This window comes from Anguilla anguilla, chromosome 1 (genome assembly GCF_013347855.1).
Source record: "Anguilla anguilla isolate fAngAng1 chromosome 1, fAngAng1.pri, whole genome shotgun sequence".
In the NCBI taxonomy this organism is placed as follows: domain Eukaryota; kingdom Metazoa; phylum Chordata; class Actinopteri; order Anguilliformes; family Anguillidae; genus Anguilla; species Anguilla anguilla.
Window position 1 is genome coordinate 34,784,552 of NC_049201.1, and position 72,089 is coordinate 34,856,640.

Consider the following 72,089-nt stretch of genomic DNA (forward strand, 5'->3'; position numbering starts at 1 on the left):
AAATGAATTTGCTTTTCTCTTTTAGTTTGCAATGAAATACAGAGAGATCCCATATATAAAACAGGTTAAACTAGATGTGTCCTAGACCAAAAACTCCTTGACCACAAGTGCATAAATCCTAAGGGTGGATATGTAGAACTACTAACGATCTATGAAGCAAAAAGTAAGCAGTGCACCCAGTGTCTCCAAATCTATCCAAAATGTCTGAATTATGCATTTCTGTAAATTACAACATAATCATGTATTTCACTAAAAATGAACTGTTTTGACTCAAGAAACTCACTTTTGCACCATTTTCAAGTAGGAATTACAAGCTTTCCATCAGTACAGTGGTGTAAGCCGAGGCCGGGATTTGAACCTTGGACTTCTTGTATGCCGGGGCCGGGAATCAAACCCAGGATTTCTTGTGTAGGAGTTAAGCGCTTTACCATTACACCACAGCCAGAATTGGATTTCAAATGCAGAGACAACGAGTCACAGGCAGAAGTCAAGTTTCAAGAATTTACTGAGGGAAAAAAGGTTCCCAACAACAAATGCATAGAAAACAAAGCAAGCAAAGTCCATAGCAATGAGGTCTCTTATACATGAAAGAAACTCAAACGCAGGCTTGGTCTGGGTCAGAACACACAGATAACTTCTCTAGACTGAGCAAGGAACAGAAAAGAACAGGAAACTTAAATACACAATTCAACAAGACACAGGTGACAACTGTAATTGGTAACAAAGCACAGAAACAACACATTACACATGATAGGTGAACAACAAAGAGCCAAGTTTCCTGAGGACCCCTCATGGTCCGGAGGGGAATAGCAACCAGGATCATGACACAGTGGTCTAAAATATCTAGGGGTCCTGAAACATCTAAAATCTCTCCATAATTAATTGTAAGGGAAACTGGTATCCTGCCAATTACGTCAAACTGTAAGGGAAATTATCTTTTTTTCATTTTAGTTATTAGTGGGGTGATGGATCACATACCCACAATCTGATATGTACACCGTGGTGTTGAGCAGCAAACCTGTGCTTCGGAGCTCTGGTTCCCTTAAGCTAGCTACCCCCCCAGGCTTTGTTTTTCTCGCAAGTGATTCTATTTTCATATTGTTATGTCTGCCTTAGTACTCAGAGGTCCCTTTAAGACTAGGAATTTATTTGAAAGTCAATCTCGAGACTTGTTACCTTACTCAGCATGTAGGGCTTCCTTCCGATCTGAAATCTGTTTTTATTGAAACTCAGTATTAAGGCCTCAGGACTTAAAACCTGCTTTTCAGGAACTTAATCCTGAGGCTTGCACCCAGCCCCGGGTGGCGAACCGGGACCTTAACTTCGAGACTCAAGAACATCTCCCAGTGTCCAGGACACTGCACCAAAGATTGTATGCACCAGCCCTTAGTGGGTTCTTATAAGCTGTCAACAAAGTATTCATGAGGCTGCAAAAGGGTTAGGAAGGAAGATGCAGATGGGACAGAAATATGAGGATTTATTAATAAACATAAACATAATCACCAGTTAAGCCAATGACAGCAAATATGAACACACTCATTACCTATAGCTGAACACAGGATCACATGCTTGCTACGGCAAATAAACATGAACATATTCACTGACAAAGTACGTAACCAGATGATTCCGTACGGCAATGACTATGGTAACTGTTAAGCAGTGTCTCCCCAAATGCTTCTTTGAGCTTCCCTTAAATACAAGCCTTCCATACACACAGCTCCCTTTGTTTGCCCACATAAGGTATGTACAGGAAAAGGCACCAAAACCCCTTCTCCAAGAACAGAGAAGCTGCAGACTACCCTCCTTTGTGATCTATTGATAGAAATAAGATTCATTGTGCGACTGCACGCAATCTTTTGATCGCAACTCTCTTCTAATGCTTTTCTATGGAGTTCTAAGGTAATGATCCCTCTGTGATCCAGACACTTGTTTAGGTAAACCCCATTTTTGATAAACCCTACTTCCGACCACATTCCCACATTTGTTCCTTTACATAAATGCCTCCTTCACTTTCAGTTTCGCATTCATATACATTTTTTCAACTCTCATTACATTACATTCTCAACTCTCCCCTCTCCCCTCTTTCAACATTCAATTCTTCATTCATGTGAAGATCATACATTTCTTGTGCTATGGCATTGTCGATGCATTGGGAGTGGTTTATTTCCATTGGGTTCCAGTCTTGTCTTGCTCTGTTGACCCCTTCACCTGGCATTGTCCATAGCCTGGTATTCCTTCGTGTGGTAGGCCCATGGCCTGGTCTTTCAGTTGCTGTTTGCCAAATATGGCCTTTCTTCAGCAGTGGTGAAAGTTCAGGAACACTCAAAATTGCACCTTACAGAGTATTCTTTTTGTACATTATAAAGCATATAAATGTGCCCCTTATGAAGGTTTAAGATACAACATTGATTAATAATGCAAAACACAACGTGATACCTAAATGTGTAATCATTAACTCTCGTATGTTTTTATGTACTCTACAGTATGTAACGTTTTCTTATATGAAAAGGGACATCCCTATGCATAAAACCAATGGTAAGGTTGTATATTTATTCCATATTTAGATATTGACAGTAGAATGGCATGTTATAATTTTAGAAAACTTTGTTCTGTTTATTTTGTTATTCAGTGAGCACCGTTTTCACTGCTGTATTGACATATCTTCGGGCTATTGTTGGGTTTATCTTGTTGCTATAATGGAATACGATTTTTTAGTAGTGAAATAATATTTTTATGACTGCCCAGATAGATATTATTGTTCAGTGTGTCATGGATGGGGGTGTAGTTGCAGCTGAGACTGCAGGGAGGGGGTGCTTGTTAAATGAACGACGGGAGCGACAATGGTGGCACTGTGAATCTCAATATTCGTGAAGTAATTTAGGAAACATTGGGTAGCATTGTTTTGAAATAAAGCTTATTTAATTTGTGTGAGCTAAGATAGCCAATGTTGTTTGTTGTATAACTTCATCTGTTTATTGTATAGCCGAATTTGCTATCAATACTTCCAGTTTTAATTAATGACTAATAGACAGTGCTTTGTATGTATTAGTAACTTTTTGTACACCAAAAGTTTTTTGATTGTAGATGGGCATGTCCATGCACAGTATCACTGGACCTCTGTTACAAACATCTTGGGAGCATGATTGATTTCTGCTTGCGTAGGAGGAAAACAAATAATTTGTTATCAAAAATCCCTGCATATTTGGCCCACCTCTCATCCAAAGGTGGCAGACCATCTATACAAAAGGCTACAATTCCCAGATGGTTCACCCAATAAAATGAATGCTAACAGTCTGCACTTTAACCACATATGCATTGTTTTACTTGAAATCCAATGTGCTCGAATACAGAGCCAAAACAACTAAAATTGTATCACTGTCCCGATACTTAGGTTCCTTGGACTCTAAATGAAATAATATGATTTATCTGAAAACAATATTAGGATTATTAACAAAATTAAGAATATTTTCCTTCATAGAAAATTATTCCTGTGTCCCAAAATACAACATCTTATTGTGGTGTAATCAAAATTATTGAAAACAGGTTGAGACTAATAATCAGTTTTTGTTTTATGTGGGGACACAGGAACTTTGGCCATCATTCATGAACTTATCAAAAAATGTAGCTAATGTATCAATTATTAAATGATTTGGCTAATTAAATAATGAAGAGCATGAGGCAGAAATCCAGATATGGCCCCACCATGCCCTAGAGTGTGGATACCCGATCCGGGCCCGACGGGACCCAATGGGTTTGGGTCGGGTCAGACCGAATATTTACTGTTAACGCTCGGACTCGGTTGGGTTTGATTATTATTGTATTCATGTTTAAGCTATATTTATTTAAATTATTTGAAGATTAATTTGAATTGCGTGGCTTATTTAATTCAATAAAATGATTTGATATCTTGCCTGTGCTGCTGCCTGCCTGTGCGTGCAACGTGGGTGTGTGTTTTGTTGAATTTGTGTCACTACCTCTGCTACCTCTAGACCGTTGAAGCAGGTACAAGTCAAACTGCAATCACAGCCTTCATTACTGCCTCAAAGCAAATACCTTCAAAATCGAAATCCGAAATAAAGTGTCGGGTTCTGTTGCAAAGACATTGCATACTTATGGCATGTTTAGCTAACGTTAGCAACAATTTTTGGCTTTACCTTGTCAATAGCAGCTAGCTAGCTAAGCAAGGCTGGAATGGTTTGCTGACGGTGGTTACTTAGCAACTGAATCAGTGAGTCTGCTGTTTACAGCCAGCAGCAGCACGTTGGAAAATGACAGACGTCTTTCCCCCACACATTGTTTGTAACTTAGCTAGCATTACATACTTATGCAGGCTATTTAACATCAATGATTGTAGGCAGTGAGCTATGTATATTTGAAATTGCGTCGGGTTCGGTTCGGTTCGGACACCAAAATACAGAATGCTCGTCGGGCTCGGGTCGGGTACTATTCTCTCAGGCTCGGTTCGGTTTTGGACGCAAATATCCAGCCCGAACCGCACTCTACCATGCCCACCTTTGGTCTAGAGTCTAAATTATGGCTGTCACAATCTCAAATTATTATTTATTTTTTCCCAAAAGTGCATAACAACTCCTTATTGTTATCACCTCTGGGAGGCTGGTAGGCTTTGTAGGCAAGCAACCATTTCTGTGAGATCAAAACCACACTAAGAAGCTGCCAGCAGGAGGAGAAGGTTACATGGCTGCTGTGAAACTGAACATGCACTAAAACTTAGAAGATATTCAATTTCACGTCAGCAGCTGTTCACTTCCATGCCATGAAGTATCGTCACAAATAAAACGACAAACATCCCAAGAGTAAGGAAGTAAACCAAGTGTATTTTGCATTGTTTTGTTTTGTAGAAATTAAAATGTGTTACATTTAAATATTTTTTGTTGATTTAATAGGTTTATCTGAATAGATTATTTTGATTTAGTTTAATCTAAGCTCATAAATTCAACTTTAAGGCACTTGACTATTTGTAAGTGACTTTTTGGATGGTACTGGATATTAAACAATCAATAAGACAGATGTTCTTAACAAGTCCTGGCTTAATTGAGTTTGGTAATTGGTGGCAACACTGCATGTCAATGTCAATTATTTTCACTGACTTTGCAGTATATGAGAGGATCACCTCTAGATACAGGCCAATTTCCTCCCTGTAGTTCTTCTCCTTTTTTCCTTCTGTCCTGTGATTCACCTCTCACACCTGACATTGATAGTTCTGATGTGGAGACTTTTAAGCCTAAAATTTGTGAACGTTATTTCTGTCATTACAAAATGGCAGTTAATATTAGGCTAATGCTGTCTTGCATGTTTATTTTCTTTCTGAAAACACACCTAATGAATTTAAATGGAAGTAAAATCAATAAATGCCTAGGCTAAATAAACCATTATATGCGAAAATGACTAACTAATACATGCCTATATCAAACCAATATACACAATCAAACCAATAGATGCGTAAATAAAATTTAAAACAATATATGCGCGAATGAGTAACCAATACATGTCTATATTAATGTAATATGAATGTGAAGAAAACCAATAAACATGACAAACAAACCAATATATGTGTAAATTGAAAAACAATATATGTCTTAATGACTGACCAATGCATGCGTATAGCAAACCAATATAAATGTGAAGAAAACCAATATACGTGACAATCAAACCAATAGATGTGTAAATAATAAACCATATAAGCAACAATGACAAACCAATATTTCCGTGAATGATTAACCAATATGTGTGTCTATCCAACCAATATCTATGTGAAGTAAACAAATATACATGACAACAAACAAATAGATGTGTAGATCAAACCAATAAATCTGTGAATGACTAACCAATACATGCTCAAAGCAAACCAATATATATGTGAAGCAAACCAATGTTCGTGACAATCAAACCAATAAATGCATAAATATAAAACCAATATACAAGCATCAATGTCAAACCAATACACGAAAACAACAAACCAATATATGCACAAATTATTAATTTATACATGTGTATATCAAACCAATATGCATGTGAAGCAAACCAATATGCATGACAATCAAACCAACAGACGCACTAATTACAAACTTGATGTATGCATAAATGAAAAACCAATAAATGTGACAGTGACAAGCCAATATAGACTTAAATGTCAAACCAACAGATGCGTCAATGAAAACCCAATACATATGCATATCAAACCAATATATATGCAAAGCAACCAATATATTTGTACAGTATGTGGATTATTTTTTTCCTAAATGGCGCCCCATAGTAGGGACTGATGTTTTCATCTCACAGCTCATCATGCATTTTTACATTTTCACCCCTGCCTTTTTGAAGTATTCAGTTATCTTTTGATCTTTTGAACCTTGAGGTTTTCCTGGGACTATAGTTGGAAAAACTGTGGTTTGGTATCTCTCTTATTTCTGAATGTAGGATCATTCTCTTTTTTTGTTATGCAGTGGAGACTTGCGTCTCTCAAATAATCGGAATTTACCAACAATAAAACAAGATTTGTGTTTGAAAATACATTTATGACTACTACATTTTGCTAAATTTTGGCTGTTTCGTCACCAACAGTACTACCTGCTGAAAACATACACAAAGCACAGTTCTAATACTTCAGATGTAGTTCTAATACAGAAACATTTTCTGAAATAAATGTCATTAATAGGACTACCCCTTCATGCCGTACTTCATTCTAAGGGCGAAGATGATAGTCGGGAGTTGAAAGTGCACTGATTTTTTTTTTTCCATGAAAGATGACGTGCAACTGAGGGCAAAGTCCAACTGAAACTTCACACTATTTTACCGAGTTATGCGTTGTTTTTGTGGTTTGTGTAATGAAATACAAAATGTTACCGGAAAATGGCCATTGTTTTACAGGCATTACAAAGCCTAAAGTTATTCTGACACTGTGTTTGAAACATTGGGATTCTGTAGGCTGTTTGTCACCTGTTTCAGTAGCTTGTAGACCAATCATTCAGTTCATGGAAAAACACATATATAGTCAGGTCCATAAATATTTGGATATTGACACAATTTTCATCATTTTGGCTCTGTACGCCACTACAATAGATTTGAAATGAAACAATCAAGATGTAATTTAAGTGTAGACTTTCAGCTTTAATTTAAGGGTTTTGTCAAAAATATTGTATGAACAATGTAGGAATTACAACCATTTTTATGTATAGCCCCCCCCCCCCCCCTTCCCCCCGCCTGAAATCTTGAACCCATACTCATCACCAGACGCTGGGTTTCTTCCCTGGTGATGCTCTGCCAGGCCCCTACTGCAGCCCCTGTCTTCAGTTCCTGCTTGTTCTTGGGGCGTTTTGCCTTCAGTTTTGCCTTCAGCAAGTGAAATGCATGCTCAATTGGATTCAGGTCAGGTGATTGCCTTGGCCATTGCAGAACATTCCACTTCTTTGCCTTAAAAAGTCTTTGGTTGCTTTCGCAGTATGCTTCGGGTCATTGTCCATCTGCACCGTGAAGCGCTGTCCAATGAGTTTTGAAGCATTTGGCTAAATCTGAGCAGATAATATAGCCCTATACACTTCAGAGTTCATCCTGCTGCTTTTGTCAGCAGTCACATCATCAATAAATACAAGGGAACCAGTTCCAGTGGCAGCCATACATGCCCACACCACAACACTACCTCCACCATGCCTCACAGATGAGGTGGTATGCTTTGGATAATGAGCAGTTCCTTCCCTTCTCCATACTCGTCTCTTCCCATCATTCTGGTAGAAGTTGACCTTTGTCTCATCTGTCCATAGGATGTTATTACAGAACTGTACAGGCTTTTTTAGATGTTTTTTTTGGCAAACTCTAATCTGGAATGTACCAAATAGTGGATTTGGCCACACCTAATGTTTTTGCTATCTCTCTGATGGGGTTTTTTTTCAGCCTAATGATGGCTTGCTTCACCGACAATGGCAGCTCTTTGGACTTCATATTGAGAGTTAACAGCAACAGATTCCAAATGCAAATGCCACACTTGAAATCAATTCTAGATCTTTTATCTGCTTACCTGTAAATGAAATAATGAGGGAATAACACACACCTGGCCATGGAACAGCTAAGCAGCCAATTGTCCAATTACCTTTGGTCCCGTAAAAAGGCGGGGACCACATATAAAGTGCTGTAATTCCTACACCGTTCACCCAATTTGGATGTAAATACCTTGAAATTAAAGCTGAAGGTCTGCACTTTGAGCTCATATTTATTAGTTAATTTAAACTCCAATATGCTGTGGTAGACTGCTGAAATAGGGCCTACCAACTAATCCATATGATATCCAGGCCATTCGGCCCAACGATGCTCACCATTTTCCTAACTAAATTAGTGCTCTGATTACCTCCAGACTACATAGTATCTAACACTGTATCAAGCGTAGTCTTGAAAATACCCAGAGTTTCTGCTTCTACTACATGACCTGGCAGGCTATTCCACACAATTGAATACTCTCTGTGTGAAAAAAATTCTTCCTAATGTCTGTATGGAATCTACCTTTTGTTCATTTACATTTATGTCCCCTTGTTCTACTAACAGAACTCAACCTGAAGAATCGCTTGTAGTTCACTTTGTTGATCCCCTTTATGAATTTAAAAGCCTCACTCAAATCACCCTTGAGTCTTCTTTCACTACACTTTAAAAGGTTAAACATCTTTTTTCAAGTCTTACCTCATAGCTTTTATCTTTCATACCAGGAATCAATTTGGTTGCTCTTCTTTGAACTTTTTCCAGAGTCTATATTTCTTTCTCGTAGTACAGTCCCCAGAACTGCACACAATACTCCAAGTGTGGTCTAACAAATATTGTATAAGATAGATATAACTTCCTCAGATTTATGCTTTATACTTTATACTCAGTACTTTATATATCCCAGCATCCTGTTGGCATTTTTTTTTACTGCTACAACACAGTACCTAGAACCAGAAAGGCTTCGATCGACCATTACTCCCAAGTCTTTTTCAAACTGAGCACATTCCAATTTTGTTCCTCCCATAAAGTAATCCTGCCTAAAGTTTTTATTACCCACATCCATAACTTTACATTTGGCTATTATTGGGTTTTAAGAGGGCTTATCTATTCAGTAAACCTGTTTAATCTGGGGGGGAAAAAGATATCAAAATGACCATAGGACTCAAGGAGTTAAGGGTTTATCCCTTGTGTCCAGATTAGATATTGAATATGTGTTTTAATTAATTAAATTTCTTCATTTGAAACTAGTTGTGAGTTGCACATTTTAATAAAGGTTGATCCAACGGGTTGCTCTGCCTATCAACACATTTGGTGATTTAGCTAATTGATACCTTTGATACTAATTGACAAATGAAATCAAATACATTTATTTTACATGTTGGATGAGTGAGGGGTTTTAACCGTTGGTGTAATTGTGTTCGGTATTCAGAGTGCCACACATTAAACAAGGGTGGCTGTTAAAACTGCTGGATTCAGAAATTAAGCAGTTTTAACTTAATCTTCTCTTCCCTGACAAAAATAAGTGTTCAATATCATTATATATTATTTATTTTTTAAATTTTATTTGAAAAAATAGATTTTGATAACATAGGGTCTTTAACTATGTTAGTATAAGGTATAATACTCAGCAGTCAGCTCAGTTGGATTCTATCTACACTAATAACTGTAAGAAGTAAGTTATACAAATAGTTTGTTTTTTTGTAGGAATTTCTTAACAAAAAAAAAAAACAAATGAAAGAAAGGGGGTATTTTTGATTGATTATAAATGCTTTATGTTAGTCAGCTTTTCAGCCATGACCCATCAATTTCAACAGTCACCCAAATTTGCTCACTAGTCTGTGGACTGTCCCAATACTTACTCTTGTTGGCAGCCCTGCAGGGTGAAGTGTTATTGGCACCAGGATCACCCAGAGAGAGAGAGTGTTATAATCAGTTAGGATTACAGAGTCTCAATGCACACTAGCAATCTCTGCTGGTCACTCACAGTTTGCCTGTCGAGCTGGACATCAAGTGTCTTCCTTCAGCTCATGTCTGTGCAAGTCCAACATGTTTACACTTTCCAAAATCAATAACGGAGTTTGCGATGAGTGCTGCAGCATGAACATGATGGGTCATTCAAAGCTGGAAGGAAATTTTAATTAATTAAGATTAATTAATTAATCCTTTTCACTGAGTTCAAGAGGAAAAAATATACACCAACATTAATCAATACCGCATGGTCCTCATGCATTCTATATAAAAAACTACAAAGATTTTGAGTTGACAATTAAATTCTGTCTGACAGAATGACAAGATCCACATGCCCTGGTTTGAGTCGCAGACCATGTCTTCTACTTGTAGAAATGGGTATCTTTTTACACATAAGAGTGGTAATTCAAATTACAACAAGCCCTGTCATATGCAGGAGAAATAAGAGACACTGGATAATGTGCATTACATATTGATGCCTATCAGCTGAAAGATGGGACCGACAGTATGTTTCATGCTACAGCTCTTCTGTATGTCTGGCAGCCATGGCACACATCTACAGCATAATCATATTAATTTATGCCCTCCATCAATTATGCATTCAGATTCTTCAGACAGCTTGTCACTTTTTATCCATTATTCTTAGTGGGAGGAAAGTAAATATATAAATAAGGCACCACACCTATTACAGGTTTTGGATTAAGTGGTACCCCTGTAAATTTGCAAAGATTTAAGGGTGTTTACATGAAAGGGGGTGGCCTTCTTTAATTTTTTTTATCTTGTTTGATACCTCTGCTGGTGTTTTAATGGCAGGATAGGCGGTGCGATTGTGTGTTAGGTGTCACATCTGAGGCATATTTAACAAAGAAGATGATGTTGCCCAAAAATGAGATGTAAATTATTTTGTGAGAGATGCATATATTTCCTGTGAGGAGGCTTGTTGCTTTTTTGACAGCATTTTTCATATGGTGCAATTACCTGGGAAAAGTCTCACAGCAAAAGGAGCATGATGGATTATCCAGTATCTGACAGATATCTGTGGAGAGTAGCAGTCTTGTTGTGTGTTCCTCTTTGAAGTGGCTTCACTACTGTAGAAGGGCTTTCTGGCAGGGCAGGGGATATAATTCCATCAGTAAATGATCCTTTCTCATAATAACTGAAGCCAGCAATGCCTATGCCTCATTTATTTAAGTATATGCCATCTGGCCATTGATGTCCAGTCTTTTTTAGGGGAATAGTGTATCCCTTACAATAGAGCATTACAAATGTCATACAGAAAGCATCCAGGCACTGTAAATATGAATATGACTCTGAAAGATGACTTCAGAGAGTGGTGTATGTAAAATTACTATTTATGGCTGTCAGTCTAGAGCTCCTTATATTATTTTGTCTAATAGACATTTATTTTCTATAGAAGAAGGAAACATTTTAAAGTGGAACTAATTAATTGCTGCCTCTGCCTATTGTATATTTTACCTCGTTAATCTTTATTTTCAATTGTCTGAAATAAATGCACACTAGAATTAAACTCAGAGGAGAACTAAGTTTAAGAATTTTTAGACCTTCCAAATATTTTACCTAGTTTGTTTGTTTTATTTCATTTTTTTTTTAAAGTCATGTCTGGTCACTGAATAAAACAACTTCAAAAAATTCAATTCTTCAATGCACTGACTGTACTGGGGTGCGTTCGTAGAACAACAAAAGTCATTGATTAACCAACATAGTACGATGGTGTCATGGTTCTGTGTTTCCGTCTCTGTCTTTCCTTGTTGGGCCACCAGATGGCGGAACTTCTGTTTTGTGTCCTGCTCCCCCTGTTTAATTGTATTATTGCTTTCAATTATTCTATTATTGTTTTTGGGTTGTCTCGTTTTCCCTTCCCTCTCTGTGGCCTGATTGTTCATGGTGCCCTCCTGTGTCTCGTCAGTGTCTGGTCTATTTAAGTTCCCTTCTCCCTGACTCAGGTGCTGGATCCTTGCTTGTTCCTGTGTGCCTCTGGTCATGTTTCTGCCCCGCGTGTTTCCGCCTAAGTAGCTCCCTGTGTGTTTCCGTTGTTCCACGCATTCTTGGATTTTTGGATTTTCTTTGGTTCCTGAGTTTTGTAGAATTACTTTGTGTTTTTTTTTTGAAGAGTTGCCCTGCAAGGCCTTTTGTTCCCTTCTTTTGTTCCGGATTTGCTAGTAAAGTCTTTGTTTCAATACCGTTTGGAGTTTTAAGTTTTTTCCCCTCACTCTGCGTATGGGTCCTAACCCCCCACGCACCTGACAGATGGATCGTAACAACAAACTAGTCACAACTGTTCCCCAAAACCATAGTGACTAGATTGCAAGAAGGCACCACTGTAGGCACCAAATCAGGTAGTCTGCTTAGGGCACTGCCTTCTCGCCCAACATCCAACCTTCTCACTGCAGCAGAAGGTGTCAATGTTTTGGAGGGGCCCCCAAATTATTTTTTGCCAAGGGCCCCCAAAAAACTAGGGAAAGCTGTGGCTGTGTCATTAACGGCACTATGCAGCATACAGATTGTTAAAATTGCTTGAAAGAGTAACTTGTGCAGACAGAGTGTTCCTAAACCTCATGAATGAAGACAAAAAATTATAATGGAATGTGTGAAATGTGTTATATCCTAAGAAAATTCTGTATGTTCATTTAGGATAAAACAATTATGATCTATTTATGAATTCTATCTATCTATCCATCTATCAGTTAAGCCCAAAATTACCGACAAAAGACGGTAAGACATTGTGTTAGAGATATTACCTATTTTTATGTTTTTTTTTTTACATTTTGACAAAACATTCTAAGTCCAAAATTATTCATACCCTTTCTCAGTAATCAATAGCAAAGCCTTTATTCGCCATCACAGCAGTCAAACGGTTCTTATAAATGCCAACAAGCTTCTTGCATGTCTCCACTGGGATTTTGGACCACTCCTCTTTTGCGAAGATCTCCAGGTCCTTGAGGTTGGAAGGCTTCCTTGCCAACACTATGGTCTTTAGTTCCCTCCACAGATTCTCGATGGGATTCAGGTCTGGACTCTGGCTGGGCCACTCCAAAACGTTGATATTGTTTTCTATTAACCATTTCTTGACCACTTTGGCTGTATGTTTCGGATCATTGTCTTGTCGGAAGGTCCAGTGCTGCCCAAGGCCAGGTTTTTCTGCAGACTGCCTGATGTTTTCCTCCAGAATTTAATGTAGTCCTCTTTTCTCGTGATTCCTTTTACTTTTACAAGGTTGCCTGGCACATTGGCTAAAAAACACACCCAAAGCATTACATTCCCACCACCATGCTTGACCGTGGGGATGGTGTTCTTGGGGTTGAATGCTTCTCTTTTCTTTTGCCAAACAAAAGCCACGTCCCTGTGTCCAAACAACTCAATTTTCGTCTCGTCCGACCACAGAATTGATGACCAAAAGCATTCTTCTTTGTCCAGGTGAGCTTTTGCGAAGGCTAGGCAAGCTTTTTTGTGCCTGTCTTGGAGAAGTGGAGTCCGCCTTGTTCGGTGTCCATGGAGGCCAGCCTTGTTGAGTGTCTGCTGGAGTGTTTGCCTTGAGATGTTGGTACCAGAATTGCTCAGATTCTTCAGGATGGCCTTGGTGGTGATCCTTGGATTCTTCTTGGCCTCTCGCACTACCATTCTTGCCAGCACAGGGGTCACTTTTGGCTTCCTACCACACGCTTTGAGATTTTTCACAGTGTTGAACTCCTTGTACTTTTTGATGATGCTTTGCACTGTAGCCACTGGCACTCAAAAACACTTGGATATGGCTTTGTAGCCTTCCCCCTTCTTGTCAGCAGCCACAATGTGCAACCAGAGGTCCTCACTAAGCTCTTTGGTTTTAGCCATAACTTGCAGTTGACTAGAAACTGACTATAGAACAACTGCATCAGCTGTTCTCAAATTATAGTTGTTTAGAATGCTCTAGAACACGGTAGAAATTACCAGGACGATTTGGAATGGTAAAGAAGCTTGCATTTCCTCAAAAAATTTGCAACAATTTCAAGGGGTATGAATAATTTTGGACATGGCGTTTTTTGTAAAAATGTTTAAAAAAAACATAGAAATAGGTAACATTTTTCATTAATATCTCTAACACAATGTCTTACCGTCTTTTGTCACCTTCTTATGTCATTTCCAGCCAGAAGAAACCTATTTGTCAAATAAAATTCACTATAACTCAAATTTTGGCATGGGTATGAATAATTGAATAATTTTGGGCTTAACTGTATCTATCTATCTATCTATCCATCCATCCAGTTTATACTCTTATTTGTAGGAAAGTAAGGTTGATTCACCCAAGATCAGTGATTAATTTATTATGGATAATTGGTAAATAACTTACTAACTTAAATTGTATTTCCAATCTATATCAGGGAGATTCGAAAATGACTAAAGAAAGGGGGGGGGGGCCTAATTACCCTCACCTGTGCAAAGTTTGGATGTTCAAGCATTAGGTAGCCTACATAAGTCCTTTTTGAGGAACTTTATGTAAGCGTCTGAATCTTGAATAATCCAAATCATTATGTTTGCTGTTGAAATTTTTTAAGAATCCTTATTTAGCAACTCGGCATCCCCTACGTTATTGATTTATATGACTTCATACAAATTGGTTAAGCCATAGTTATTGCCACAAAAATACACTAACTAGTATGCCTGCCCAGTGAAATGTCCAGTCTTAATTCAACTCTAAGGGAGCACAAGTCCAATAGGGACCATATGCATATGTAAGAGTTGAATTACCCAGAACATTTTTGCTAAATAAGAATAAGTCTACCACTTCCATAAATGCGACACCTATAAACAAGATTTTCTTCTAATTAATAGTTCCACAGGAAAAAAAAATAAGGCACCTTTATGCACAGAGATGACAAACCCTGCTTTATCCTTTCCTCTATGAAATCAAATGACCGGAATATATAACATAATCAGGAATAATTAACAAGGAGCCATATGGTGGATTCCAATCTTCCCCTGCAACCTCCTCTCCTCTTCCACCTAGAAACCAATCTTTGTGTCCTCCCTCCCTAAAGTGTCCCAAAATTGGAGTAAATGAGTGAAGTGGCTTCAAACTCGGCTACATGCCTCCTCTGGCGAACGATACATCGATATATGTATGTGTCTTCACATTTCAAGGTAGCATCATCGTACTCACGCCCACAGGGACTGAAAGACCATCCCACAGAACCTGACACAATCCAAACTATAGAAAGCAGAGATTGCAAAGAAATGGCACCCACTTTCCCCAATTATGCAAGATATTTAGCCAAATTTGTCTATGGTTTAGTAGGTTATCACACATAGTGTCCTGTCAGGTAACGGGGAATAGGACCCAGACGCAGAGTGAAAAAAGCTCAAAAACTCCAAGTGGTGAATTTGGACAGAAACTTTACTTTAACAAAAGGCAGGAAACCAAAAACAAGGGGCTACTCTCAAAAAATACAAAAATTCCACAGAAAAGGAAAATACAGAACTTCCAAAGATCCAAAGAAAACACAGAAACAGAACTCAGGCAAGGCAGAAACAGGCAGGCAAAAAACACGAAGGCAGATTCACAAGCAGTACACACGAGCGGAGACGCACACGGGCGGAAACACACAAGCAGAAACACAAGGAACCAGCACCCGAGTCAGGGAAACAAAGAACCTAAATAGACAGGCAACTAATAAGACACAGGTGAGCACAATACACAATCACACCAGATAAGGAAGGGATAACGAGACGCAAACAGAAAAAAATGATTGAATAATTGAAAACAATGATACAATTAACACAGGGGAAACTAAAGAGGGAGCAAACAGAAACACAAACTGCAGTGCCGCTATCTGGTGGCCCAAAAAGTAAAAACAGAAACAGAGCCGAATCCTGACAGTGTCCTACCCGAAAGCTTTATTGCCTATAACAAATGACAAAATGTCAGTTTGTTTTTGTGCTTTATATCCTACTGCCAAATTTGGTGATTTAATATGGGGAGGCAGGTTTATTTATTTATTTATATAAAAAACGAGCATGACTATAAACATAAATAAGCATGGCAGCTAACATTACTTCAGTGTGTGAATATGCATGAATTAATTTATTCAACCAACCGTTTCCAAATGACGTGGCCTTTTTTATTACCAACAAATTTGATTTAAAATAATTGTTTTTCAATGTGAACACTAAAAATTGGGAAACAGTAACATATAATATGGAGTTGTTTCACTAATCTGTGGAAATGTTTCTGAATAAGTCTGAGTGAATTAGTGCTCTGGATGTTCAGACATTGGGCACAGCAGTATTCTGGAATTCCATTAAATTGTTATGTTTGTATACTATGAGATGTTTACTTTGATCTAATGTTGCCGATTACATATTAATTAGTGTCTTGATGCGAACCGCAATGTCACATTCATGTTTGTAGGGTACTGTAGCAATGACTTTTAGTTGCAGCTTTAAATGCGCTGACCACGTGTAAGATCTGTGATTGGCTATGGAACTATTTGTGGGCAAAATATAACAAACATGATAGGGCTATTTCATCAATAGTCGCTATCACCTTTGATGATGGAGAAGCAGATAAGTTATCCCAATTTTCTTCACGTCTCCTTGTTTTCTCCTTTCCTCCACTCCCCTCCTCCCCTCCTTTCCTCCACATACATCTCCATGGAAGACAAGTGGTAGTGGGGGAGTGGAGATAAGGAGTTGAGAAGTGAAAAGTAATGGGATGCGCCCTGTGCTTCTAACTACAGGTCGAAAGCTGTAGGTCCAGCCATTACACTTTATGATAGTGTTTGCGAATGTTCACCTGAACTGCGGTGTTCAAGAACACTAAATTGTCTAAAAACGGTAACAAACGGAACTTGCGAACATAGATAACGACGCTTTTGAGAAATACACATCTGGTTGTTTAATTTTTTTGTAAAATGTATGTTTTTATCTAACTATAAGCACAAGTTTATCAAGATTTTTTTTCATCATTTTACATACATACTCTTTACATACAATGGCCTCCAAGAGTATTGTCCCCTTGGAGAAAAATGAGCATAAAAGGCTGTATAAATAAAAGCAACACATGTAATGAGCTATATTTTATGATAAAAATCAGAAGAATATATTTTTTCATACTATGCAGTTCCTCAGAGAACATAGTTTTCAAACAAGTATCCCCCAGAATAAATAAATAAATAAATAAATAACTACAAAATTAAGTCCTGCATTGGATTCCACATTGGGTTCCAGACAATTGGAGTTTGGTACTATCATCTGACCAAAATTGAGCTTTTTGATCAGGCACACCAGTGGTAGGTTTGGCATCAGAAGAAGGATGCTTCTGTTGATGTTATGGAGTTGCTTTGCACCAACAAACAGGGATGTATCTTGAGTATGCCCCCCAAGTTACTGTGTATGTGGCTAATAGCTGTTATATTTCTACATTATTCTGTGTATTGATGACTGGTAAATGCTGGTATTCTACTGATGGAATACATTTCTTGGTGTGTAATGGGAATGATTGGTGAAAAGTTCTGGGCTGCGTTTCCCAGTTTCGATGTACCTTAAGGTTCTAAGAAGGTTTCTAAGGTATACCTTTCAAAAGGAGTTCGCTTCTCTGCAAGTGTTTCCCAGACTATACCTTAGCAGTTGCCTAAGGGACAGTTTCAAAGGTACGTCGTAAGTTGGCGCTGTCCTTCACTGTGGTGCTGAAAAGTGTATCAATCGATGCCATGCGAATCGATTGTCTCACTTGTAAAGGCTTATGAATGACGTTTTAATATAACAAGTGTTGTCATAATCATTTTACATCAATCTAATATTGCAGAAGAGGAAGCTATGCCTACTAAAGATCATCTGGTAATCTCTTTAAGAATCAAGACGAGACCTTGTGATAGTTTCAATAAATACGTACAGGCTACAAAAGATAAAATAAAGAGCATCAATTGGGACATATAAGCCATTGTCTGGGACTTCTTGGAAGTCCTGGAAAAAGGATATAGGCTACATATGGGCGACATAGCTCAGGAGGTAAGACCGATTGTCTGGCAGTCGGAGGGTTGCCGGTTCAAACCCTGCCCTGGGCATGTCGAAGTGTCCTTGAGCAAGACACCTAACCCCTAACTCCTAACTGCTCTGGCGAATGAGAGGCATCAATTGTAAAGCGCTTTGGATAAAAGCGCTATATAAATGCAGTCCATTTACCATTTACCATTCTTATTGAAACAAAGGTCTAATGTTACTTTGTTTTTGTCACACAATATGTAGGCAACTGTAGCAGCATATCCACTTATTCCTGCTGACTTTTCTCTGCAGTGCAAAAATGATCGTAGATGAAAGGCAAAAGTGCATCTATGGAAATTGATCATGATTAATTCTATACCGGGTATGCCTTATGTATAGGCCTACCTGTTAAAGTGATATGTTCATCCACCTTGATTTGCTATTGGTTAGTCTAAAGTTAACCAAGAATATCATTATTGGGTTGTTTACTGAAAATTGTAAAACAACATGGTAAGAAAGAAATGTTCTGTAATGTTGCTATTTACCCAGTGCTATTTTGTTTTATATAGGAGGCGTGAGCTAAAGGAAAGGGATGTAGATCATTTGGCTAAATGATTGTCCTGTTTGTTCATTATGAGCCACCGTACCTGTATGTATGTTTATGGCTAGGCAAATCAACGTGCTCTAGTTCCGTCTAGTTTGGTCATGCAAGTAGACTCACTCAATGTCGGCTTTGCTCACACAAGTTTTATATTCTTAATAAACCTGTGGTTTCTTCCAAGTCCGTGTGATCATTGACTCACACACAAACAAACTAATTTCTACAGGGTATGCAGTCAAAAAAGCCGTATCTTCAGTTAGCTCCATTACGTAAACATAATATAAGCTTATTTTTTTCACAAATTGGATTAGTATTATGAATAGGCCCTATACTTTATTACCATCATGATGGGAATAGGCAAGTGAAACGACAACATTCTCATGATGTGCTATGCACAGAAACGTTGTTTGGATAATTAATTTTTATAAAGTTAATATTAAACTATCTATGCCATTTGTGCATACAGATGTAGGCTACTAGATGCGCACTGTAGTACAACTGTCGATGTGAAAAGCAAAATGTTGGCCTAATAAGGCTAAAACTGTGCCAGAGCGGAGCGCATCACTAAGGGACAGCTACGAGTGCCTCAGACCACCCTTCTAAAGACATACCTTTCAGAAGGTATACCTTAGCTAAGGAGGCTCTGGGAAACAGCTCGACAACTAAAGGAAGACCTTAAGGTAGACCTTACGACGCACATAGCACTAAGGAGGCTCTGGGAAATGCAGCCCTGACAATTTTACATTTGGATTGTAAGATTGTATTTCAGCTCAAATTATTATGATTTAAAGTAATATAATGTGTTCCCTAATGAAACATCATACTGACAAACACCATTTATGCACAGACAGCAGTGATACACTTTGTCATTTAACTGACATGACTGTCTCAATTAAGGTTAAACTGAAGGATATCATTAGAAATGGTAACTTAACCACTGAGAAGGAGAAGGGTGTTAGGTTTCTACACACTGAGGGCATGCATCAATTCATTTTCAAATGCAGAGCAATTTGATATATTTTCAACTTGTGGTCTATAGCAGTCGATCAAGGCACAGGCTAGACATTCAACACCAGAAAATCCTATGCATGCTGAATATCTAGATGGATGGACTGGACTGTGGACAGTAGCCTATTTCGACCACAGTAGCGGGTGCTCAGTATCCCGCTCTGTTGGCTGTTTATAACACCAGAAGTGGATTTCTCACAAATTGGGAGTGCACTCCTTGACCCTATGATGCCCTAGTCCTGACAGTTACTGTTGGAAAGTTAACGTAACATTATACTTAATAAAGATAAACTTCATGTTAAATTTACGGACACACTAGGCTGTTAGGAAAAAGCTGAACGTATCATGTGGTATAGATGAATGTGGGCTAATGTTTCCAATCATTTCCAATCAAGTGAATATTTATTTTTCTATGTATTTGATTGTTTATTTATTTGTTGGTGTGTCTGCCTTTGGTTAAATACAAATTTTTCATCTCTACTGGTACATCTATGCATTTTCTTCATGAACGGTAGAACCGATCTTATCTTTGTTAAATTAAACTATATTTAAATGCATCGTAAACCATTTCTGTGTTTTAGTCACACGTGGCAAATGAACCTCAGATGACAGATGAAGGTCAAGGACAGTTGATAAAGTGATTCGTGTGTTGCTGCTGCAGCACACACAGAGGCAGGGAAGAGCTTTGGGTACAAGCGCTTTCATTTCAACAACCTTTCTGTTAAAATAATACTGCATTCAGTGCGTATGAAACAATATTAAACATACAAAATAACACTACGAAATAAGAGATAAACATTTATGTAGAGTAATTATCGTAATGTGCGTAATATCCGATGACGTTACAACATTATAATTTGTTGGGAACCAGCGGAAAAGTCCAAATAAGTTGGTTAGGCTACCTATGAGAGCAATTTACAGTTTTTGGCGTATTGTAATCCATCTCCGTTTTGAAGAAAGCAGCACGGATCAGGCCCTGTTCCCCAAAACCCTCATAGCAATAACATAATTGACCCTCTTGTATACTGCCTTCTTAAATTGCCTTAAAAGGAAAAACCTTTCTATGGCTGCAATCCAAAAACCAGGAATACCAGGACTAACGAATGTTCCGAGCAACTGTTGGCCAATAAATGCGGTTTCAGTTCTTCTCAGTTGCTTTTACACGAAAAACTGTGAGCAAAACACAAAACCAATTCATTAAAAATTCACTGCATTACCGCTCGTGCACTATTTCAATACAAGTGTTAAGTAGACTACAATAAACACAATAAAATAAATAAATAAATAAATAAATAAATAAATAAATAAATTGGATTAGGCAAGAGACAACTGGATGACATTTGATGCTATAATGACTACACTTGTAGACTGGTTCAAAACGTCATTGGCTGCAACGAGAATCAATGCTCCCAATTTTGATAAGATCACGCCATAAACATTTAAAAGTATTATTAAGAAATTACATTGAATTACATTCATTCTGTAGTTTATATTATCCACAGCAACTGTCAGCATTGGAGAAACATAAGTGCTAATGCAAGTTAACCAAACGACCAGATAACCAAACGACCAAATAAATGTGCTTCTTTATTTTATACGCCAGTGCAACTCTACTATACTGAACGCAAAAGCTTCATTTAAATATCATTTTGTTGACTAGTCAAACTTTTCAACATAGCCTGCAGTTCCCACAAAGACGTACTTAACTTTCCCTTAACTCAAAAACGCTTTATTCTACTCAGTGTTTTGGAGAAACACTTGTTGAAATTTCGCACGTTTGTAAGGATGCATTGTAAGAGCTATCCTACAGGCGTGCTTTCTGTCATTAAGGGAAATGGCTCAAGTAGGGTTACGCCCGGCCTATTATAGCCAACAGAAGCATTATTCGGCTATTAGAATGATGTCTACAACATGTGGCTAAACGTTTTCATTGTTAGGATTAGCTCGTCATTATATATTTCCAAAAGACACAGTAATATTTTCGTTATTTTTATGGTAAGAGTGAGTGTACAGTAGAAATGCAGTGCAATTTCCATCACCATTTTTTTTTCCAATTTCATAGAGGTTAGCCAGCACTTGTTCTTCCCTATTAAATTCTAGGCGTCTGCAGTGTTATTGTCATCCAAGCGCCTGCTTTCAAGGGCAATCTCCGCACAGTTATTCTTCATACTAATGGCCAATGACCCCATGCACTGGCTATTAGCGCCATGTTTGAGACTAGCTGACAATAAACATAGCCACGTGGGAGAGGAAGCGTGTAAAACACAAGAAAATGTTTCTTGTTAAAGCAGAGCGGAATTGTATACCTAAGTATACCTTTTCCTAAAATACCTAGTGTTTTTTCTTCAATTCTTGAACTTGCGCACGTATATTATGATCCATATTATGCATTATGCTTCATAGTAGGATAATACAATTTACATAAAATTGCTCTAAAAGTTAACAAAAAAGATTTCTCAAAATGTTTCAAGAAGGAAATATTAATGATAGTCGATAGTTCGATTTTCTTTACCACCACCTTTCATGCTAAAACGATGAATTGTTAATTGATTCATAAATAAATAAATAAATAAATAAATAAGTGCTAGTTTTATTTCAAATGACTATGCAGTAACATCCATAAGGCTCTTCTACGTAAATTAAAATATTCGGACACTCTCCTGTCCTTTAAGAACAAAAAGGATAGAGAGAGAAAGTAATTTGTTGAGGAAATAAAACATTTCAATCAGAACTCGTAGATAAAAACTTTCCAACATTCATAAATCAAGCACATGCCACAAACAGCAGCTTTTTGTCGTATTCCGGCAGATGAGATAGTTCGTGCCTGCCTTTTGTCATTACTTTATGGGGCATGAGATTAGATATGAATATGAAACAGAGAAACAGCGTGGTGCACATTAATCAAAATGTTACTTGGGAGAAAATCAAAAACCCCGAAATTATTCCAAAAGGAAGATCATAACATATCATGTAGAGCCATACGTTTATGCCGACGAGGTGCCTTGAAAATTCAAGTTTTACTTTGCATGAGTGTTGGTTACAATTTCCATTTACTTTTCAAGCTCACTATTAACGACAGGGCTATCGATAACATACTTATAATAACTGATAAAAAGAGCATGCTTGCTAAGTGCTTTGTAGCCTTTCGTTGAGTGGTGTTTTTAGTTGGTTTTGTAACGGACATTATTTATTTATTTATTTATTTATTTATTTTTAGACCCACAAGAACATCATGTGTCTTAAGTGACATTTTTCATATTGCCAAGAGTCAACGACAATCCAAGTCTTTCATTCGTATATAAATGGTTATTTCATAAAGCAGGTACGAAATATAGGCGCTGTGTTATTGTTGCATGACGGCATATAAAATGTAATATGTGCAATTATATTGAAAAAAAAAACTACTGTATAACGTGTTGATTGTTACAGCTTTTCAAATTAAACAACACGGCTCACAGAAATAGTACACTAATCTCTGCAAAAAAACGACCCAGAATTGCAACTCCTATGAAAGGTTCACGCCTTTGTTCCATCTAGGCTAACAGACCTCAGGATATATACTTATATTACATTTGAACTTCATTGCACATCCAGACTCACCACTTTTTAACCTCACCGTTGAACTGCACACTCGCATGCTTCAAAGTAGGATTTGCATATCACAGGTCTCTGAAAGTTAAAAGATACCTCATCTCTAATGCGTACATTCGAATGACACGTGCAGGCAGTAGGGGTACAGCACTACCTTTGTGACCGATACAAATTGCATCTGCCGTATCTGCCATCATATTTAGTTCAGCAACAAACGACTGCCTAAAGTTATTTCTTCCTAGGATATTTTGTGGTTAAGTTATAATAACAGCACCCATGTAAACTCAGTAGTTACAGGTTCACATTGTTAGTCGTTTCAATTTTTGCTTAATTTGTGCCTGTTAAAATAAAGTGTTGTGTTACCTTGAAAGACTTAGCAGTTCCAATATGTTAAAGGAAGCGTCAATATATAAATAATTAAATATTGCTGTATATATTGATTCTAGTAATTGTAGGAATTAATCTTTGTTGCTGCTAGTGAATATTGCTGCTATGTGTATTGATAATTAATTAATCTACTAGTTTTGTGAATTAAAGAAGAAGCTCACTTTAAAAAAATATCTTAAATCGGTTATATAAGGGTCGCGATTGATTTATTATTTAACTGTGTGCATATTCGTTTTTCTGTATGAAGGACACTACATGTCTTTGAAACCTTCGTAACGAACGCACAAATTCACAGGCTGTAAGGCTGAATAATATTGCGGCTAGATTTCTTGTTAGGCTTTCGATGACACCTATCTGTCCTGCAGCTGATGTATCAGGTGACTGAACAGCAAGAGTGCACGACCGCAGTCACTGTATTCGAATTGGCCGTAGAATGAGGGTCTGTGTTCTCCTCTTCTTTCCCTGACTTCGCCCGATGTAGCTGTTCATTGTGTGCACAAATATATTAAGTGTAGGACCTTAAAAACTTGTGGAATTTCGTACTTTATGTTACAGGTCCATTACAGAGTAAACTATATTCTATAGTTGCATGAAATTACCTATAAAATTCGACATTTTCTTATTAGAGAAGCATTGTTACTTAGGTGTAAAACACAGTTATAATACGGATCACCTCTGACCAAAAAGTGAAGACCCAGAACCGATGTGAGTAGAGACACTTTTTCTTACCACCTCCTTTGCTTATATCCCTACTTATGTCCCTGTACCCCTCTTCCATTGTACCCTGTATATTGCAAGCATTTGCAATTTCTTCGAAAATCTCTGAACTTTAGATCCCAAGGATTAGATTGGCAGTTCCTGTAGGGAGAGGGGGGCTTCTGCGCAAAATTACGCCTTCTTCTCTCATTTGTTCGCTGTTTCCATCAAAAAGTTACCTATTTATACGCTGGTCTGCACAATAACCTGAGGCATCCAAACCCTCCAGTGCCGTTTGAAGCCGCAAAGTGGTCAAGTCCTGAAGCGATCCCCTCCATCCTTCGAACAGAAGAAAGAAATCGCGCTCACCAACCTATTAATATCAGAACTGACATCCACTGACCATGTGAGTACCGAGGTGATTACATTTATGAATGGCGATGCAACGTACAGTGTTACTTAGCCTTCATCGGCTAATCTGTTACTTCAAGCGTCCTGAACGTATTTGCATAAGAGTGGCCAAGTAATTAAACCACAATTCTCGCCCGCAATGGATAAAATGCCATTTTCTTTCTTCACACCGTCTATCTGTAGCGTATCATCCGTGATAAATTTTCAGCACGTGGCAGCAAGACAGAACTTTTATTTGACTGTCTGTAACGTGTTGTTTAAGGCACAGTGTAAACTTGCAAAGACTTGGTGTAAACATATATTATACGTTCAGTTTCACAACTAAGTGAACTTGTAGATGAAAGTGACATAAAAGTTCAAGAGAAGTAGTTTTTTATTTAGATTGTTAAAACACAAAAGTATTTTTCTATAACAATATTACTTAAATTAACTAATCGGTTCGACGTGCTTTTGCAATCAAAAACTATTTTGAGGAGTGGTCTATGCATAATTATAAACATAGCCTACATTTCCATGCAAATACAAATAATATTATTCAAAGTAGGGTAAATGGGTATCTACGCATTTCAAAAGTAAGTGAATAAGTCTTATAAAATAAAAAGAATTCCCTCCCCCCATCGCCCCATACCCCCCGCCCCTTTTACAGGAAAAGGCGTACCAGCTGACACGCGCGTTCGCACACAGGGACACACATAGGCTACACGAGGATAAGTACCTTTCTCCCCTTTCCCTCGCAGTGGCGACTGTCTATAGCGTAAATATGCCAACAATAAAACATAAGATAGTATTATTTCAACTTTTTTAAAGGTTCTGCTTTGTTTAAAGCATATATTCCTCTGGGTAATATCAATCAGTGGCTGCAATAGATTGTTGAATGCTAAATGGCATTAAATCGCTGGTGCAAGACCCGAGAATGCCACGTGCTTTTACAGATTTAAAAGATTTATGTGGCCGCTGTTGAATTATCTCGGAGGTTGCTTTAATCTGGTGATTACATTTGATTTAATTTTCATAATAATTAAAGTGAACCATCACTAAAATTAAAAGGTGAGGGACAGCCCTCGGATGAAAAGCTGCCGTAGTATTTGTGCACGCGATTTCGTTCCCTGCGAATACTGATTAAGTGATTAGATTGATAGGTGGAAGGGTAGACAGAAATGATTAAATTAGCATATCACAAATGCCTCGTTTGCCGAAAATCCCAATCGCCTGCCGTGGTTGGGGTAGACGCCCGGGCCTAGTATGAACTCATAACATGTCGAATGAAACATTCTGAAGGGTTTTGAATAGCCCAGATCTGCATTAGGTGGCAGCAAAGAGAGACTTTATGTCGCCACATGATTATACAATGTTGATGTTCGAACTGACACTACTGTATAGAACATGGCCCTTTGTTGTGCAGTCTATATTTTAGCGATAAGACCTACATCTTATAACACAGAGGAATAAACAAAAAGTTTTACTAGAATTTTGTTTTTAATTAATCACGTAATGACGTAAATGTCCTCAATAGCCTACGCAACGAGTACACAAACTGTACTTCCTAATTTGATTGAATATTACTACAAGTCGTGCCTGTTTCTTTGCAGCTATTTCATTTATTTTCTCATATTTCCACGAGTGAAAATGCAAACTCTTTTTCAAATGTAGCCTATTTATTGTGGAAAGTGCGCGAGTACAAATGCAATTGTATAAACATACAGCGTGTATATTGTATTTATTAAAAATAGGTACTTTTACACTTAGAATAATTAGACTGAATGTAAAAGCAAAAATACAGTTTTAAAAATCGGTATATTTGTAAAACTAGGTTTATACATTTTCGTATGCATTTATCGGTATCTATAACCGTAACACCAATCACACAATATCACAAAACCACTAGCGGCGAACTACCGATACATTGAATTTCATGAATCAATACATAGCTTCCAAAGGAAATAAAGTCCAATGTAAAAAGAAGTTTCAGTGTGTACGTGAAAATGTAGGTTTACAAAGTGTGTAACACTTAGAACTGTCCATGGTTCTGAACGTTTAAAAATAATCTAAAAACATTCGCTTTGCTCGTATATAGTTGTTGTTATTTATTCAAATACGTGTTGCTGATTGCACCAAGTCAGTAAAGCGATTCAATAGTCTGAATAATTAAGAAAACGTCCTCTATGAACATTGGCAATATATTGTGTATGTACTGAATGCACAATTGTTGCCGATCGTGAGAGTGCTATTATGCAAGGGTGCTATTGTGAGTTTTTAATGCCTTGCCTTGGCATAGCAGTTTATGACAGTTAGATATGTGTACATGTTCCATGAAATTCATGGAAGTGGGTATTATCCAAATAACAATGTGTTTTCGGGTGATATGCTGTTTTGGTTTTATTTTTATACATTCAGATGCATTCATATATGTTATACTTTGATACATAAATGTTGTTGATCAATTGCCAGATCTGGAGAGCAACTAACACAAGGCCTTCCTGAAATAGCTCAGCAGCATATTCATGTCATTAACCATAACTTCACTACCACCAAACAAAATAACTTGCACTCTTCTACAAACCTCAGTGTAAACATTTTTACATCAATATAAGTTTTTAGCACTAAGAGGAAATTCATCCCATTGACAATGTTCCCAGGACTTTGTTTGGTGTATTAATATGTTTTTATCATAGGATAATTTAATTCATACTAAAGCACTCATATTAACTGATGTCTTCATGTTACAATTCCATTCAAATTTAAACCTAAATCAACCAGATATTCTATCAACAGACATTGACTGGATCAAGATTAACAATTTATGTCATGGAAATATATTTCCTACAACTACATTACAGGCTCCCGGGTAAAAATATATTGTTGTTCAGATATTGTGAGTGAGATTATTACCACTTGAACAAGAAAGAGGTATGTGCCTATATAGCAATGAGGTGGAATGGTATGATGAATAGAGTCTGCAACATTTAAAACAACAATATATGATCACCTAGCCACTATAGCTGCAAACAATATTAAGAATAAATACTTAACTTTACTTATCCCATAGAAATGTAAAACTAAATTTTTGTGATGTAGGTGTAAATTCAGGGTGTTGTTTATCATGACAGTGAGATTACACATCAGCATAGTCTGATCTAGGGCAGGAATTTTCAGGGCTATGGTATGTTTGGGTAACTCTGCATTTACACCATGTAAGAAATGTTGGGCCTTGAGAGGGCACTTGAGGAATGGACAAACTTCCACATGAATATTTGGCCTTTTCTTACCTAAGTTATTCAGACTCTGAAGTACCCAGCCAAGCTATACTCATCTATCCATGGTGTTAGTATGCTATTTTGGAACCCCAATGTCCCCCCCCCCCCCTCATATTTTCCACATGCAAATGTAAACCCAAACATAACCTCAGAATGACTTTGTCAAAGTGCACCTTGTGGAGGTCACGGAACAGGATGTGACAGTATGAGGAGCCCTTCTCTCCTTTGTTCCATTGGATTTTGTTGCATAGTAGTCCTCCATTTGAGTCAGATGTTTATCGATTAATCTCAGTAAAATAGGACTGGTTGATTTATCTCAATAAAATAAATTTCCTGTTTTTCTTCTGTTTCACACACGAATTCGTCGTGGCATTGTTTCAACAACCTTATGCAACGTCACAACATTTATTTCCATCCAGAATTGCATTATCTTGTATTGACGACAGGAGAGTCGAACCACTCCATAAAGTCTTCTCCAGCTCATCACAAAGATTTTCAATGGGTTTAAGGTCAGGACTCTGTGGTGGCCAATTCATGTGTGAAAATGATTCCTCATGCTCCCAGAACCACTCTTTCACAATTTGAGTCCAGTTAATCTTGGCATTGTCATCCTGGAATATGCCCGTGCTGTTAGGGAAGAAAAAATCCATTGATGGGATAACCTGGTCATTTAGTACATTCAGGTACTCAGCTGACTTCATTTTATTGCCGCATAACGTTGCTGAGCCTAGACCTGACCAATTGAAGCAACCCCAGATCATAACACTGCCTCCAGAGGCTTGCACAGTGGGCACTGTCCAAAAAAAATCCAAACGGCGACCTTTTTTTTTGGCCAGGCAGTGTATATATGTAGATATATATATATCTCAAAGTTCTACTTTTGAGAAAACAACAACAGCATCGGCAACAACAAAAACTATGGTAACTGACCGTGCTCATTTTGACAAACAATATAACAATAACATTGTAATTAAATATGGCTAAGTTCACATCTTAGGCTGGATTCACTCCAGATCAGGCAATGCGGCAAAAACGGCAGTCTTCCCATTCATTTGAATGGGGGTAGTGTGTTTAAGCTGCGGCAGTGGGGACCGCATGGGGTGCCGAAAAAAACCGCAGCGGCCTGTGGCAAGAAAGTAGAACCAGAATCAACTTTTTCCAGAACGCAACCCGACGTCACGCTGCAGTGGCCAATCATGTAAGTTGTTTAAATTACAATGTAGCATTCTGCTGTTTACCGAACAACTGTCAGATGAATTACTGACGCAATTCATTTCCTAAAATTTGATTTTATTATTGTCATCGTGATTTGACAGTACCGGGTAATGGGGCAAGTACCAAAATAATTACTAGCTAAATATTAATTCCGAACGACGGAATTAAGCTGTATAAAAGATTCGCTACTTAGCAGTTCTTGCATGTTAGTTTATTTTACCTAGCACTATGCAGTTCATGGACCAAACAATGATACTCTCCCAGTTGTGTCCTCGCTTGGTTTATTTTGTGTACCCAGCTTCGATGTCTGCATCTGGCTGGCAGTCTATGCTGCAAAATAATGATAGCAAGAAGCTTCCTTCGGTTTGCGTTTGTGTCCATTTTATTTATTTTTTTAAGTTAGCACAGGAAATGGAGGGGGGGTTAAAGTTCACAACAAGACGTCACACAAATGTCCCATGTAGTGACACGCCCACACCGCCGCACAGCCCTGCGGCAAGGTGCCGCATTGCCTGATCTGGTGTAAATGCAGCCTTAGTCCTACAAAATTAAAGTTCAAGAGCGGGTCAGATTTATCTATGATAAGCCTGTACTCTTAGCAAGTGTCTTACTGAATCTGTATAACTCTACAGTATAATACCTATATTTCAATAGGCCTTCTGAGGAATTAGAGAAAAATCATGCTTAATAGCCTTTCAAATTTCAGAGTAAAACATTTTGAATTCTTGTTTTCCTCCTGTTTTAAAATATATTGTTCTGTTTCGCAAAATCAGGCCAAACTGAGCAAAGACCATAAATCAGCTAGCTGCAGAACTTTGACAGGTCGTGTAAAATGATTCAGAATGTCTGATATCAAATAATTCACTTGTACAGATGGTATAAGATGTGTGATCTACTATAACTGATCAGGTTCCTGAAATCAGTATACTGTCAACTAATGCATCTGTGGTGAATTTAAAAATATTTATGAGAGGAACAATGTCTTGTATATGTGGTAAAACAGTATTCTTAATTATCACACATCTATGGTTTTCTCCTTTGTTATGTTAAAGCTGACTGTACAGAATCAATTTGATCTATTTGCTTTAATAAGTGGAGTCTAATAATTCAAGAATTCTAGCTTTGTATTGGCTTTAGCAATTGAGCTTATATGTTGTTTATACCATGCTATACCTTTCTCTGCATTTTATCATAAGGTGGAGAACGATAAATAATTTACAGTCATTTATTTGATTGGATTAGTTACCAAAGGTGCAATAATAAATGTAGTGGTACCAGTATCAGGTGAAATGTTTTGTTTGGGTAAAGGCTGGGACATGGAAGAAGTCATCAGCTTCATAGCTCAACATTAGTGATGATTCTGTATCACAATAATGCCATGCTCACCTCAATGATAAGAGTTGACGAGCCTGAAAGGGTGCTTTCCTTCACTAGTTCTTCTAGTAGATTGGAATTGCAGATCTATATGCACCTACCCATAACATCTGTTAGTTTGATTTACATATTAGTTTAGGAGTTAAATATTTAAGGTCAACTTATTGATTTAATTTCATACCTGACACATTTCTTGTTAGTTACATTCAACTGAACAAAATCATTGTTGTGAACTGCAGACCTTCCCTCACCCCTCATTTACATTGCTGCCTAGTAGAGTAAGGATATATCATCTTAATCATTGTCTTCTCAAAATCTAAAGCTAATATTTCCATAAAATTACTTTCCGATTGGCAACACAACCTCTTGCATTCACTAACAACTTTTATTTTACAGGTCATCATTGGAAATTAGTACAGAGTTCTCAGTTGGCCAATGCGATTAAAATAAAGGTAAAACATAAAATTATTATACAGTAAATTAGATAATACGATTTATTGCCTGACGTGGTGCACCAACACTTTTATAGATCAGGATAAAAAAAAGCTAGAGGGCCTGACTTGTCCCATATGCTGTTGGTACTGTGATCTCTCAGCTTGGAGAATGTGTGCTAATGTGCTTGGATGGATTACCTTTGGATCAACCATTTTGAAGGAATCCAAAGAAATGGACCACTGGTAGTTGACTGGACACTATTAGTTCCCAATAGCTTTGGTCTAGGCACCATTGCTGCAATAATGCCAAAGTCTTAACAATAAAACCGTTCTGTTCCAAAAAACATGACAGAATATATGCGGCAGTTCATGACCTATGCCTTGGAAAACACAAGACGGGATATAAAGTACTGCATATTATTTATATATCCTATTTAACATTTGTTATATACTATTTAACATTTCACAAAAAAAAAAAAAAAAAAAACATACAATTGAATGTAAACTGAAGATGATAACGACAATATTTCAAATGCAGTGCGCACTCTGAATACACGTTTGTTGGCATTTTTGTCAGTATGTCTAAAACGCTGGCGTTTCGTTGAACCTTAACACGTTGTACACAAAAGTGACTGAGACAAATACACTTTAATGCAGTTACTTGAAACCTACCGGTAGACGTGCTGTTCTAAGCGTAGAAGTGTAAGAGTAAGGACAGTTGCACTGCTTGATTGACCAGAGTACATCGAGGAAATGTATTTATGCAGACTGCTTCGCAGCTTTTATCCGCAAGTAATTCGTTTCAAGTCATATGAAACTTAGGTCTATTTATAGTATATGTAGCGGTGAAGTGAAATGTTATGTTCTGATGGAAGAGGTTTGTTTGATATGCGCAGATTTTCACTGACCACATTTAGGAAATGAAAGCGCCCGTTTAAGCGTTACATTGCAAAGCTCTTGCGCGTTCAGACTTTTAGTAACAACAGAAAGAAAGAAAAAGAACAGGTTCTATTACTTTAAATACCGTTTTTACCTGGACATCAGCCACATATCTGTCTTACAAGGTAACCTTTTTTCTTTTTTTTCTTTTTTTTACATCTCTAGTAGCCTACTCATACATCTTATTGTATAGGGTCAATTCACCAATCGAAATCATCATCACTTATCAGAACAGAATGTTCATTTGAAAAATGAAGTCACACAAGTACACATTCAGCGCTTCAGCGCTGCAAACATTCACTGTAAAAACTCATGGAAAATGAGCATATTGGTGTCCTTCACACACTATTGATATGTCGCTAAAATGTCTATTTTTGAACGCTCCTCGTCACCAATTGTGCCGTTAATTTAAGCACTACATGCGCATTATTTTCTGAGCTGGCTCTGTTTGGCTGCACTGACGCGTGTGTATTAACTTGTCGAGAGAGCATGTGATATTTTCCTATCGCTCGGCTGAGAACACCTCTGTGATAGTCTTCGATCTTCCTTATCGAAAAGCATGGAGTTCTGCCACATCAGAGCGGTGGTCGCGAGTGTGCTTTGTGGAACATCCTCTTGTAACGGGAGCGCGGTTGGAAACGTGAGAAACGTGCTGAATAGCCAAGACCGCTCTTTCTGTTGTGTACACATTCCGCTACTAAGTGCCTTATGCTAACAATTCTATACCGTGCAAAAACCGTAGAGAAAATATTTCTGAGGTATCCTTGTCCGAAATACAATAAAGTTAGTTTATCAAAAACGCTAGAATAGACATTAGAATAAATGACAATGTGATGATATAAGTATGCTTGGCAATATCAGGCAGAAAATAGCGAGCAGCTGAAGTAATTTACTGCTACAAGAGATATCTCTTGCTTCTGACATTTGATATCTTGTTATTTTAGGACAATATTAAGTTGTGGCCTTCTGTTATTGCAAGTGAAGACAATACTCCATTTGGTGCTAGACATTTAGTATTTATTTCATCATATAGAGTGTGGCTATATAGTATTGTTCTATTTTTTAATGATAACTAATTGTAGTTATGTACTGTTGTTACACTGTTGTAACACTGTACGTGCACTGTAATTATCGGTTTGATAACTGTCTATCTCTAGTCATCTGGCTGCATTCTGCTAATAACTATCTAGCCTAGATCATTAAATGGAGTCTGGAGGCTGCATCAGTTATCAAATATGAAAAGGCATCATGCTTCAGTATTCATGCACAGCTCTGCTTTATTTTAGTGTTAAACAGTATAATTGTTGTTAGGAATATTTTACTGCCACACACGAGGTGCTGATATTGAAATTAAATAGAAAGGACTGCACTGCACAAGCAGGAAATGTAAACCCATTTAAATAGATGTATGTACAGTGTTTTATTTTAGAATTAAATAAAGGAATATTTCATTTCAGTGCTTTAGGACCGTGAATGCAGAGTTGAGAGTCTGCAGTTGTCTAAGTAAGTCCATGGTTCTGGCTCTGACTTGATTGAAATGTGATGCTTTTGTTTTTCCGTAAAGCTTTCATTTTTGCGGGGCTGCAGTAGGACCTCACTAGTACACAGGGAAGCAAGCAGGGAACAAGCTGGTCTGTCAGACTACTATATCTGCCCAACCCCCCCCTCCAAATTCCTCTTTTAAAATTCATACAGCTAGGGTCGGTCCTGCTTAATGAATCTGTGAGAAATATTCAGTCCATAATCAGAGGAGCAGAGGGAAAGCAGCGTGTTTGTTGTGCTGCTGCACTGACAAAAGGAAAGCCGATCAGCGTATGTTTGTACTAGAAACAGCACCAAAATTTGGAAGAAGCCAGGGACGAGTGTAAGTAAAATGTGCTTAGAGGTGCGACAAGGAGGTAGCGTAGAATCTGATGTCATACACAGACCTGCCAGGTAAATAAAAGCATTGACAATTATGAACTTAAATATTGCACAATAATTTTATGTCCAGTGATTTTAACGGGGATTGTGACCCAGAATCAAAATGCCATATGCATTAAGATGGGATGAAAAACCATTTTTTGTCATATGTTTCCATCACACCCAAACCGCTAGTATTCTTATTTTAGCTAATTGGGTATTTTATTATGCACACCAATGACAGTATACTTCATTATATCATAATTTGTATACTAGTAGTCTATTTAAGGTGATCATATTAATTTTGTGCTGAATTAGAAAAGTTAATTGTTGTCTTCCTTGGAGTATCATGGAATGCTGTAATTCTGGAAAGATTAACTGTGCTGGATGTTGATACTGTGTCAAAATGGTGATAAACGGAAATGAAACTGTAATGCTGACTTCTAACAAGTTGATTAGTATGCTGCACCTTTGCATTCTGGAGGCCAGTGGGGATCCTCTGTCATATGCATATGGGGGAGGCTGCCTCAGATTCCCATTGGGCAAATTGTTTTTCATAATAAAAATACATATTTCTATATCTTGTCAGGTATATACCACATGCAAGGATATGTTTCAAACTAGTACTTCACCAAAAGGTATATTTTAGTGTTACAATGTAACTGCAGTGTTTCAGTCTGACTTATTGTAACATCAAAAAAATCTCAGTCCGGTGCTAAATTTGCCTAGCAATTGAGGTCACTCATTCGGTTATTAAAATATTCAGTGGTCATCTGTGACAGTTGTAATATTATTGCACTGAAGGCTAAAAGTAACTTAAAACTAGTAACACACTAATCCTGTCAACCATCTTCGCAACATGTACAGTCGGAGACTCCAAACCTTTTCCCCTTTCATATAACCATAAATAATTGAACTAAAATATTCTTATTTTACCTCATTTGAGACAAACAAACAGATATACCAAGTCAGTAGGGCAATACTCAAGGCAGGAGTAAGGCAGTGGGCCGGTCTGTGATCACATTTTACTTCCCAAACGTATGTATGTGGTCAGGCATCTCATAGTTTTTGACTGGTGCACTAAAAGCTTTTGGAGATATTGTTAAAAATAAGCAATACAAATTTTTTATTTTTGGTTTACAGTCCCAGTATATGTTAAAATTAGTTACCACAGATCCAGTGGCCTTTAACTGCTGAGTGCATTGGCTCAATTTAAACAATGCAAATGAGCAGTCGTAGCAGAGCAGTCAAACATGAAATTATTTCAATGGGAATTGCTGATCACATGCAAACTAAGCATGCCTAGTTTGGAAACAAAGAAATCTTTGTTGGGCATTAAGGAAAGGACGATTTTGAATTTTTATGATTATTTCAAGTCTTGTTTGTATAGTGTTCCTCTCTGTTCCCTTTAAGCCTCTATTTACTTCTAATCCACGGTTTGCTTTTCTGAGCGAAAGGCTTCCGCAATCCTGTAGACTTAGAGCAAAGTTGATCTTGTGATTAGTATTCCACTGTCATAATGTATCCATCAACTTTAGGATTTTTGTACCGCTTTCAACATAATCTTAGGCATGTTACAGTGTGCGTATATTTTTTTCAGCAGGAGTTCATCCCTTTGTGGAAAGTGCATTAATATAGGATCTAAATCTTTTTCTTTCCCATGAAGATGGTGATATAAATTACTTGGATAGATTCTGTCAGATAAGAATTAATTAATTGGCATAAAAAGAAGTATTTAGAAATATAATCCTATGGATTATACCTAATTTCCTGTGAGTTTTATTTTTTTCAGTAATGCAATGACCTTATGTTCTTCAGCCGAGTAATTAAAGAAGTGGTTAAGTGTATGGCCTTTAATAACCTGAGAGATATAGATTCAGTGGTTTGAGGAACATTTGGGAAAATAGTATGATTTACCTCTGCTTGCTAATACTCTATATTATATTCAGAATTGTTATTCACTCAAGGTTTATTGCTTTAAAACAAAACTGTTTGGCAAAGCTCTGTCACTCTTCAACTGCATTGTCAAATTAGAATATATTGCATCTAATGCATTGTAGTTTATATTCCACACCTGTTTGTAACTTTCAAAAATGCAAGAGGAAAGATTGAAATATTGCTCCATGGAGCAAATTAATCTTAAATGTTTTATTAGGCGAGACTGCTTTCTGAAGGATCCATCTCTCTTTGAATAATTAACAAGTAAACAATGTTGTAGATGTAAACTATAAATCTGATTTCAGTGTGTTGTGTGCATATTATTACAAGTCCGTTATATTAGCCCCCGAAACAAAATCCTTTTACACAGTAATACATGAGCCAGCAAAGTCATTTCAGTTCCTCATCTTTAATTACATAATTATGTAATTTACGTAAAGTGTAAACTGTTTTTAAACTTCTTTACAAAGGATAATTCTTAATGGACAAGCATGATAATACAGCACTGAGAGATTTAATTATCCGTTCTTTTTATACATATGCCTCTAAAGACAAAAAAGAAAAGTTAAAGCCTCATTTCATCAAAAGTGTTTTCTAACTGGATGCTTTTAGCTGAATCTTTAATTTTGTTTTTGGCCTCAGTAAATACAGCCATATGTCTCAGGAGTGTGGATTCTGGTCCTGCAATCTACACAACAGTGACATTAAAATGGTCCCAATCAGTACACTGTAAAAAAACAAAATGTATAAATAATAAAATTATATATGTATAATACTAATAATAATAATACTTTTTTTATTATATTATTTTTTTATTATTATAAATGGCTCATCCCAGTTAAAAATTCTTAAGAAACTGATCGCAATTGAACTTTTGAATTTACTAACCTTTAAGGTTCAAGGTTCTGTTCAAAAATATTTGTAGTTTTGTCAACAACATTTTATTACTCCATTCACAAACAAAACCAGAAGTTCATGTAACTAAGAATTTTACACTGGGCCAACATAAAAGTAAGTAAATGTGTTTGGGGGAGGTAAAAATAAACGAAGCATGGAAAAATTCCAGTCATCCATCTGTCTACCTGTCTGTTTGTCTGTCTGTCCATTCATTTTCTATATCACTTTCTCCTGGGCAGGCACTGTACTGCCCAGTGCTGAAAAATGGAATACTGAAGTAGTAATCTTGAAATAGTACTTTTATGAATAGTTTTACAACATCATTAAAAAAATTATTTAGTATAAAATAATAAAAGCAATGCCTGTGGTCTGACCCTTTAATACAAGAACATACAGGGGTGGGAAAAATTAGGGAAACATCACTTTTCCTTAAAAAAATTGTGCCACATGTTTGTTAAGCAAAACCACCCTCTCTGCTTTTCACCTGATGATCTGCACGGCACAGTGATTCTTATGCTTGTGTTTCTTTTAGATAATGGTTTGTACACAGTATTTTTGTATTTATAGACAAACGGTGGTTTTATATTTTGTATTTGTTTCAGCTTGGCAAATTTAAAGGCAGCCCGACCTGTAACTTAGCTAGCTTTTGCCAGGCTGAAACTAATATGATATATATAGCCATTGTCCATCTATACATACAAATATATGTATGGACGGGTGAAAAATAAAAACATGACGTGCCTTAGTAATGGTAAATGGTAAATGGACTGCATTTATATAGCGCTTTTATCCAAAGCGCTTTACAATTGATGCCTCTCATTCGCCAGAGGAGTTAGGGGTTAGGGGTTAGGTGTCTTGCTCAAGGACACTTCGACACGCCCAGGGCGGGGTTTGATCCGGCAACCCTCCGACTGCCAGACAATCGGCCTTACCTCCTGAGCTATGTCGCCCCGTAAGTAAGGTGATGGGCCACAACAAGCTGCCAGAACAGCTTCAATGCACCTTGGCATTGACTCTACTGTCTTTGGAACTGTACTGGAGGGATGGAACACTGTTATTCCAAAAGATATTCCGTCATTTGGTGTTTTGGTGATGGTACACCAGATACACCAAATGGTGTGTCGAGGTCACCAACAACAAGAAAACAAAACTTATCATGTCGAGTTCACCAACTGTAAGAAACCCCTATGTAAACCAAACAGTGGAAGTATCTGAGTGGCATAAGAATGCATGTAATCTTACCCGGTGCTACTGGAACGGGATTAATTTAATGTTATCTCTATTACCTTTCCTCTGTGTTAACAGTTATGCACAGATGGAGGAGACAGTTGTTCGCCAGTAGTGTGGCTTTATATGAATCGCTATCTTGCTTGATAGATGTAGACATGTCACTGGCTTGTGTAGCCTGCATGTATACAATTGTATATCCTGCTATGACACTAGTGTATAAGCGAATTACTACGGGGTGCAGATATCCTGAGTTCTATGTGTATGTTAGGACCGTAAAACTGCTAGGTGCGCAATGCTAAGAGTCAAAGAGGAATGTCAGGTTAAAATGAATGCAGTTTATTGCTCAGTGTGTTCAGTAATAATGACAATATACAATGGTGCATATTGTGAGTGGTAAAATAGTTATACACGTGATGTGTTGGAGACTGTGTTGACTAGTCTCCCTGCACCACTGCATGTTTTCCCTTATATACAAATGATCAAAGCAAAACTCCAAGTCATCAAATAAAGACACAATCATAGCAGAACAGTATAGATCAATGATCCTGCTTGCACTACCTCTGTACGCATATCACACTAGGTTAACCTTTGTATCTGGTGGGGTGCTGACCCATAGGTATCAAGATCTTTAGTCAGCACTCCACCACCAAATACACCAACTTGTTCCTCATAACATCAGTTTTCCGACAAATAAAACATTATTACATTGTATTATGGAGAACCTACAGATCACATACTGCTGATCCAATCAGATGTTTTGCAACTGAGCACTGTCTCTTCATCACAATTTCTGACTCCCTGTCAGCACAGTAAACAGTCTGTTTTACTTTGAGAGTGTGATAAGAGGCAGACTTCTGTGAACTGCCCTACAGTGGTGGAGAATGCTGTCTATTACAGCAGTCCAAAATCTCCCATCAGCGTTCAATTGGGTTGAGATCTGGTGATTGTGAAGGCCATAGCATATGATTCACATTGGTTTCATACTCATCAAACCATTCAGTGACCCCTCGTGCCCTGTGGATCGGCACACTGTCATCCTGGAAGAGACCACCAGGATATAAACGTTTCATCATAGGATGAAGGTGATCACTTATAACAACTTTATATTGATTTCAGTGACCCTTCCCTCTAAGGGAATAAGTGGGCCCATCCATGCCAGGAAAATGCCCCCCACAGCATAACAGATTCACCGGTCCCCCTCACTGCAGGGGTCAAGCATTCAGGCCTGTACCATTCTCTTTGGGTACGGCACACATACACTCGCCTACTTTTTGAGAATATAGTAAAGGATGAGTCATTGGACCATATCACTTTTTTTCCACATCTCGGTAGACCACTGCCTATGGTTTTTGCACCACTGAACTCTCAAATGTGCATTTATTTTTGTAATGAGGGGCTTATGCATTGCAATTGTACTATAATATCCCTCTCTATGCAGTTGTTGACAGACATCTCCTGCATTGACATTCTCAGTCACCTGAGGAAGAGTTGCTCTTCTGTTTTTCCTTAGATATCGCACTAATGCACAAGTATCACAGTTATTGAATGTGTGCTTTTGACCGCAATTTCTGACCATATTTACTGATGTCTTTCCCATTGATGTAAATGCAGATGTCACTTTAGTCAATGTTCTTGTTGAAATATTACCCAGCTGAGCAGTTGTTGTGACTGAAGCTCCTGCCAACCATGCCCTAATAATGAACCCTTATTCAAAGTCACTTAGATCTTTTCCTCTTGCCATCTTGATGCAAAATTGAGGTCAATTGGGCCTACTCAGCATTTTTATACATGCCACAGAGCATGATAGGATGTTAATTTCTGAATTGTATCATGCATTGCACCTCTATGGAAGCATCTGCATTCATTATGTTTCTTCACTCATTTATTCAGGTTTTTCCTTTAATTTGTCACCTGACTGTATGTACCTATTCCCAAGTATCATAGAAGTACAGCGTATGAAACAAAAGGTTAAAATGGTAGCTAACAGCTTTCACTCGCTAGTGAACACTACAGCTAGAATGCAAGTTAAACTGTTGATAATATACAAAAACACATTTTCATGACATTACAGCATTATAGCCGGGTTGGCATAACATTGAAATTTTGAGTGATTGTGTAACATTTCTCACATGATGATCATCTTAACATAATCAAACAATCCATATAGGCCAGTGGTCTCCAACCCTGGTCCTGGAGAGCTACAGGGTCTGCTGGTTTTCATAGTGACTCTGCACTTCATGAATCAATTAGAGCAGTTGATTACACAGTTAACTCAACTCACCTAGTGTCTTGGGTCTCAACTGGGTGCTGATTTTAAGGTGGAAACAACCAGCAGACCCTGTAGCTCTCCAGGACCAGGGTTGGAGACCACTGATATAGGCCTATCACTGGGCTATCGCTCAACTGCCAATAGACACTGTCATAGAGGTTACAAGAAATTATGTGAAGTTTTTTGCCAAACTAAAATGAAAAATGATACCAGGGACAGATGTAATGTTAAAGTTTGTTTCATTTTATAACTTGGTCTAGCTCTTACCCCAACTGCAAACACTTCTCAATGGCTTCAGCAAATTTGCCTGGGGTAGTCATTTTGAGGCAGCCACATCAATTGTGTTTGCATGGGTTTGGTTGAAACTACATGGAAAAAATCTGACTTTACACATAGGTGGCCTGGCTTATATTCCAAACATTTAGCTTCTACATTTAACATGTACTTTCACATTTCATGTTTATATTTAAAATTTACATTTATATTTAAATTCAGCAGGGTTGCAGAGTGTGCAACTTTTTGCAAATGGTACCCTTTAAGTGGACATAAATAAATTTATCGGTGGTAAATTTACAAGTTGCCGGTGACCACCTGAATGCAAACAATAGTACAGATGAGGCCAAAATTTTACATACACCTAGACTAAAGATATTCAAACTCAGATTTTCACAACTGTTACCATTTCATGTTACCATACATCTCTTTTGGCAAGTCAATTAGGGCATCTACTTTGTTCACATCACAGGTAATTTTAAAACAATCGATTAGAGACACATTTATTTCAGCTTAAATTCACTATATCAGAATTCCAGTGGGTAGAAGGTTCACATACACCAAGCTGACTGTCTCTTTAAACAGTCTGGAAGATTCAAGAAATTGATGTAATGACTTTTTAGAAGCTTCTGATTGGCTAATTGTTATATTTAGGAATTAACTGGGAGTCAGTTGGCACCTGTGGTTGTATTTAAGGGCCTGCCTTTTGAGCCACTGCCTTTTTGTCCTTGATATCATGGTAAAACCCAAGGAACTCAGCCAAGACCTCAGAAAATAAAATTTAAAAAAATAGTGGACCTCCACAAGTCCGATTCCTCCTTAGGAGCAATTTCTAAACAACTGAAGGTATCTGTACAAACAATTGTATGCAAATATAAAAATCTTGGGACCACACAGACACTGCATCGTTCAGGCAGAGGAGAAAATTAACTACCAGGGCTGAACGAAATATGGTCCGACAGGTTCAACTGAACCCCAAGACAACAACAAAGGACCTGGTGAAGGAGTTGGAGCTATCAGGTACCAAAATATCTACATCCACCATTAAGAGAATCCTACATCACCATGGCCTGAAAGGCTGTCGAGCAAGGAAGTCCAATACCAATACCGGAACAAAAAAAAAAATCATCATGTTGTGGGGGTGTTTTGCTGGAAAAGGGACTGGAGCACTTCAGAAAATAGATGGAATCATGAGGAAGGAGGATTATCTAGAAACACTGAAGACCCTAGACATCAGATAGAAAGTTAAAACCTGGTCGCAACTGAGTCTTCCAGTAGGACAATGATCCTAACTATAACTCCAAAGTTGTAACAAAATGGCTTCAAGACAACAAAGTGAAAGTATTGGAGTGGTCATCACAAAGCCCTGACCTGAATCCCATAGAAAATTTGAGGACTGAACTGAAAAAGCGTATCCGAGCAAGGAGGCCCACAAACCTGATTGAGTTACACCAGTTCTGTCAGGAGGAATGGGCCAAAATTCCAGCAAGGTATTGTGAGAAGTTTGTGGAAGGCTACCCCAAGCGTTTGATTCAAGTTAAGCAATCAAAAGGCAATGCCACCAAATGCTAACAAAGTGTGTGTAAAATTGACCCACTGAAAATCTGATATATTTCATAAAAGCAGAAATAAATCTGTCTCTTAGCTATTATTTAAAAATGACCTCTTACGGAAATAAAGTAGATACCCTAATTAACTTAACACAAGAAATGTATGGTAACATGAAATGTGTGTAGTTGTGAAAAAAATGGCAAACACCCGACCCTGCACCCAGGGCCATTGCTAGGAAATTTGGGCCCCCTGAAAGAATATTGACTTTTCATTGCCAAAGATCAATTTTACACAACTTTTTTTCTTAGACTATGTATTATCATTTTTTCTTTATGTTTTTGTTCCTCTGTGTTCTTGACAGTTTTATGGAACAACCGATGAAGAACTAACCTACCTAGTCTTGGCATTAACATTTAAAAAAATCTAAATTGGCTTATCAATGCCATTGCTCTAGGCAGTCAGCTTCACTTTATTATTGTATGAGGAGGGCAAGCTGTAAGATTAGCCCCTGCTTAACGTTAACAAGACTCATGTCAACAGGCTAACATAGCAGTTTAGTACACTTTCCATTTTTAAAAATGGAAAAATGTGTCCTGCTGCTACCAGGGACGCGGGAAGGGGGGTGCTGAAAAAGTGTTAGTCATTTTTTTAAGTATATATATATATATATCTCGGACGGAGTGTAGCACAGTGGGTAAGGAACTGGGCTTGTAACCGAATGGTCGCAGGTTCGATTCCCGGGTAGGACACTGCCGTTGTACCCTTGAGCAAAGTACTTAACCGAAATTGCTTCAGTATATATCCAGCTGTATATTACATTACAGGCATTTAGCAGACGCTCTTATCCAGAGCGACTTACACAACCTTTTTTTTTTACATAGCATTTTACATTGTATCCATTTATACAGCTGGATATATACTGAAGCAATTTTGGTTAAGTACCTTGCTCAAAGGTACAACAGCAGTGTCCTACCCGGGAATCGAACCTACGACCTTTCGGTTACAAGTCTAGTTCCTTACCCACTGTGCTACACTCCGTCCTACATAAATGGATACAATGTAAAAATGCTATGTAAAAGTTGTGTAAGTCGCTCTGGATAAGAGCGTCTGCTAAATGCCTGTAATGTAATATAATATATATTAAAACAATATAATAAATAATTTTGCTTTGGGGAAGAAAATAGATGTTGAAAAACATGTGTTTGTTAGTTTTTAGTGATCACAGGCATGGCGATCTTACTACAGGGTTCACGACGGGGTCAGTACGGAATTTTGTTACAATTGCAAACACTTCAGTCACGACGCACGAGTTGGCTAAGTGGATGAAGTAGCCTACAACATGGCGCAAAAACGCATCTCAGATTTTTTCAATGCCAAAAATGCTAAAACATCCTGGACCGAGTTAGAAGATGTTGATGCAGCGCCTGCAAAGACATGTTTGTTAATAACACTGCCGCCGTAAATAAGTATTAGTTAGGCCTATGCATAATAATTTAGCCATAGAAAGGGGGGCCTGCATAATAGGCTACTGAGGTTTTTGTGGGCCCCCCAAGGGCTGTGGGCCCCTAGAATTGTCATCACCTTTCACCCCTAAACGACGGCCCTGCCTGCACCCCCTATCGCCTCCATTTTTCTTGAGATTAAGACCGGAGACTCATGTCCCATACAGACAACAAAAATTAATTGTGGGTCTTATGAGGTGTCGTGGTTCCACACAGCTGCTACATTGTCAAGATGTAGTAAGATTGTAGGAGCATAATGTTATATTTCCTGTTATGTGCTTTAATGCAACTTATTCATATACATTTCAAAGCACTCCAAATGTTACATTTTCTCTCAAATTGTTGACAGATCAATACTTACAGATTAACTAATTGGAAGGCATTAGTTGTGGGTTTAGTAAAGCTAGTAATTACTGAGTGTAATCGTGCAGAAAATTTAATTTGAAGTTGTGTACAGTATGCTGCTTAGATGTTTGCTCTGCAGTGCTCTCTAGAGGTGCAAGCTTCCTGTAGCTCATCTTTTTGTTTTTCACTCATTGGAATGTATGTCTATTTAGGCAAGTATTATGGCCAAGGTCATATGCACTAATTTGGAGTGAGTTTAGTACATGGAGGCATGGGAGGGAAAAAAAGATTGACACTTCATATAGCAGAGGCCAGTAGGATTTGGGGAGCAGGGGTGGGGGGGTTCACTGACAGCAATTTCCTATTTTACGTTTAGTTTTTTTGATGCTGGTCAGTGATTGAATTATGTCAGACTTTGTAGAAACAGATGGGGGCTTCCCAAAATCAGATGTATGGAGGCAAGGCTTGCAAAACGGCAGCCGTCTTTGCTGCTGGTTAGCACATTTTTTTAACAATTTCTTGGAATTTGGTTTACCATTACTGTGGGCTCTATTTTCTGGCTGGCGCATGGAGTGTTTGTGGTATGTTCATCATGGATTTTGATTCACCTGGACCATCTGGTAATTTTGTGATCATAGCCTATTCAAAAGCCAATCAATGGTTTCCCTGGATCATATGCTGACCAATTTGATATAAATTCCACAAGCAGGAAAAAAAAAAGAATGTGTTACATTTATTGTTGTATTTTTTATAATTTTAATTCCTAAGTTTATTCCTTGTTTTTAGTTGTTTGTGACTGTTCTTATACTGCACTATGGTGCCTGAGCTGCTGTATTTTGTTCTGCATCTTACACCAGTCTGTTATGAGAAGAATGGCAATAAATGCAACTTAAGTGGTCTTTTAATTTTAAAAAGTGACTGTAGTAAATATGATAGCTACAGTACTAGAACAAATTATGGACTTCATTTATAAACAGATTTTGACAATTCATGTAATATTTTGCAAAAATTATGCCATTTTGGCATAATACAGTGAGTGCCATAATGTTTGGGACAAAGCCATATTTTTTTTCTTGATTTAGCTCTGCTCTGCATAACGTTAAATTTGTAATCAAACAATTCATATGTGATTAAAGTGCTCTCAGCTTTTATTAAATAGTATTTAACACGTTTTGGTGTCAACATATAGAAATAACACCACTTTTTATGCATAGCTGCTCGGTGTCAGGGCATCATAATAGGACAAATGGCTTAATGGGTGTTTCTGATTAATCAGGTGTGTTCAATTGCTTCTTTACTGAAAGTACACAGAAGCTTTCAGTATCTAGTCTTGATTCTTTTTTGATTGCCTTTGGAGACTGTTATTGGCATTTGTCAGCATAAGGACCAGAGTTGTGCCAATGAAAGTGAGGAAAGACATTATGAGGGTGAAAAATATGAAAAACAAACAGTCAGAGGCCAAACCTTAGGATTACCAAAATCAACCATTTGAAATATCATTTAGAAGAAATGATACGGAAGAATTTTTGATTACAAATCTAAAATTATGGAGTGCAGAACTAAATCAAGAATAATTATGCCTTTGTCCCAGACGTTGTGGTGCTCACTGTAAATGTTATATGTAATAAATGTAATATCAGTATAAAACAAAAATGAAGAAATAATTAGCATTTGTGGTAAACAAGTAATAATCATTACACCTTCGAATATGTATATTAATTAATATGTAATTTTAACAAATTGAAGTAAATTTCTCATATTTATGAAATTCTTTTAGACTCGATTTTTGAAAAAGTTAAAACCAACTCTGTACCTTGGGAGAAAAACCTGCTTAGTACAGTTGAAGTGGAACGTTTACATACACCTTAGCCAAGTCCATTTAAATTCAGTTTTTCACAATTCCTGATGTTTAATTCCCTGTCTTAGGTCAGTTAGGATCACAACTTTATTTTAAGAATGTGAAATGTCAGAATAATAATAGAGAGAATTATTTATTTCAGCTTTTATTTCTTTCATCACATTCCCAGTGGGTCAGAAGTTTACATTCACTCTGTTAGTATTTGGTAGCATTGCCTTTAAATTGTTTAACTTGGGTCAAACGTTTCGGGTAGCCTTCCACAAGCTTCTCACAATAAGTTTCTGGAATTTTGGCCCATTCCTCCTGACAGAACTGGTGTAACTGAGTCAGGTTTGTAGGCCTCCTAGGTTGCTTTTTCAGTTCTGCCCACAAATTTTCGACTGGTCAGGACTTTGTGATGGCCACTCCAATACCTTGACTTTGTTTTCTTGAAGCCATTTTGCCACAACTTTGGAAATATGCTTTGTGTCATTGTCCATTTGGAAGAGCCATTTGTGACCAAGCTTTAACTTCCTGGCTGATGTCTTGAGATGTTGCTTGAATATATCCACATCATTTTCCTTCCTCATGATGCCATCTATTTTATGAAGTGCACCAGTCCCTCCTGCAGCAAAGCACCCCCACAACATGATGCTGCGACCCCCGTGCTTCACGGTTGGGATGGTGTTCTTCGGCTTGTAAGCCTCACCCTTTTTCCTCCAAACATAACGATGGTCTTTATGGCCAAACAGTTCAATTTTTGTTTCATCAGACCAGAGGACATTTCTCCAAAAAGTAAGATCTTTGTCCCCATGTGCAAAGATCTTACTTTTGGCTTTTTCATGGCGGTTTTGGAGTAGTGGCTTCTTTGGAGTAGTGGCTTCTTCCTTGCTGACCAGCTTTCAGGTTATGTCGATATAGGACTCGTTTTACTGTGGATATAGATAGATAGATACTTTTGTACCTGTTCGCTCCAGCATCTTCACAAGGTCCTTTGCTGTTGTTCTGGGACTTATTTGCACTTTTCGCACCAAAGCACATTAATCTCTAGGAGACAGAACACGTCTCCTTCTTGAGCAGTATGATGGCTGCGTGGTCCCATGGTGTTTATACTTGCGTATTGTTTGTACAGACGAACGTGGTACCTTCAGGCGTTGGAAATTGCTCCCAAGGATGAACCAGACTTGTGGAGGTCCACAGTTTTCTTTCTGAGGTCTAGGCTGATTTTATTTTGATTTATTTATGTCAAGTAAACAGGCACAGAGTTTGAAGGTAGACCTTAAAATACATCCACAGGTACTCCTCCAATCGACTCAAATAATGTCAATTAGCCTATCAGAAGTTTCTAAAGCCATGACATCATTTTCTGTAATTTTCCAAGCTGTTTAAAGGCACAGTCAACTTAGTGTATGTAAACTTCTGACCCACTGGAATTGTTATATAGTGAATTAAAAGTGAAATAATCTGTCTGTGAACAATTGTTGGAAAAATTACCTGTGTCATGCACAAAGTAGATGTTCTAACTGACTTGCCAACACTATAGTTTGCTAACATGAAATCTGTGGAGTGGTTAAAAATGAGTTTTAAAGACTTCAACCTAAGTGTATGTAAACTTCCGACTTCAACTGTATATCCTCATCCATGTCTTCCATTGCAGTGTCTTTGTGAATTAGCAGTGCACACTGCACAAAGCGCACAACTTCTAAAGGGAATTAAAAGAGGTCATTTGATTGGCTATGCATGAATCCAGCATGAATCTTGCCCATTTTCTATCTGCGCCGCATGCTTTGAGCAGCGCACTGCTTGACTCTGGCCGCGACAATACACCAACATTCAATGGCCATGTCCTGCGCGCCTGTGCACTGTGCCATTCACTGTACCCACGCACTGTGCAACATTGATCCTGGAAAATAGAGCCCTCTGTGTTGCATTTAGATGCATGAGCGAATCCCACATAACTGTGTTGGCAAAATTTTATCATTTTAAATTTTTATCCATAGCGCTGTCTGTGGATATAACATTGAAACAGATTGTTGGTACACCAGGAAGCCTAAAACCAGTCAAGCATTCTTGGTCTTCTCTTGGTCCCCAAAGATTCTGGCCTTTTGCCAGAAGGGATTCCTACCTTGTGGCTATCTCCTAATAGAGGATATTTCTTTCAAGAGAGATTGACCGTAACTTCAGTCCCTTGAGGGATGTAAAAACCCTAAGTTTTTTCAGTGTCATCCTGTCACTTTATGGTGTGCTCCTTAGTGGGACGTATTAATTTGTTCATTCTCTCTTACTGAGTTGTGCTAACATTTAGAGTGCCTCAGTTAATTTTTTTAAATTTTTTATTATTATTTCTCTGTATTAAAAATGCAAGTTCATCTTGGAAGTTCATAATATGCTGCCAATTCTAATATTATAACCTTGCTACTTTCCCTTTATGATGACCTAGTAGCAAATTTAATGAAAAAATAGCCCATCTTTCTAAGGCATGTGGTGATATATAAAAGAGCACACCATTTTATTTTCCTACTTTTTTTACAGATCAGTAAAATGCTCCAGGTTTTATATCAGGTCCGTAAAAAGTGCCTACATCTGAAAGACAATGGAAATTGTTATTTGATTAACAAATGAGTGAGAACTGCAGAATCTGTATACAGTATCAACTCAGTATTAAGCAGTTGTCAGATGCCAGTTTTGAAATTATGAGCAAAACTAGATCTAAAATGTGACTGGGGAGATCAGAAAACCAAGTTAGTGAGTGTTCAAAATGTTTTATTTTTGTGGCATTTGAGTTTGTTTTATCATGTCTTGTAACAATCTGATTGCCTTTGATAGTCATATCTTTGCCTTTCTCATTCTGCAAACACAACCTTGGCTTCAAGGACAAGTACAAAATCCACCAAAATTCTGCAGTTACAAATAAGCAGCTACTTCACTTCACTTAGAAGTCATGAATTGAATTTATGGGAGAAATCTCATGACAGTTTCCAGAGTATATTTATATAACTTCACAGACTAGTTTATCGTCTTTATACTCAAGTTCTTATGCATGAAGTGCAAGAAACCTCCACAGATGAAAATACAGTTTGTTTCCATTGTGTGGCACAAAGTAATTGTCACCTTCTGGCATGTTTATCAAAGCTAACCAAAACAGCAGACAAAATAAGAAAATAACCTTATGCTGCCATTATTTGGGGTGTTTAAATGGCAGGTAAATGACTGAAGGTTTCTATGTTGGACAAGTCATCAGATCTAACAAGTTAAAATAAGACTAATACATACTAGGTATTTTCGCGTACACTTTATTATGAAAAATAATGCAACTCTTGTTAAAGGAACATGACTGGACTTGCATACACAACTAAATTTCAAAGGAAGAACCATTATTTAAGCAATGGCCATGAGTCGAAAAGCTTTTGTCTGAATATGACATTTCATTTGAAGTGATCCAATTATTTCAACACTTATGTTTGGTGTCTAGACTAGATATTTATGTGATACGACTCATGTATGATACCACAATTTTGTTCTTTGAAAGAGAGTACTGCTGGTTGATTTTCCATAACAAGTTCACAGTTCAAGTGATAGCTGAAGACTGTGCTGTCTATTCTAAGCAATGAATGATATGAAACATTGATTACATAGAGACTTTAAAATGCAAAAATCAAGTATGAAGCATCACATTTGGTTTCAAAATTACACTCTGAAAAAGCTTTGACCTCCCCCCACATGCTAGGCCAAGGGTAATTGCATTATTACATTCAAACCATGCTTAAAGCTACATGAAATGTTTATTTTATATATGTAAGCATCATTTTCAGATGCATCTTTCGAAATATTTTCAGGTTAATTTTCTGAACTGGGCCTTTGACGTGGAATATTGACCCTTTCATATACATTTGTAGTACATTGCTCCTTTGTGGAACCTTTGACTGAAGTTGACACGAGATTGCCACTAACTTACCAGTCTGATATGCAAAAAGGCTTTTGTTTAGCTGTATAAATGAAAATTGCTAATCAATTTTCCCCCTTATTTCATGGCCTGTGGTTCCTGCCCCACCCCCACCAGCTGGTTAATCATGCACAAGCTGAACACTTCATTACCCAGGACATGTTTGCCCCTCAGCTCTTTCTCGCTGGTAAATTAGTTCTTTCTATTTATACAGGTAAGGCAGGTCAGAGGTCTCCGGGTTGGGAAAGGTAAAGGGATGAAATTAATACAGAAACCAGGCTCTTCTGGCTGCGAGCCTCCCAGAAGAAAACCCTCCAACTTAAACAGTCTCATAAGGAGAACTGAATTGGCTCCATAGGAGAGCAGACCTTTTTGTTCTTGTCTAAGATTGCTCCTGCTGCGCACTTTCTTTGCCACACGGCACTGTGTGTCCTTTGAAGGCAAGAGCCGTAATCTTAAGGCATGGTCCCTGCTCCTGTACTCCCCCTCCACCAGGTGCCTCTCCAGCTTTTACTGCCTGATTGTGAAATTTTGGACATCTCTCTTCCTCTTATGTGATAATGAAAGTGTAATGGACAAAATGCTGGTTCTTTTGCTATGCACAACCAAAAGGTCATTCCATTCTGTAGAGGTCTGGTCTTTGCAGGAAGCTCCTTCAGTATGAGAAAGGAAGTAATATTTATATTGTCTAATGCTGAGTTGTGAGTTTTGTTTTTTTTTGTAACAGATAATGTTATAAGACGAGGCAATGTAATAGCCTGTTGGGTAATGAATTAACTTGAATGGATAACCAAATAACCTTTCCAGTTAATGTTTTATATTACATTATTTACATATTACACTATCTGGTGGTATTACATTATAAGGAAGGTAAAAACCTCTTAATTAATAATGTAATTACCTCAATTAGTAATGCAATATCTAACCAAAATCACTGCTTCCACTGCCAGAGAAATAGCAACACAGTGTAAGTCTGGGTCACACATATATAAATACATATTACATTGTGTTAATAATAAATAAATGTACATAAACTTCATCTACATTATTTTACCACTGAAATGATTAATTTCTTAATGAAATGGGGCTCAATACAGGACACATCTGATTCAGAAAGATTATCAAAAATTATCACATGCAATAAGCATGGATTTTTTAGACAGTTTTGAAATCTGACAATAATGCAGTGCAGTCCATTAAGGAGCCATGTGTCGGGCAAATAACCTCTACAAATTGTGTGTTGTAATCTGACAATTATGGAGGACAGATAATTAAAACATATCCATTTTGACAATCTTCAAAAGTAGGCACAAAGGAATGCAGGAGATATAAATATATAAAATGTAACATTCCTGCTACCCTCGACCCATTACAGTTTGCCTACTGTTCAAATAGATCTGTAGACGATGCTATCTCACTTGCTCTGCATACTGGTTTAGTACACCTGGAAAAGAAAAATACCTATGTCAGAATGTTGTTTATTGATTATAGCTCTGCTTTTAATACAATTGTCCCATCCAAACTGGTGTTGAAACTCCTTGGTCTGGGCAACTCTATCTGATTTGATTATATTTGATTTCCCGTCTCAGTAACAGTTTCTTTCCACAGGCAGTCAGGTTGCTGAACAGCTGACGCTCCCATATGCACCACACATTGCACTTTGCTGTTGTATGTACTGTTATCGTGTGTCCCTTGTGTTAAGGCAGAGACAGCCAGAGCACAAGTATTTCATTGTATTTTTAATACACATGACAATAACGTTGAACTTGATTACCTCATGCAGTGATCAAATGGTGCAAAATATACTACAATCAATCTCATAATTAATAAGTGTCATAAAATTCATTATTAAATCATGAATACGAACTCCAATATTAAAAATTACAATACTGACCACTGATGTAACAACATGTGTAAGTTCTTTGAGGTGGTAGACTCAATAATTTATCCTAATAAGGGTGAGGTTCAATAAAATAGAATTTATGAAACAAACAAACAACCATCTAAACTAAAATACTAAAAAGGGATAAAACAATATGAAAAGGAGTCTAGTGTGTTGTGTGTGTGTGGCTCTAGTCATGTGTGTGGCTGAGAGAACAAAAGCTCCTCTGTTGGAGCGAATTATGAATCAGCTTTTAGCATGGAATCAGGGGAATGACGTGTACAAAGGGTTACTGAAATTGGCTAGGTCTTGCTAATCTCCTTGGCTTTCTGATTATATGTGACCATATATTGAGTGAGTAGATATTAGTGCAGGAGAGATGCATGCACAGATCTTGGTTAAAAGGAAGGGGGATTGTAAACTAATATTAGGTCTGTGGGCTGGACGGCTGTAGCCAACTAATAAGCAATGTGATATAATCTAAACACAACACTACCTACAACCAGTAACATACTTTTTAGAAAACAAAGAACAAACAGAAGTTGCCTAAGCAAATTAATGCCTGGATGTGTGTCAGTCTTACTGTGGGAGCACAGCATCTGTTTGGTGCTGGTTTGTAGCACTGTCGCCTCACAGCAAGAAGGTGGGTTCGAATCTTGGCTTGGGCCTTTCTTTGTGGAGTTCTCCCCATGCCCACATGGGTTTTCTCCAGGTATTCTGGTTTCATGCAGGTCAGGCTAATTGGTGACTCTAAATTGCCCGCAGGTATGACTGTGTGAGTGAATGGTGTGTGTGCCCTGCGATAGATTGGCGGCCTGTCCAGGGTGAAATCCTGTCTCTCGCTCAATGCATGCTGGGATAGGCTCCAACACACTCTGCGATCCTGCCCAAGATAAGCAGGTATAGATAATGGATGGATGGATGGATGAACTCTGACTTGGGCACCATATCTAGATCTCCATAGTGCTGTCTGTAGAAAAACCCTGTGATTCTTCCATCCTTTTGGACAGTCATTTCTGGAGCTGGAAGCTGTGCTGGCTTGCTGTCGCAGGAAGGTACGTAGACTACACGTGTTTAACTTGTTGCTGTTGCAGGACGATAGCAACAGATAAAGTTAGTAAACTAATCCCAGGATCAGTTTCTTTAGCTCATGTGTAGTATAGCTAATAGGGGGCGAGGGAGATGCCACCATTTGTATTTGTATCGGTATTTGTTCAACTAACAAAATCATTTGTATTTGTATTCGAATAGAAACTGGAAGTGGGTGGAGTTTAACACAGAAGCTACATAAAATCCCAGTACCTGATTTTTACCATTATAATCACTGGCACTGCTATTGTTGAGATAGTAAAGCACTAAAGTCATGGTTTTACTATGACATCAATAATAATTCAGTTTAACAACAGATCATTTGATTTTCAAAAGCTGTATTTAACAAACGATGACTTACATGTTATATAGCCATAACAGGCTTTAATAACACTGAGGTAAACAAACAATCAAATCAAGTTTTAAACATAGGCAAAATGTTTTTATAAAGCAAAACATAGTTATTCATCCTTACTCTAAACTGCATAGTGCAAACTGCATGAACCCTACCACTATCCCTACCTGAGGGATACATATTGCAAGTCAATTATAACAGAAAAAATGCTTTTATAATTGAAAAAATAGTTCCTCAACTTCATTAATGAACTACTATATGTTATGAACTCCTAATGAAATAAAAAAACTACAGAATGTAAGGCTAATATGTTTTGTTGTTTTTTGCTTGTTAATACTTTTTCTCCTCTCTTTGTTGAAGTCCCACTTTACCTGTATGTTTGATTTGCATATATTTGGATAAATCAAAGAAACAAAAAACACTTCACTGGGTAGAATACATCTTTAGCTATTATGCTCCTACTCAAACTTCCCCAAGCTGTATTTTGTGAAGACAAGCTCCTGCACATGAGTTGGGAGCAGTCTAGAGTGATGGAGAGACATAACATCCCTGCTATACTAGTGTTACGTCCCCGTTGGTCTAGGGGTACAGGGGAGTAACAAAATGACTGATTATTAAAGATTAAAGTTTATTTACACAATTAATTATCTATACAGTGAACAAACAGGAGGGGAAACACTGGGCGGTACCAAACAAAAGAAGATAACCAAAACAGAAATATATAAGCTATTAACAATTCTAGAAATGAAAGAAACTAACTAACTGAAACCCGAAAATCTTCCGAACCTAACTAACTACACTGACTATTCTAAACTGAACAAAAAAACATACAAGGGTGGTACACGCCCGTATCTATATATATATACACAAGTGAACTAACAGTGACAGTGAAGAAAACAAACACCTACTTAAATCCCACTCCCAGTATATATACACAAAACCAGCAACCAAACCAGAGACGCAAATCCAAACTCAAAGTCTTTTCAGAAATACGATCGATTACACAAGTCAAAATAGCACTAAGTCACAAGAGTATTACAGAAGTGAACTAACATTCAAATCCAAGTCACCGGGGTGTAACTGACAATGTTAGCTATTTATAGGTGTGGGTCTGTTCCTCATTGGCCGCCAGGCAGGTCCGCAGAAGAGGATTGGGGGGGAAACGGCGCACTCTTGCTTCTTCTTCACCAATTGCGGAGTGACCCGTAGCAGACCTCACGGAATAATGAGACCGACAGAAAAAAACAAACCTGGCACGTAACACTAGTTGCTTGGAGGAAACACTTGTTAGGGGGCAGGCCAGATATTGTAGAGCCACATGAGTCAGTGCTCGGTGTGTCATAAGCCAACAACCTGTGTCTGCAATGTTTTAACTCTAAAAATACCACCTTTTTTGCTACCTACTATTGCTACGCTGGCGTCCAGCATTTCTAGCATTACAGCATTGATTTCTGCACCAGCATCAACGGACTTTCATAAAGATTACGAAACCATATATTTTCAAAACTATTTTCCTGAAATAAGGGACACAACTGAATCAATTTCACTGTTTGTATTTCTAAATTTTGGCGCTTTTGTTACATAGGATATAAGGGAAAATGTATCTAGGCATATTAAAGGAATACTGAGTAAAGCACAAAACTTGCATGACAAAACACAAAATGGAAAGAAGTAGCTCAAGAAATACAAAGTGCAACATTTTTAAAGTAATGACAAATTCAGCACATTTCAACTATGTAAACATACATAGCCTATGCACCGTCACTTTCCTTGTATCAATTCCTCAGAGAATGCACTGCTTTGGTGGTTTTCTGGGACCGCATGCACACAAGTCAGTTATATTTCACACAGTTGTCATGTAGCAACTCTATTCAGTTTATTCAAAGTCTCAGTTTCAGTGAAAACTGTTATCTCCACAAAGTTCTAAACCTATCATTTATATAACTACAATGTCCACAATTATTTATCCCCAACCTAAAGGCTTTATCAACTTCATATCACAATTGTGGTGAATTTCATGTGATTATATGTACAAAATTAGTTTGGATAGTTTTTGATTGGGACATTTGTATCAAAGTGCCGGTCATTCAGTTCCTGAATAGCGTGCCAGAGTGGACAGCAACACGTTCACACATGAGTAAAAGCACCTGTTGTTTATTGTCTGGCAGGGGGTTTTATGAAGAAAATGGCACAAACTGACAGTAAGAAAGAAAATGGCACAAACGTAATATATAAATGGTAATTAGCAAAAGATAAATTCCGTATAGACATTAGGAAGATTTTATGCATTCATTCAGAGAGTAGTGAATGTGCAGAATAGTCACGTAGTAGAGGCAGAAACTATGGGGATTTTCAAGACTAGGCTTGATACAGTGTTATATAGTATCTAGTCTGTAGGTAATCAGAGCACTAATTTAGTCAGGAAAATGGCAAGCATTGTTGGGCTGAATGGCCTGTTCTCATCATTATGTTATGTTATTTCTTTACTGAGTACATTTTTTTTATTTAAAAAATGCAGGTATTTTAAAAACAAATATTTAGGGAAGTCTAGGAAGGAGGAGGATATAGCATTTACGGCATTGGGGTAGTTTTTATTCCCAAATAATATAAATCAGTCCCAAAGCCCCATGGTGTAGTTCTGGCCAATTTAGTGTTAAGGGAATCTTTCTCTCACTGTCTCTCTGCAGGTGTGTGTGTGTGTGTCTATTTGAGAGATTTGGTGCTGACTTCTGAGTGAATTGCATCAGAGTGCAAAAGTTGGGAAGAAAAGACCTGAATCCAAATAATATTTGCCAAATTCGAGAGGAAAAAAAAACATTCAAGACAACGCATTATTCAAGTGTTGCCAAATATGGTGTTTGTATTCAGCACCAACTCTAATAACTAATATGCTTTAACCTGCTTTGCCATAATGTCTTGAGCATCCATGCACATTACCAGAAACCTGGCTGCAAAGTAGGTAATAGCAAATTTCTGCACAGACAAAACGAGATAAGATATAGCTAGTTTTATGTATATTTTTGTATGTTGTTGAAGACAATACAGATTTTATTCAGGGAAGATATCAGCACAATGTTGTCAACTCTAGAGCTAACTCTTCTGGTAAATTTGTATGTCAACATGATTTTAGCATTCTAGAAAAAATATTATCTTGCACACAATGGCTCCAGCAACACCGGCAACCCTGCCCAAGATAAGCGGGTATAGATAATGGATGGGTGGATGTTTTAAATGATCAAATTAAAGACTGAGGTAATCAATAGGCTCCTAGTTGTGTGACAGAGAAGGGAAAGAGAGCTAGCTTACCTTACTGCTTTTTAGCTAACAAACTAAATAACATGCAATTAACTTTGTTAACTTGCTAAAACACCTACATATATAGCCAAGCTGAAATTGTGTACCATACCTATGTGACAGGAAACAGTTTGTCAAATTAAAAGAAGATGAGTCCAGCTCCTCAATAATGAAATATGGTATTCCACAAGGATCAGTACTAGGACCAGTACTCTTCTTGCTATATATGCTACCACTTGGCAATATTATCCGGGCACATGGCGTAGAGTTCCACTGTTATGCGGACGATACCCAGATTTATATTTCAATGAAACCTGGCGAAGCACTGCCGCTTTCACGGTTAGAGGCCTGTATTGTAGATATCAAGGTTTGGATGCTTTCAAATTTTCTGCTCCTAAATTCAGACAAGACTGAAATGTTAGTTTTAGGTCCCAAAATATTAAGGGAGAAATTGTCTACTCTCACCTTAAACTGTGATGGTTGTTTGGCTGAACCTAATATGGTTGTTAAAGACCTTGGTGTCACCATTGATCCTGATCTATCTTTTGACACCCATATAAAAAACATATCCAGAATTGCCTTCTTTCAGCTGCGCAACATAGCTAAAATTAGACATTTCCTGTCAGTCGAGGATGCTGAAAAATTGATCCATGAGTTTGTTACGTCTAGGTTAGACTACTGTAACGCCCTGCTTTCTGGCTGCCCTAATAACTCGTTAAAGAGTCTCCAGCTTGTGCAGAATGCAGCTGCTTGTATCTTGAGCAGAACTAAGAAGTATGAGCACATTACACCAGTACTAGCGTCACTTCACTGGCTACCCATTAAGCATAGGATAGACTTCAAGGTTTTGATCCTGACTTTTAAAGCTCTGCATGGACGTGCACCTGTGTACATATCGAACCTGCTCCTACCTTATAAGCCCACAAGGTCACCCGATCTCAAGACGCAGGCTACTTGGTAGTCCCAAGAATTTCCAAGAACCTAAAAGGTGGTAGGGCTTTCTCCTACAGGGCCCCACTACTGTGGAACCAGCTTCCAAAATTTATAAAGGAGTCAGACACAGTCTCAATATTTAAATCTAGATTAAAAACGCACCTCTATGCTCAGGCTTACAATCAGTTGTAGTCTGGAGACAGGGTGCGAGAAGCCTGTAGTCATAGAGCTTTGTAGGTGGCAATCCTTTCCTTACTGTCACCTGTCAATCAGCTGTGACCCGACTTTACATGGGCTGGCTCTTGATAGGCGGGTATGGTTGTCTACCCCTCATGACTGCATGGGCTCTCCATCCCTGTCCTAGTAGATATGCAGCCATATTCTACTCCTGGCGGGGTCCCCCAATACATACCACTGGCACTTACTCACTGTCTGCTATATTGCAAATTCCCTAATTGCTGTTTCCACCCTCTTCCCCACGCTGCCGACGGGCCTCTTGCCCCAACCCTCGAGAGTGTTTCGAGAGTCGTCTGGTCTCCCCCACCTCTGCGGTCCAGCCCCTCCTTCGTCATTGCCTCCACCCTGCCCACATCTGCCGCCACCTGTTGTTCCCCATCACCGCCACCCGGCCCCACCCATCATCTGAGCCACATCACATATCATATCTTCTGCATAAACTGGCTGACATGCTGGTCACCAGTCAGCCTGAGCCGACCAGAGGAGGATGGGTTTCCCCCTTGAGCCTGGTTCCTTCCAAGGTTTCTCCCCATCTGCCACAGGGAGTTTTTCCTTGCCACTGTTGCCTTAGGCTTGCTCCTGTGGGGGTTTAGGCTAGGGTTGTCTGTAAAGCGTATTGTGACAACTGTTGTAAAATATGCTATATAAATAAAATTTGATTGATTGATTGATACCATTGTTTTTAATTATATTGCTAACTGGCTAGCATTCTTCATCGTGTTTGACTCACATTAATCAAACAGCCACAAGTTACCTAATGTTAGCTTACTGCTAGTTATGTTTTGCTACTGCTGCAATATGCAATGACCTACCATCAGTGGTGCCAGCAGGATTCTCTCCAGACTTTCTGGTCTGTGTCTTACTAATCTTGCTTGCTAACCAATCTCCATCGCAGGTTTGAAAAAATGACAGTACATTGAATCTGACTTAACTGAGTAGGAGGGGTAAATCAAATGTTGATGTTCAGTCATATTATAGTGGCACAAATTGTTCTTGTTTAAAACTGGACACTGATTGTAAAGAAGATATTTAGCCTCCTATCATGTGAAATGTTGATATTTTTGTGCTCTGCTCTCATATCAACACCAAGCTACAGTATGTCACCAAAATGATGAGAGTCCTGAAGAAATGGAGGCAGCTAGACAGTTGCCTCCCTTGCACAGTGTAATGACAGAATGTAATTATGCATCATTGATGAGAGAGGGTGCAAAGTATCACAGTGCAATTTCACTGGAGGACTGAACAATTAAAAATGGAAAAACGTAATTTGCCTCTAGTGAGATGTAAAAATGTGCTTTTGAAGGAATTTTATTAAAGTTTTTATGGATGATTTTTTTTGAGGTGGCGCTGCCTCCCTTGCCTGCTCGCCAAAAATGGATCTGGGTGTGACTACTTTATAAATCCTAAATCCTAATAAACATGGTTGTAAGCTAATCTAAATACTAGTAACTATTAGTGCTCTATTATTGTCTACTATCTATCAGCAGTGCAGTATTGGGAATGCGATGTCGCAACAACAGTGGAGAGCACATGAGTAGAGCATATGTTACACTGTGTTGTGCCTGCAAAAATGTTGCGTGTGTAAGTAGTGCATCATGATAACAGCCTTGTGCTACCGACGTTGCAAGGGCCTGGCATATCTCCCAGATGGCCCTGTACAAGAGGAAGATGGTGCTAACATGCAAGGCATGCAATTCTACAATAGCTTGACATTGAACTTGCCCCAGTTTAATTTGTTTCCTGCTATAATTTAAGCAGGCTCCTTGTACAAAGACAAATGTGAGAACACCAATAGTCATCTTACTTTAATAAAATGGATTCAATAAGTTTCAGTTCTACAGATTACATTTCTCATAGTAAAAATATTGAAAAGGTCAAATAGCGCTTTCATTTGTGGTTGAACCACAACTCTTCAGAGGAAGACTGGATCGCACACCTACCATGACGCGACCCGTCACAAGGGTAGACTTGAGGAGAATAGTGTGCAGTGGCAGGTTAATACAGCCCATTTAAAATCTCTGCACCAGGATACTGGTACCTAAGGAGGATTTCTTGGACAAAGGAAAAACACCCTCCAAAATAAAAAACTGTGCAGCACTGGTGTCTCAGTATTTTAACTTCAGTATTTTTTGAAAGCCAGACTTGTCAGTCAATGACACAAAACCATCCATAAGGTGTGGCATGTTATCCTGGAGAGCATCATCCTTTTTAAGGGATTGGGATGGCAGGTATACCATTCCGCCAAGTAATGCCTTGGCGGGGCGGCATGCCCCATACCTATACGGCACCGAGAGTTTGACACTTTTCAGGGTTCCCCACAGAAACAACCACGATGACCACAGACTCTCAACCCTTAAAAACATTCATTTCTGTATGTTCTGACCCCATTTCAACAGACAGAATTCACTAACAACTAACTCAAGTCCACACAATAAAGCCCCAAACTTAGGGGATTTTGCATTTTCTCCTTCTTCTTTTTCCTGTCAGATTACATCATCTCAATGCTGCAAGCCCACAAACAATATGTCTGCCCATTAAACATTTACCTACACCAGCCAATCAAAATGTCACATACACAGGCAAGATGGACTGATATCTTTTTGTCCAAAAACATTTCCTGTCAAGACAGCTGTTACGCCTCTCAAGGTGTCTAGGGGTAGGAGGGAGTACGTAACATATAGTGAAATAAGTGTCCGGGTGAAAAGGTGTTAAGCATGTTTAGTGTAAATAATCAGGTCAGACAAAGTTGCAGGTGATATTAAAGGTGTTATTATTATAAGAGTGCAAGTGAAGTGATATTTACATTTGTACAAGTTTACACAAAACAAGACACAACTAGGTTACAAGGCCAAGGGACATGGATGTAGCCAAAGAAAAGAAATAAACGAAACCAAACAGCGCTAGAACAAAAGATAATCTGACTAACTAAGCATAACAAAAGACTGTCTAACTACTCTTATGAACAAAAATACACAGTTGGCAACCACCCCTTTTCTAATGTGTCTATACAAGTTTCCTCCTGCGTGTAGCACCGGTGTATAGAGGCCTCTGTCTTACCTGCCCCAGGGCCTGAACCACACACAGACAACCACATATACACAAGCAGGGGAAACATTTACACACACACACAGGTCTCTAAATCTCTACCGCACATACACAACCACACAGCGAAAACAAACAGAGATCAAATGACAGAGAGACCACGAGCAGCAGCAGCCACGCAGCTTTTATCTTCAAGAGGAGGGATGTGATTGGTGGAGGCGGGACCAGGTTAACGATGATTGACAGCGGGGACAGCGAATGAGATGATGAATGGCACTCCTGCAGCATTACAAAGGGGGAAAAAAAACAACACATACGACATAGAATGGAACACACCCACCAACAAGAACTAACTTATCAGTTAAGATTATTCATACGTACAAACTGAAACACAATTACAACAGTTGCAGTGTATCATTTTAGTTCTGAAAAGGCTACTTTATATACGAGACAATGCATCTGCCATAGCATTGTTAGTACCTTTTTTATGTTTTATGTCCAAGTTGTAATTTTGAATTATGAGGGACCAGCGCATTAATCGCTGGTTCTGATTGTACATTCTCAAGAAGAAAACGAATGGATTATGGTCCGTATATACAACGACAGGGACAGAGCTGGATCCAACGTATACCTCAAAATGTTGCAACGCCAACAGTAAGGCCAATGCTTCTTTCTGGATGGTAGAGTAATTTATTTGAGGCTTGGTGAACTTTCTCAAAAAGAAACAGATGGGGTGATCAATTCCATCTGCACTTTCTTGAATTAACACAGCGCCAACTCCCTAGGCACTCGCGTCTACCTCTAATTTAAATGGTATCACGAACTCTTGAGCGGCGAGCACAGGAGCACTGCACAACAAAGCTTTGACGCTTTCAAAGGTATGTTGACAATCGGGGGTCCAGATAAACTGTCGTGTAGAGCTGAGCAAACTTGTCAGGGGAGCTATGACCGAGGAAAAGTTCCTGCAGAAACTACGGTAGTAGCCTGCTATTCCAATGAATCTACACAACTCGCGTTTGGTCATAGGTGCTGGAAAACCGGTAATGGCCATAATTTTAGCATTTACAGGCCGTACCCTACCCTGGCCAACCTGCTTACCTAAGTAGGTGACTGTGGCTTTCCCAAACTCGCATTTGGCAAGGTTGACAGTTAACGAAGCTGATGCCAATCTGTCAAACACCATTCTGAGGATGTGTATATGTTCGGACCAAGTGCTGGTATATACAACCAGGTCATCTAGATATGCGTTGCAGTTCGGAACACCAGATAATACAATATTGACCAACCTTTGAAAGGTGGCTGGAGCATTCCGCATACCAAAAGCTGAAGAAAATCATCAGGGGTGACAAAGGCAGAGATGTCAGAAGCACGGGAGGTTAAGGGAACTTGCCAATAACCTTTCAACAAGTCGAGTTTGCTCACATACGGAGCGGAGCCAATGTTGTCAATGCAGTCCTCCATCCGTGGGAGAGGGCAGGAGTCGGGTACAGTCACTGCAATGACTTTACGAAAGCCCATACAGAACCTGGGAGTACCATCCGGCTTGGGCACCAACAAACACAGCGAACTCCAGGGACTTGAACTAGGACTGGCTAACTGATTGGTTAAAAGATACACTACCTCTTTTTGCATGGCCACACGTTTGGCAGCATTGATTCGGTATGGATGCTATCGGGTGGGCGCAGAGTTGTTCACATCTATGTCATGCCGTATGACTTGTGTTTGAGTAGGGGTGTCATTAAAGAGCATTGGATATTCTGTGATTAACTGCATAACATCAGAACGTTGCTCTTCGGGCAAGTGGGCAAGATGGGAAAACAGGTCTGCTAGCACCTCTGAATTCAGTAGTCTAGTGCACTGCTGTGGTGCATTTCTGAGTAGCAGACCATCCTCATCCCCAGCCGGATCAGAAGTAAACACCGTGGACACGGAACTTATAACCAAAACTGGCAAAACATTACTCTCCTTCGACTTTGGAGCTCTGGCATGACACAACTTGATCATGTTTACATGACACATACGGGACTGACATCTGCAGTCAGGAGTGAGAATGACATAGTCAGTGTCACTTAGCTTCTCCTCCACAGTGTAAGGACCTGAGAAGCAAGCAGACAGCGCAGCACCTTGAACGGGCATTAAGACCAGCACCTGATCTCCGACACCAAATGAGCGTGCAACAACCTTCCGGTCATAACACTTTTTCATAGCGCTTTGAGAGGTGGCAAGTGCTTCTTTGGCAAGAGAGCAAGCCCGATGTAAGCACTCTTGAAACTGACAAACATAGTCCAACACATTGGTGGACTTAGCGGACGAGTCATCAGACAATATTTGTTCTTTAAGAACTTGAAGGGGACCTTGCACCGTATGCCCAAAAACCAGTTCAGCTGGGCTAAAGCCAAGTGACTCCTGCACAGTTTCTCTTAGTGCAAACAACACAAAAGGTACTCCCTCATCCCAGCTGTTTCCTGTCTCCAGACAGTATTTGCATAGCACCGATTTAAAAGTCTGATGCCAGCGTTCTAGCGCACCTTGCGATTTGGGATGGTATGCGGAAGAGACCTTGTGCTTAATTGCCAGGGAACCTAAAACCTGTTTAAAAATCTTTGAAAGAAAATTAGATCCCTGATTGGTTTGGAGAGTCTTAGGGAAACCAAAGGTAGAGAAGAACTTAGTTAAAGCCCTCACAACAGCTTTTGCAGTAATTGCACGGAGGGGAATAGCCTCCGGAAATCGTGTAGCTGCACACATGAGGGTAAGCAGAAATTTGTTTCCGGTTCTGCTTCTCGGTAACGGGCCCACACAATCGGCTATCACTTGAGTCAAAGGTTCGCCATAACAGGAATAGGACAGAGGGGAGCGGGAGGAATAACTTGATTGGGCTTGCCTGTAACTTGACAACTATGGCAGGTTCGACAGTACGGAGTAACCGTGATCTTTAACTTGGGCCAAAAAAAATGTTGCAACACCCTGTTATAGGTTTTGGTTATACCCAGGTGACCAGACCAAGGGCTCTCGTGTGCCAACGATAACACCTGCTGGCGATAAGGTATGGGTACAACTACTTGGGTCACCACACCCCAATCCATGCCAGCTGCAACAGGCCCTTTTCCACAAAATAAGCTACCGGCCTGTCTTTCGCAGCTTCAGGGGTGATAGCTGATTTAAAACAATGGGTGAGAGATGGATCCGATTTCTGAGCGACAATAAGCTGTTTGTGTGTGACTGGCAGCTTAATCGAAGGCATATCCACGGACGATGTTTTCTCCTTCACCTTTTTAGTCGGGCACTCAGGGACTGGAACATCGCTAGCGAATGAAGTGGCTTGGAGGGAGTCAGACAAATTCACCTGCTCGCCCCATTTTCGTACTTGTGCTCGGGTAAGCACACAGGCAGGGAAAATATCATGGGGAGATTTCGAGATCTCTGGCGTAGCATGCGTCTTGGGGTATTTCAAAACCTCCAGTACAGGGTGCACTTTACCACCCGCAATATCGTTCCCCATAATGAGGTTTATCCCTGGTACTGGCAGAGCAGCTCGCATGGCTACGTTGAAACAGCCAGAAATTAAATCAGAGTTAATTTGTACCTGATGCAACGGAACACTAATAAATCCCATCTCGATTCCCTGAACGATGATGTCCGCACCACAAGAGGACGCATCTGACAAAGGCAAGATCTCCGCCAACAAGGACTGGGATGCCCCAGTGTCTCTTAAAATTCGGACTGCCTTTTGGTCATTCAGTTCCCCAACCAAAGACACAAAGCCCTCAAATATGAATGGCCCATAGCCAACGTTACCTTTTTCATGGGTACTGGGGGAGTGTTTGGATACGGTTCTAACAAAACCGTTAGGTTTTGGGGTGTCGGGAGTCTTCTTTTTTACTAGAAAACATTCCGCTATAAGATGGCCCCTTTTGTGGCAGTAAAAACACTCTTGTTGTTCCTTAAAGCATGAAGGGGGAGATCTAGGGGGTTTAACTAGTGACGCAACAGGTGGAGCAGCATCAGCAGTTTTCCCACGGGACGTCACAAACACACTTTTGTGTGAGGGTAAACTCATCGGCAAAGATTTCCGCCTCATTTAAGGAAGAAATCTTTTGCTCATTCAAATACACTACACAACGCTCTGGCGTGCACTTTTTGAACTCTTCCAATAAAATTAACTCCCGGGGCGAACTATACTCTGTTGCTTTGCTAGTAACACACCACTTATCGAAAAGAGTTCCCTTCTCCCTAGCGAACTCAACGAAGGACTGGGACGGGGCTTTCTGGTAATTTCTAAATTGTTGTCTATAAGCCTCTGGCACCAACTCATACGCACGGAGCACCGCAGCCTTCACCACCTCATAATTTAAACTGTCGGCAAGTGACAAGGTAGCCACTGCATCCTGCGCTTTACCTGTTCATTTGCACTGCAGCAAGGTGGTCCAAATATCTTTTGACCAGTTAAGTACAGTGGCAAGGTGCTCAAAAGTATTAAAATAAGCGTCCATCTCTGTCTCCCGAAATGGGGGAATTGCTACGTGCCTCCGCACATCAGAGTGGTCAGCAAGTGGTGCGGGCATACCTGAGGCGGGGGCTGCAACAGCTTGCGTAGCGGCGTTCTCCAACTCACGCAGCTTTAGCTTTGTCTGTGCCTCAATTTCTAGTGTACGTATGGCTAGCCTATGCTCAAACTCAAGTTTCTGAGCCCTTTCCTGGGACTCCCGAGCCCTCCCCTGGGCCTCCAGTTGAAGATGGGCCAAACGGACCTTCAGCCGTGCATCAACCCTCGACCCAGAGCAGCTCGGCAAGAAAGCCTCGAACCTTGGCAAGGTAGCCGGGGGATTCTCCGCCTTCACTTCCGTTCCGGCAGAACCCCCAGCGCTCAGCGGTGGATCGGGATCTTTCCTAGACACCAGGGACGACACGTCAAGCTGGCTGGGAGGTAACAGGACAGACAAGGTAAAGACTCCCAACTCCACCAGCTTGTCCCATACCACGGACTTAATCTCCCTTTTAAGAAGACTCCTCGAAACCAAAATACCGAAGTGATTTGCAAACGCTAATAAGTCTGCTTTACAACAGTGGTCGAAAACAATAACCAAAGGTTCTGCAATAAACTCACCTAAATCAAACGAAGCCATGTTTATTTCCTTCACTATGCACAGCAAGAAATACACACACACAGTACACCAACAATACACAACCCTAGATCTACACAACCCACTAATCTAAAGATGCAACAATGTACAATGCAAAACACACGATTATTCACACGGAACACGCGCGATCCCGGACGAGCCCCCAATTTGTTACGTCTCTCAAGGTGTCTAGGGGCAGGAGGGAGTACGCAACATATATAGTGAAATAAGTGTCCGGGTGAAAAGGTGTTAAGCAAGAAAGTTTGTGGCTCAGTGTTAATGTTGTGGTCTATGAAACGTTGAGTCAGAGAATTGAGTCCCGTCTGAAGTTTTTCATTTCTTATAAATGCTTATTTGCTCACTAATAATTCTCTATTACTTTTCAACTTTTGCAGCAAATCTACCCTGTCTTTCACCAAATGTATAGACTTTATGACATACCATCTACATGATCAGTTAACCGGCTACATTTCCTTCCAATATGAAAGTGCTCCAGCTGGCTACAATATAGCCAGGCCATATGGAATACAACCAAAGCTCAGTTGTGCTTACTGGCCTGTCTTCTTTAAAACCACAAGCAAATTTCACCAAGAAAATTCACACCTCAGACTGCTGCATGGTTGGTGGCGTGCTGTTAATGTTAATGCCTGGAAAATACAAGGTTGGACAATTGAATCCTGCCTCGCCCATAGGCAAATATTTAATTACTTACAAACATGTTCTTACACTTACATTTACTAACTAATAATTGTCTATTGCTTTTAAACTATTTCTTCAAAATATCAGAATCTTCAATGCATATGCTTACCAAAAGTCACGCACGGGCAGCCATTTGCATTTCATGATGGCACATTTCTTCATTGAAAAAGTTATGCCAGCTGACCACTGTGCCATTTCTACTAACTATACTACTTTACTTGGCTACTGTACGAAACGTTCTTATCAGCAAACGCCACGTTTCTACATTCATGTTACCTCACCCTGTTCTCTGTCTTCAAACATACAATTAGTATGTCTGAGGACGTAGTGCCTGCAACACCCCATTAAAAACATTTCATTTCAAAACATAACTCAATCATAATTATAACTACTATTAGTCTACATGAAAAACATCTATCCGTATGTGGTAAGATGAGCCACCCCTCCTACCTTCCAATACACACTCACGAGAGACAGACAGTTTTTCAGCACTACGTGCTGTTTTAATTCAGCCGACCCGCTTTTTGACAAATTAAACAAGCACAGGTTTTTCCGTTCTTTTCTCTTTACAAACATATGTCTGTTCTTTCAGTCATCAACTCCTCTTCCAAGACTCCCGGTCTCGGCCTTTAAAAACCCCAGGCTCACTGTTGAAAACAATCAGAGGCAATAAGCGCAATCAGACAATTAACAATTATCGGCGCTGATTACCTATGCTGTACAGCTGTGACGATGGATCCGAGAGCCGCTCCTGTCACTCTCTCTACAGCCGACAGCAAACCACGCCCACCCTACCATACCGTACAACACAATTTCATGCGTTTCTTCAACAATTGTACATTTTATTACCATCGGTTTTATATATATATATATAACTCATCTCGATCATGGTCAGAATATTTCCTTTGCTCTATAATCTTTGATCATGTCAAACTTCACCTAAATGCCCATTCTGCTAAAAACATATTGTTTCAACTATTCAATTTCATAATTTCTCCTCATTTCTCGTACTACTGTTATTTTCTGATATGCAAAGATTGCTGGGAACTATGTCTGTGCATGCTATTGGCCACTGTGAAGTGTTTCTCACAACAGTTACCTAGTTTTCCTTCTCAAATTGTATCGTAACGTCATTGATCTAGCTAAAGAAAACAGCAAAGAGGAGTCTTACCTACAGCCAAGCGTATCAAAATTCCTTATACACTTTATAAACACAAAAAGTGCATCTCCAACGAAATAACAAAAAACAGAGCAGAACAGAAGGCTACACAAGTTGCAACCCTCAGAGCAGGGCCGTCGTTTAGGGGTGAAAGGTGATGACAATTCTAGGGGCCCACAGCTCTTGGGGTGGCCCACAAAAACCCCAGTATTCTATTATGTAGGCCCCTCTTTCTATGACTAAATTATTACGCGTATCTCAGGGGTTGTCGAGGGAATGGACCCAAATGCAGAGTAAAAAAACCCCAAGAACTCCAAATGGTAAGAACAAAAGACTTTACTTAACAAGTTCAGGACAAAAAGGGAACAAAAAGCCTCGCAGGGCAACTCTCAAACAACACAAAGAAAAACTTCAAAAGCACAGGAAACACAGAAAATCCAAAAGTCCAAAAACATGTGGAAAACAGAACCTGGGCAGGAACACATGGGACAGAAACATGAACAGAGGCATCCACAACAAACAACCAAGGATCCAGCACCTGAGTCCGGGAGAAGGGAACTTAAATAGACAAGACACTGACGAGACACAGCAGGGCACAATGCACAATCAGGCCACAGAGAGGGAAGGGAAAACGAGACAACCAAGAACCAATAATTGAACAATTGAAAACAATAATACAATTAAACATGGTACAAGCAGGACACAAAACAGAAGTGCCGCCATCTGGCGGCCCAACAAGGGAAACATAGACAGGAACACAGAACCATGACAGCGTAGGCCTAACTAATACTCACACTAATGCATCAGAGTTAAAACAAAGCCACAAAATCATACAAAAAAATAGATGAAAGAAGTTTCTATTTTCCGAGCAATAACCCCCTTCTCTAAAAAAATGGTTTGGTCCATGGTTCGCTCCTCTTTTGAGAATTTGCGCATAACATTATTGCTCCTGAACTGCAGCAGCAGTCAGCAGGTTATTAATAGAGAAGCGCAATGCCAAAACAGAAACATAAATCGGGACACCAAAAAAGAGTGGAGAAGAAGGAAAGAGAGGCCAGGAGCAGATCAGGAGCCCAGAATATAACAGATTTTTTTTCGAAGAAAGGTGAGAGTATTAAGCTAGCTGTACAGGCGCCCTGTGGCTGCCTGAGGCTTAGCCAGCTACTAACGTTACTATGTTAACCGAATGACACTAACGTTTAACGTTACGTTTGGTCAGCGGTGTAAAATAATCACCTGACAAGGGTGACATTACTAAATTAACCACTAAATATCATCCACAGAAAAGATCAGTAAGGTTATAATTCGCCAAACGATACGCTGTCAAAAAAAATCCAGTAGCAGCAGGAAACATTTTTCCATTCTTACATGAGTGTACTAAAACTAAACTGCTATGTTAGCCTGTTGACATGAGCCTTGTTAACGTTAAGCAGGGGCTAATCTTACAGCTTGCCCTCCTCATACAATAATAAAGTGAAGCTGTTTGCCAAGAGCTAGCTTTGATAAGCCAATTTAGATTTTGTTGATGTTAATGCCAAGACTAGGTAGGTTAGTTCTTCATCGGGTGTTCCATAAAACTGTCAAGAACATAGAGGAACAGAAACATAAAGAAAAAATGATAATACATAGTCTTGTGTAAAATTGATCTTTGGCAATGAAAAGTCAGGGGGTGGGGCCCACACCAATATTCTTTCAGGGGGCCCAGATTTCCTATCAACGGCCCTGTTTGGGAGCTCAAATTGAACGAGCTTGCTCGTAATTTCATCAATGAACGCTCGTTGGATGGCTGTCAAATCAGTGAGTACATACACTGCAGGGATTTCTGTTGCGTTTCTGATGCTGTCAGGCTCTTTATACTTACGCCACCGCACCCTTTGTCACAACCATTTTTTAAACGTATATAGCACAGAGAAAGTGCTAAGCGCTACACGTTGATCAGACTGTAAAAATGCACACAGGGATAACTGTAATCCACAACCGTTTCTTAATACTTCGTATTTTTACACCCAGGTCCACGGCGCTACTCATCACAAATCTTGCTCTGCCTCCCAATCACACCAGTCTACATCCGGGACTGGCTACGCTGTATGCGTCTTTGCATGTATGTACGTGCATGCATACTTCTCATAGTCTACATTTATATGCATTACTGTTCTTACTTTCTCATAACAAGCACTTTGCAAAAAGACATGATATCTAAAGAAAAACGCATTTTCAACGTACAAAAATGTCAAGTTACTCAGACATACAAAGCACTACAAGTCATTAACACTTGCAAAATCTACTCCTGCCATTAAAAGTACTGATTTATGCCAAGTTACAATAAACAATATTGCCTACCTTAGCTAACACAAATTCAACATGCTGTGTTCCAAAGAAATGCTGCCACCCAATGCTTCCTAAATTCTTTGAAGCAAGTTGGCCCTGTGTTCTCTCTTCTTACCATCTGAACACATTGTGCTCATTCAAACTTTTCTGTGTCACAACAAAGTATTACATAAAAAAAATGACCCCATGGAAGAACACATCATGCAAATGAATGTTCTCAACAGTTTATGAACATTTAAGCCTGATTTATACTTCTGTGTTGAATCTATGCCGGAGGTATGCCGTAGCCGCGTTCCCTACGCCGTAGTCTATACCGTAGCCTGACGTGCACCTCCCCAGAAATGTAACTACACGTTGCGGCGATGCAGACCGCAACAACTGTAATTGGTCCGCTTGGTAGCATTGCATTTCCAACTAGCGTTTTGGCGGTGTATTGCAGAGCGACGCAGACAGACCAGCGCACAAGTATAAATGCTCACAATGGCACAGGCCACTTGTGTAGGCTACGCCATAGGCTCTGCGTAGATTCAACGCAAAAATATAAATCAGGCTTTACACACCACAAAGGATATCCTTATGCTTGCTTGTCAAGTTCATTTTACAAAATGTACAACCTTACAATGTCCATGCTCAGGCAAGGATGTTTTCACAAGAGAACCCCTTTTTTAAGGATTTCTTCTTTCTCTTCAGGATCCAACAATCAGCTATGACATGGCCAATCTCATTACAATAGTGATACACTTTCCCTTTGGCTTCAAAGTCCTCCTGATTTACACCAAAAGTGGGAGTACTGGTCTTTGACTGGATTCCCACTGTGGAGTGATATCACTATGACATGATGGGGATTTCTCCTTAAATGCACTCCTATGCATGAGGGTATATTCTTCAGCTAATACAACTGCTTGTGAGACCTGAGTTCATTTAAATAGATAGTAACACTCTCAGGTACACAGTTTTTAAACTCTTCCATAATGATTAAATCACAGAGTTGTTCAAATGTGTCTTACCCAGATGTGCAGCACAAAAGCGGTCAAACACATTCACCTTCTCACGTGCAAACTCAACAAAGACTTACCTTTCTGATCCTGGCAAAACTTACCGATTTCCCACTGCACCATAGCTTTCACCACTTCATAATCACTCTAAGACCAGTGTCGAATAAGCATCCTGGGCTTTACCCACCAGCACGTACTGTCACAACAGCAGCCAGGCTTCTGTAGGCCACTTTAGCATGATGGAAACCCGTTCGAACTTGGAGAAATATTTATTCATCTCAGTCTCACAAAAGGGGGGAACCATTTGAATGTTTCTTCAGACATCAAACTCAAGTGACTTGCACTCAGCTACAAACGTGAATAGTCAACTCCAAGCATTTCATCTCCAAGTCCAGTTGCTTAAACTGAGCCATAATCTTAGGGCTCTCTTTCTTTATTCTTAAAGCTGCCTTCACACATGCTCCAGTATATGACAAAAATTTACCAGAAGTCATTCATTTGTTATGGGAATCCCAAACTGGCTTGCACAGGGTTCCAACCCATTGTGACACGGAGATTTTCATGTCCGACCGAGGTGTGTGTTTTGACACTGAGGAAGACGTTGTTGATGTCAAAATGTCAGTCCTACCTTGTTAATTGAAACAGTGTCTTTTGCCCTGAACAAAGTGTGCTCCACTGTTCCTTGTTTTTGGCCAGTCCCCGTGAAGTGGCCGAGTTTTTTTTAACTCTAGTTTTCTAACTCCATCCTGGCTATTGAGCACCTATCCTGTCCTCTCTCTTATCCTCTTTTATTTGGCTGGCTTGAAGCATGTTGGGCATCTTCTTTCTTACCATCAGTTGTAGTCATGTTACCCCCATCCCAAGGTTTTCAGTTTCAATTTTAAAGCATTTTTTAAATTTGTGGCACAGTGATTAAATATTCCTCTTTTAATTCAATAAATTACCCAGCTGTGATACGTTGCATTATCCTTTTGTCCACACAGAACTATAAGAAATGGGTTTGTCGGCCTGTGATTTTGTATCAAAAGTTAATAAAATGCTTTTTGTCCATTATAAAACATATAAATGAGCCCCTTATGAAGGTTTAAGATGAAACATTGATATCAGATTTAAAAATAATGGGAAAATGTTGTCGCACAATGCGGTTTATTATCTAAATGTGTAATAATTAACTCTTGTATGTATTTCTGTAATCTACAGTATGTAATGTTTTCTTGTATGGAGATGGGATGACATGAAAATTTCCAAACGTCCACCAAGTTTTGGCAATGTTCCAACTCACATCATCACAAAAACTACTGTAGATACAGTGAGCAGCATTTCCACCGCTGTATTGGCATATCTTAGGGCTATTGTTGTGTTTATCTTGTTGCTATGACAGTATAATACGCTTTTCGAGTGATGGAAGAATATATTGCAAGAGCAATG

At 38.8% G+C, this 72,089-nt stretch overlaps 1 long non-coding RNA gene across 1 annotated transcript; it reads left to right on the plus strand.

Annotated features, from left to right (window-relative positions):
* Positions 1 to 23,987: 23,987 nt before the first annotated feature.
* LOC118207911 lies at positions 23,988 to 53,722 on the plus strand. Its single transcript, XR_004761481.1, has 3 exons — positions 23,988 to 24,220; positions 24,501 to 24,617; positions 52,418 to 53,722. It is a non-coding gene; the product is annotated as an uncharacterized LOC118207911 (long non-coding RNA).
* Positions 53,723 to 72,089: the final 18,367 nt, after the last annotated feature.